General features: G+C 42.7%; 2 protein-coding genes and 1 long non-coding RNA gene across 4 annotated transcripts; 1 reads left to right on the top strand and 2 right to left on the bottom strand.

Moving 5' to 3' along the window:
- Nucleotides 1-19603: 19603 nt before the first annotated feature.
- On the bottom strand, nt 19604-29455 carry LOC142660649 (uncharacterized). Its single transcript, XR_012850550.1, has 3 exons — nt 29223-29455; nt 27835-27914; nt 19604-25777 (listed from the first exon to the last, which is right to left on the bottom strand). It is a non-coding gene; the product is annotated as an uncharacterized LOC142660649 (long non-coding RNA).
- A 108-nt stretch (nt 29456-29563) lies between these two features.
- On the top strand, nt 29564-44674 carry CCDC85B (coiled-coil domain containing 85B). Of its 2 annotated transcripts, XM_075837346.1 has the most exons (4): nt 29564-29649; nt 35408-35562; nt 38631-38691; nt 39935-44674. In XM_075837346.1, exon 4 carries the CDS (start codon nt 40258-40260, stop codon nt 40861-40863), a length of 606 nt encoding a protein of 201 aa, XP_075693461.1. In that variant the 5' UTR covers nt 29564-29649; nt 35408-35562; nt 38631-38691; nt 39935-40257; the 3' UTR covers nt 40864-44674. The 2 variants fall into 2 exon arrangements, with proteins under 2 accessions (XP_075693461.1, XP_075693460.1); XM_075837345.1 differs by lacking the exons at nt 29564-29649; nt 35408-35562; nt 38631-38691 and adding an exon at nt 37260-37359.
- Nucleotides 31399-33691, bottom strand: LOC142660286 (uncharacterized). Its single transcript, XM_075836878.1, has 3 exons — nt 32666-33691; nt 32180-32343; nt 31399-31484 (listed from the first exon to the last, which is right to left on the bottom strand). Exons 1-2 carry the CDS (start codon nt 33633-33635, stop codon nt 32309-32311), a joined length of 1005 nt encoding a protein of 334 aa, XP_075692993.1. The 5' UTR covers nt 33636-33691; the 3' UTR covers nt 31399-31484; nt 32180-32308.
- Nucleotides 44675-68829: the final 24155 nt, after the last annotated feature.

The raw sequence follows: 68829 nt of genomic DNA, 5'->3' as shown, positions 1-68829 counted from the left end.
TTGCGTGCGCAAAAGGCACTTGACAGCTCCGTGTGTCATCAATGTATGATGCGCGGCTGCGTGATTTTCGCGCAGCCGCCATCATAGAGATGAGGCTAGTCGACGTCAGTCACTGTCCAGGGTGCTGAAAGAGTTAACTGATCGGCAGTAACTCTTTCAGCACCCTCGACAGTGAATTCCGATCACAATATACAGCAACCTGTGAATAAAAAAAAGACGTTCATACTTACCAAGAACTTCCTGCTTCCTCCAGTCCGGTCTCCCGGCCGTTGCCTTGGTGACGCGTCCCTCTTGTCATCCGGCCCCACCTCCCTGGATGACGCGGCAGTCCATGTGACCGCTGCAGCCTGTGCTTGGCCTGTGATTGGCTGCAGCTGTCACTTGGACTGAATTGTCATCCCGGGAGGTCAGCCTGGAGGAAGAAGCCGGGAGTTATCGGTAAGTCAGAACTTCTTTTATTTTTTTACACGTTCATGTATATTGTGATCGGAAGTCACTGTCCAGGGTGCTGAACCAGTTTAACTCTTTCAGCACCGTGTACAGTGACTGTCTCCTGACGTCACGTACCGGAAAATTTATTGCCGGGTTCAGTCAAAACGAGTTCAGCCGGCTCATCTCTAATTTGACACTCCGTTTGGATGTTTGTAAACAGAAAAGCACGTGGTGCTTTTCTGTTTACATTCAGTTTGACAGCTCTTGCGCGAATCACGCAGTTCGCACGGAAGTGCTTCCGTGCGGCATGCGTGGTTTTCACGCACCCATTGACTTCAATGGGTGCGCGATGCGCGAAAAACGCACGATTAAAGAACATGTCGTGAGTTTTACGCAACGCACTCACGCTGCGCAAAATTCACGCATTGTCTGCACTGCCCCATAGAGTAATATAGGTGCGTACGACACGCGTGAAAAGCACGCGCGTATATTACGCTCGTGTAAATGAGGCCTTAGGGTGTGTTCACACGCACTGTTTTCAAATGTAATTCAGGCGTTTTACGCCTTGAATTATGCCTGAAAAAACGGCTCCATTACGCCTACAAACATCTGCCCATTGCTTTCAATGGGTTTTACACTGTTCTGTTCTAACGAGGTATAATTTTACGCGTCACTGTCAAAATACGGCGCGTAAACAGACGCCACCGAAAAAGAAGTGCATGTCACTTCTTGGGCCGTTTTTGGAGCCGTTTTTCATTGACTCCATTGAAAAACAGTTCCAATCATTTTAGGATGTGTAGGCAGTCGACTAATTATGGTATGTTTCTTTTCCTTTACTTTTAACCCCTTAGTGACCACCAATACGCCTTTTCACGTGAGTCACTAAGGTGCCTTAGGCTAGGCTGACGCCTTTTCACGTGGACACAGCGACGTCACTCACTTCTGAAGTGGAATCCTCGACACCTTGGCCGGCGATTCTGCTACAGGAGAAGTGAGTGACTACACTGTCCATATATGGACACAGCGACGTCACTCATTTCTGAAGCGGAATCCCTGACCCCGTGGCCGGGGATTCCGCTACAGGAGAAGTGAGTGACTACACTGTCCATATATGGACACAGCGACGTCACTCACATCTGAAGCGGAATCCCCTACAAGGAGCAGGGTGGCATTACCTGCAGGGGGCTGGGTGGCATTACCTGCAGGGGGCTGGGTGGCATTACCTGCAGGGGGATGGGTGGCATTACCTGCAGGGGGATGGGTGGCATTACCTGCAGGGGGCTGGGTGGCATTACCTACAGGGTGCTTTTTGGCATTATCTACAGAGGGCTGTGTGTGGCAACAAATTTAAATGAAATGCATCCGATTTTAAAACGGACAGGGAAAAAAACGGATGCAAAACGGGTTAAAAACGGCAACACGGAACGGAATCGGAACAGATGCAAAACGGATGCAAACCGGCCGATTTTATCGGCCGACACTCAGACCCTGTCGTGTGAATGAGGCGTAATGCCTTATTCACACGACTGGGTCCCGCCCGAATGTCGGCCGATAAAATCGGCCGTTTTTCCCGACCGGTTTGCATTCGTTTTGCATCCGTTCCGGGCCGGGCATATCTGGACAGTGACATCAGGGGCAACTCCTGAAGGGGAATCCCCATGTGTTCGGGGATTCCGCTTCAGGAGTTTCCCCTGATGTCACTGCCCAGATATGGACAGAGACATCAAGCGCTCTGTCCAGGAGCGGAATCCCCGAACACACGGGGATTCCGCTCCTTCAGGGAGCTAAAGTGGGGCTAGCACATAGCAGAGCGGGGAGATACCTCCATGCTCTGCTATAGTGGCGTCGCTACAATAGTAGCAGCAGCAGCAGCTGCTAGCGGCGCCATGGAAGCAGGGGAAGGGAGCCAGTGCAGTGCTCCCTTCCACCTGCTGTACACCCCGGCCCTGCCACACAGTGTACCTCCAGCGTACAGCCATTCGTCCGAATGGCATCAACTCCTCCTCCTCAAATGCACTCTGCGCTGTGAGGAGGAGAGAGCGAGCGACGGAATACATGGCCATTACTCGGGACACATTCCAGTGATGGCCGTGTATTACCCGGCCCCATAGACTTCTATGGGAGCCGGGCGGCTGGGTAAACGGCCGAAAATAGGACATGTTCCAATTTTTGACGGCCAGGTTTCCCAGGCCGTCAAAAAATCGGTCGTGTGAATATCCCCATTAGGGGTCTATTGTTCCTACTGCAGCCGGGTGACGGACGTTTTATGAACGGCTGTCACCCGGCCGGGAAACCCTGTCGTGTGAATAAGGGCTAACTCTTTCACAGGTCTCAAAACATATGTGTGAAAGTACAGTTTGTTAGTTCCCAGGCATGAAAGTAGAGACCTTCCTAGGCAAAACTTCTTCCTCTCTATTCCAAGCCACTTTTCTTTTTAATCCAATTTAGTTTGTCTCTGAAGTCTTCCTAGACTTCGACCCCTTGAAAAAGCTGATGGCGAAACGTGTGTCAGGGCTCTTAGTGTGGTGACTGTTTGTTTGGGCACAATATGCAGCATACGGGTTGGTATTTGGTCTAGGGCCTTGACGTTGGTTATTACCCTGTGTTTATGAAATTGTACTCCTTCCTGTTTCATAATTGACCATATGTCTTTCCGTGTAGTCTACTTTTGCAGTATCACGTCTTATTCTGTTTGCATGATAACTGCATGTCATTGCTGTGGTCCCTTACTTATCACCACACTATTGTATTTTAATTGTATGTTCATTTTAGATCCTGATGGCCGACTTGTTTTTATAACATTTCTAATAAAGTACCGTATTTTTCGGACTATAAGATGCACCTGACCATAAGACGCACCCAGGTTTTAGACAACAGAGAATCTGAAAAAAATTATTTGTTAAAAAATAATTTATTCTGTTTCACCAAATTCTGAGAGCCCAATTTTTTTTAATATTTTTTTTCAACGATTGAGCGGTGTGAGGGCTAATTTTGTTGCGGGACGAGCTGTAGTTTTATTGGCACCATTTTTTGGTACATACGATTTTTTTGATCACTTTTTTTTTTATTTCATATTTTAAGCACTAAGGTGACCAAAAATCTTTCTATGAAGGACATTTATGACATATCCACAGGATATGTCATAAATGTCAGATATATGCGGGTCCCACCTCTGGGACCCGCACCTATCTCTAGAACGGGGCCCCCTAAACCCCGTTCTAGCTTTCTGTGCTCTCCCGGCCACTTGGTTACATGTGGTGTTACTGAAACAGCATAACTCGCTGAGCTACACTGTTTCTCTAACTCCCATAGTAGTGAATGGCAGTTACGGAAGCAGCATAGCATGCGAGTTACACTGTTTCAGTAACTCCACATGTAACCAAGTGGCAGAGGTGGGACCCGCATCTAACTGACATTTATGACATATCCTGTGGATATGTCATAAATATCCTTCATAGAAAAACCCCTATAAATGCCGCGGTCGCTATTGACCACGGCATTTAACTAGTTAAAGGGGTTTGCCATAAAACACATTTATCCCCTATCCACGTGTGAGATCTCTGGGGGTCCCACTGCTGGGACCACCAGTGATAAGGAGAACAGGGGACCGAAAGTCAAGGGCTACATGAGAAGCCTGAACTTCTGGGTTCTGTGTCCGGCTTATCTGTTCTGCAGCTGCATAGAGATCAATGGAGAGCCGCTCGCGCATGCGCAGAAGAATCCCATTGATCTCTATGAAGCTGCCGGACACAGAACGCGGAAGTCACATCTTCTCTTGGTAACTTTCAGTGCCCGTTCTTATCGATCAAACATGCATCCCTTGTCCTGTGGATAGGGGATACATGTGTTTTATGGCACAAGCCCTTTAAACTGCCAGGAACAGCGAAATTACTGTTCCTGGCCGTTAGAGCAGCGTGACAGAAGCGGACACCTGCAGTGTATGGAGCAGGCTCAGTGCGTGAGCCCGCTCCATACATCACCCCCCTCCAGCTCCATGATGTTCCGGCACGTCATGGGTCGGGAAGGGGTTAAGTAATGAAGCGGTCATGGGGCCCGGCGATGCCGGGTCCCTTGACTGCGGACTATAAGACACAGGGACTTTTTAGCAAGATTTATTCTTGCTAAAAACTGCGTCTTATAGTCCGAAAAATACGGTATTTGAATTTTGCATGGTACACATTCTGTACTTTTGTATTACTTTTTCTTGGATATTGATATGTCCACATATATACTTCTAGGTATTGATTTTCTATGTTTTGATATGTGCGGACATTTATTGAGACGTTTGTCTTTGGTCTAGATCAGTATAGGTATTGACACTTTTTTTTCTTTTTAGTCCAATTTAATTTGTCTCTGAAGTCTTCCTGCAATTGCGGTCACGGCTGGTCGCCGACTCCCGCCGGTCGTCCCGTGCTCACATACTAAGTATGGGAGCACGGCCCGCAAAAAACTAAAAGTAGGACATGCTCCATATTTCCCGGCACGGTTCTACATCATGGACACCCTTCCGCAGCTATACGGAAAGGTGTCCGTGGCTAATAGAACCGGGTGGGTCCATAATTGCGGATCATATTGTGGTCCGCAATTACTGAGTTTTTCCACGGTCGGGTGCATATAGTCTTTGCATATTTTGTTGCCCTCTCAGCAAATTTTTATATCTCTGTCGTCGTGTCAAGCACGCCTCCAGAATATGCTAGTATCACTGATTTCTGCAGAAGCCAATACTGAAACCATACAGCTTCAACACCAATATGAGTGCCCCATTGAGCTGCATCAGATAGGAATCCTTCACATGGTTCTGAACACACATTATCCTGACATACAAATATTTATAAACAAACACTATTGTAAAATCATAATCGTAGATAAAACTACAACAAAATTACCACAGATAATTGTGACACAACCTAGCATACTCAATAAATGACCCCACGTCACTTTTTTTTCAATCAAATAATCAGAAAAAAACTGGGTTTGCCCCCATTTTTCATAACCAGCCAGATACAATATAGCAGCAGCAGGCTAGCATTACCAGGTTGGGAAAGACCCACTGTTTTGGGGCTTTCCCAGCCTAATAATACCAGCATGTGGCCACCCCAGTACCCGACCATCGCTACAGATGGTCGGGTACTGGATCGTAACCCGCTCTTCGCAGTACCCCTGGTGGCGGTTAGTACTGGGGTAATAATGGGGGGGGGGGGGTAGTGTTTGCCTTTTTCACCGGCTAACACTAAGCCCTGCCTTACTAATGGACTCTGTCAATCAGCCAGCGGCCATTGCTAAGGCGGTAGTAATATAGTTAAAGAAACAGAGACATAAATATATTCTATTGAAATAAAACCAAAACCCCCACACCACTCTCATTAACCATTTTATTCAGAATTAAAAAAACGCCGTCATTGAAGTAGTCCTCGAATCTGAAGTAGTACAACAACCGAACCTGTAAAAAAAAAACACAAAAAAATAAATAATTAGTGACACATAAAAAAGGAATTATTATACTTACATTTCCTGCGTTCTGTGCTTTTTCCGTAACTTCGGGAGCTATAGGGGGCATCAGCACTAAATACGGTCCAGCTTTCACCTACACTCTCCCCCCCTGACCCCCCACTTAATCTCAGCCTCCTTCTATGCCCCTCTCCCCCCTCCTCCCACAGAGTCTCTGCCACCATCTGTTCTCCTCACCACAAATAATGGTTCAAAATCCTATTCAGCATCCCCTGCACCCCATGAGACCCCTATGCCACTTTCTGTTCCCCATAGTACCCCTACCACTTGCTGTCCAGCATGCTGCACTATTTTGGTCATAATTTTTTTTAGTTTACTGTATGAGGCGGGAAAGCTCCTGACGTATACGATAAATGGATCCATAGACCCCCATACACCCAACGGAGGCTAAAAAAAGCTTTTTTTTGCTGCGTGGAATAGCTTTGAAGGCTGCGCTATTCCATGTATATGTATGTGTTGTTTTTTTTAACATGGGCGCCTATGGAGGACGGATAGCAGAGACATCCGTTGTTAAACCGTTTAATACATCTCCTTGGAGCTTTATCAGCACATACATTATAGTAATAGAAATACTGTGGTGTGAAAGCCGCCTAAGAACGTCCAATGCAGATGTCAACACAGCCCAATGCTGACAATAATAATAAGGCTGCATTATTACATATATCTCCCATGTGGCTACAGCTATCGGTTTGCTGACTCAGCCTACTTGTGCTGGTCCCACCCACAACATGTGGCCACTTTTAGATTTTGTTCCAGGGCCACTTTAAGCACCCAATCCGCCCCTGATAACATCTGTCACGGCGCGGGGTGTGGACCTACTGGGCCGTACCGCGTAGCGGGATAGCAGCTGGCCAAACAGGTATATATGTAATGTCTATAGTTCTAAAAGGGTGCCTGAGGCAATGTAGACCGTAGTGGTGGTTTCAGGCTAAGATGAGGCTCTGTCAGTAGACAGACACCCGGCGGGGTGCGACACAGTAGATGCAGCGGAGGGCACAACACGACTCCAACTCTTCAAGGCACGGTAGCATGGGATACAGGGTACAGGTGGCAGGAATGGGAAACACTGGGAACTGGAAAACACTAAGGTGACCATTTGCAAGGGCAAACTAGGGAAATACAACAACGCTCAGGCAATGATTGAAAGCACAGAGCCCCTTTTATAGTCCAGGCATTCTGGGCTAATTGCAGCTATTCTGCAATGTGCGCATACTGGCCCTTTGAGGCCAAGCACGTGCGGGCGCGCGCACCCTGTGGGAGCCAGTGTCAGAACGAGGAAGTGAATGCCGGCGTCTCCCAGGAGGAGGATTCCGCCCGGAGCTCACTCGTTGCGGCCATAGACGTTACACTGTCTCTCACCAGCGCAAAGGTACTGTAATGACTGGGGGGTTGGGAAACGGACAAGTGAGCCCTAATCTACCCGCCACTCTGTCCCTGCCTACTTGCAACGACCCGCCCTAGGCGACGGGGTACAACTGGGCGGCGGTCCCTGCACTCAGTAAGTGCACGACAAACATACAAGGGAATACAAGCAAGGGAAAGGGGCAGTTGCCCACGGCAACACCGTGAGCAACCAGAGTGGTGAACGAGCCGAGTCAAGCCAGGAGTGTGCGAGGTACCAAACGAAGAGCAGAACAGTAGTCAGTAAGCCAGGGTCTGTATGGAGCAGGAACAAAATAGAAGGAGCTGTAGCTGGGCCAGGAAACCACACGAAAAAGAATCACAAGCACCGAGGGACAGGAAAGGCAGGCTTAAATAGACCGAGGGCGGGAGCTAGCTGAGTCTGGCCAGGTTGCGATAGGCTCTCCCACTCCTAAGCCTGCCAGCCTGAGTGGTGGAAGCTGGAGTCAGTCTCAGGGATGTAGATTCAGGTGCTGACTGATTAATTAAGGGAGTTAACCCCGAAGCTGTGCCTGGCAGATCCTTTACAGTACCCCCCCTTTTATGAGGGGCCACCGGACCCTTTCTAAGTGGACCTGGCTTACTGGGGAAACGCAGGTGGAACCTCCTGACCAATACCCCAGCGTGAACATCCCGGGCGGGTACCCAAGTCCTCTCCTCGGGCCCGTAACCTCTCCAATGGACCAGGTACTGGAGGGAGCCTTGGACCATCTTGCTGTCCACAATCCTGGCCACCTCGAATTCCACCCCCTCAGGGGTGAGGACGGGAACAGGAGGTCTCCTTGAGGGAGCCAAGGACGGGGAGCAGCGTTTAAGGAGGGAGGTATGAAACACGTCGTGTATACGAAAAGACGGGGGTAACTCCAGCCGGAAGGAGACAGGATTGAGGACCTCAATGACCTTATACGGCCCAATAAACCGGGGAGCAAAATTCTTGGACGGAACCTTGAGACGCAAGTTCCTAGCCGACAACCACACCAGATCCCCGACCATAAACAGGGGGTTAGCAGAACGTTTTCTATCAGCCTGAGTTTTTTGTATGCTCTGGGACGCCTCTAGGTTCTTCTGAACCTGGGCCCAGACTGTGCACAGTTCCCGATGAACGACCTCTACCTCGGGATTGTTGGAACTACCAGGTGAAACGGAAGAAAGTTCAGGGGCGTCAGGAGCCAAGGAGAAGGCCCACTCTTGGGGCCCTTCCTGGAGCCGGGACATAATTATACCCACCCGCTGGCTCTCAGAACCTGAGGAATGAGGCTTTAAACGAAACTAAAGCCTACAACTCTCCCGAAAGGAGAGAAAAGCCCTCCGGTCCCCTGAGAACCGGTCGGGCAACTTGAGGTGGGGTTCAAGAGGTGCGGTGAGGGGAACTACCAAGGTAGCATCAGGCTGGTTGACCCTCTGAGCCAGGGCCTGGACCTGTAGGGAGAGACCCTGCATTTGCTGAGCCAGGGTCTCACGGGGGTCCATAGTGGTGTCAGGGACCAGGGTAGACTAGGTATGGGCTTGTGATTATGTAATGACCGGGGGGTTGGGAAACGGACAAGTGAGCCCTAATCTACCCGCCACTCTGTCCCTGCCTACTTGCAACGACCCGCCCTAGGCGACGGGGTACAACTGGGCGGCGGTCCCTGCACTCAGTAAGTGCACGACAAACACGACAAACATACAAGGGAATACAAGCAAGGGAAAGGGGCAGTTGCCCACGGCAACACCGTGAGCAACCAGAGTGGTGAACGAGCCGAGTCAAGCCAGGAGTGTGCGAGGTACCAAACGAAGAGCAGAAGAGTAGTCAGTAAGCCAGGGTCTGTATGGAGCAGGAACAAAATAGAAGGAGCTGTAGCTGGGCCAGGAAACCACACGAAAAAGAATCACAAGCACCGAGGGACAGGAAAGGCAGGCTTAAATAGACCGAGGGCGGGAGCTAGCTGAGTCTGGCCAGGTTGCGATAGGCTCTCCCACTCCTAAGCCTGCCAGCCTGAGTGGTGGAAGCTGGAGTCAGTCTCAGGGATGTAGATTCAGGTGCTGACTGATTAATTAAGGGAGTTAACCCCGAAGCTGTGCCTGGCAGATCCTTTACAGGTACAGCTATGGGGACCAGAGTGGCCCCCAGTTATGCCAACTTCTTTATGGGCATCGTCAAAGACTCCCATATATGGAACAATCAGGTCTTTAACCCCTTCCCGGCGTAAACAACTTTCAGATTTTAATTTTTGTTTTTTCCGCCGCACCTTCCATAACTTTTTTCTTTTTACATCGATATAGTCCTATGAGGGCTTGATTTTTGCGGGACGAGTTATAGTTTTTCGTAACGCCATTTATTGTGCCATATAATGTACTAGGAAACGGGAAAAAAATATTTGTGGGGTAGAAAATGAAAAAAACTGATTACTCCATTGTTTTTTGCGCTTCATTTTTTTTAGAATTCACTTTGCAATTAAAACAACATGTTAACTTTATTCTACGGGTCAATACGATTACGGCAATACCAAATATATATAGTTTTTTTTCTATATTTTACAAGTAAAAAACGAAGTGTAAAAATTTTTATTTATTTTATGTTGCCAAATTCTGAGAGTCATAATGTTTTTATTTTTCCATCGATTAAGTGGTATGAGGGCTTATTTTTTTGCGGGATAAGCTGTAGTTTTTAATGATACCAATTTGGGGTACACGCGACGTTTTGACCACTTTTTATTCCATTTTTTGTGGGAGATGAGGTGACCAAAAAATAGCAATTTTGGCGTTTACAATTTTTTTTTTTTTTTACGGCGTACACCGTGCGGGTTAAATAATGATGTATTGTAATACTTCAGACTTTTACGGATGCGGCGATAACAATTAGGGTATATTCACATGCTTAACTAAAAACGTCTGAAAATACGGAGCTGATTTCAGAGAAAACAGGCTCTGATTTTCAGGCGTTTTTGAAGCTGAAAATGAAATTTGGATGTAATGACGGGGGTAAGGAAACAGACAAGTGAGCCCTAATCTACCCGCCACTCAGTCCCTGCCTACTTGCAACGACCCGCCCTAGGCGACGGGGTACAACTGGGCGACAGTCCCTACGCTCAATAAGTGCACGACAGACGAACAGACAAGGGTACACAGAAGCAAGGGAAAAGGGGCAGTTGCCCACGGCAACGCCGAGAGCAACAAGAGTAGTGAACGAGCCGAGTCAAACCAGGAGTGTACGAGGTACCAAACGCAGAGCAGGAGAGTAGTGAACAAGTCGAGTCAAACCAGGAGTGTACGAGGTACCAAACGCAGAGCAGGAGAGTAGTCAGTAAGCCAGGGTTAATATGAAGCAGGGTCATATAGATCAAGAAGCTGCAGCAGGGCCAGGAAACCAAACAAGAAGAATCACAAGCAAGGAGGAACAGGAAAGGCAGGTATAAATAGACAGAGGGCGGAAGCTAGCTCCGTCTGGCCAGGCTATGATAGGCTCTGCCACTCCTAAGCCTGCCATCCTGAGTGGTGGAAGATGGAGTCAGTCTCCCAGCCATAGAAGCAGGTGCAGACTAATTACCTATGGGCGTGGATACAGAAGCTGTGCCTGGCAGATCCTTAACATTGGAGCTTCTTTTGAGGCTTCTTTTCAGGCTTTTTTTTAGGCGTTTTTGGAGCTGTTTTCAATAGAGTCAATGAAAAACGGCTCCAATTACGTCCCAAGAAGTGTCCTGCACTTCTTTTGACGAGGCTGTATTTTTACGTGCCGTCTTTTGACAGCGACACGTAAAATGACAGGTCGTCGGCACAGTACATCGTAAAGCCCATTGAAAGTAATGGGCAGATGTTTGCCGACGTATTGTAGCTGTTTTTTCAGACGTAATTCGAGGCCTCCATTACGTCTGAAAATAGGTTGTGTGACCCCAGCCTTATGTTTATTTGTTTATTTTTTTACTATGCTCTTGTGGGAAAAGGGTTTGTTTTTTTAACTTTTATGTATATATTTTTTTACATTTTTTATATTTTACAAATGTTTACATTTTTTTTATTAGTTTCCCAAGGGGACTTCAACAAGCGATCATTGGATCGCTTGCACGATATACTGCAATACTAACATATTGCAGTATATCGTCTTTCTGACAGGCTGCGATTAATTTTTACATTGTGCCATGGTGACAGGTGTTTTGTCTGAAACGCATAGGCTTACTGCTGAAGCATCCACCCTTACTCCTAGTGGATTTTACTCTTTGTCTGAAATAAAGTTGGAATATTATTTCCTTTTAATGAAACAGCGCTGGATCCTATTCTTCAGTTTTTCTGTGTTTGTACCGTGTGCTGCCACGTGGATCCGTGCGCAGTCCAAGTCTGGATATAAATATCGGTGAGCTGGAGGAATCCTCCTATACTTTCTAAGGTTTCTATTAGCCCTGTAGGAGGAGCACAAAGACGGCGGACCTGCGGGCCTTCATTAAGCCCCCACGCAGCCATAGCAACCATCGCCACCCCACAATTGTATTGCGGGGGGTGCAATGAGCTGCTAGAGGGGGTCACCTCCCTCTTTCTAACAATTTAAATGCTGCGGTCGCTATTGACCGCGGCATTTAACGGGTTAAACGAGCGGGATCGCGCTTGAGCGCAATCCCGCACATTACTGTGAAGTGTCGGCTGTAACATACAGCCGACACCCGCATCGTATGGAGCGGGTTCACTCCGTGAGCCAGTTCCATTCTTCCCCTACCCGGCTATGACATATGGATATGTCAAATGTCGTGAAGGGCTTAAACACCAGCTAATCCTATATTTGAGATATATTGATGACGTATTTTTTATCTGGAAAGGGGACTTTACTAGTGATGGGTAGTTCACGAACGATCAGTTCAAAATGTATTAATCTTCAAAGTGAACTAACTCATGTAGTTCACATCCCAAAGCAAAGATTAGTTCATCAGGAACTAGAGCAAGTAGGAGGAGTCAGACAGCGAGTGAATGTGCAAAGCAGCTCCTCACGGTCTCACTACCACTGGCTTTTTAGTTCCTAATGCTGGAAAAGGAAAGCAGAAAAACACAATACAGGTCAGCAAATACAAATCTAATAAAAGAAACTAAACTCTTAAATTGTACTGCCCAGACACAGCCAAAGTGTGAGAATGTGTGTGTGTATTGTAACAGGTTGGGGGGTTAATCTGCCGAGGGGGATATATTCCTAGACGCCTTCTAGTGTCTTCCCTGCACACAGGTGCAGGGTGATTATATAAAATGAAACCATTGCTGGGAGAGTTTGTGAGAAGAGTGTGAAGACTGGTCTGCTGCTGCCCAGACCGGATATTTACAGAGGGATGAGAGCTAACCCCTGAAAAGGGCTGGACTGTGTGAGTTATACTTGGACTTTTGTTACTTGAAACGTTTCTTTCTGTTCTAAACTTGGTGTATGCTGATGAGACAAGCTACCGCTGTGTTTATTGGATTTTCCTGCTTGAAAGAAATAAAGCTTCTAAGTCCTGTTTAACAAGAATACTGCGCTGAGAATGTCTCTTTGCCACACAACATTCCCCACACTGCTATAGTATATGTGTGTGTGTGTGTGTGTGTGTGTGTGTGTGTGTGTGTTCATGAAATTCACCTGTTTTTGTGATAAAATCACTATCTTGTTAGTCCAGAGGTCCAGTCTTACTACTGACACTGGCTCCCGTAACCCACTGCTCTGTGCTAGGTGCTGTTGCACTGCTTTACAGCTCTCTCATACCCATTCACCATGAGTCAGTACCTCTAAACTACAATAGGTGGCACTGTTTCATTCAGTGTCATATGCATCTTATTTAACTAGACTGTCATGATTCATTCTAGTAGCATATTAGTTCAATAGTTCATTAAGTTCAGTTGCTTCTCAAGCAGGGCCGGCCTTAAGGGTTAGCGACAAGTGCGAGTGCACAGGGCGCTGCACCTTCCCAGCATGTAGGGGGCGCCACTGGGCTTTGCATCTGCTCTTAGTTACACACACAGGAGTAAACAGGAGCTGAGGAGCAAGAGCAGAGGAGGAAGCTTCACCCACAGCCCGTCCTGCAAGGAGCCTGTGGAGCAAGGAGGGATGGTAAGTGTCTATCTGTGTATATAAGTCTCTATGTTTATGTGTGTATATGTTCCAGTGTGTGTGTATGTGTCTTTATATGTTCCTGCATGTTTTTATGTCTCTTATTGAGTGTGTGTGTTCAATATTAAAGTAGAACAGAGGAAATTAAGATATCTGTGCTACCCCCTATATGCTATGCTGTCCCCTATTTACTATGCTGTCCACTATATACTATGCTGCCCTTTATGTACTATGCTGCCCCTATATACTATGGTTCCCTTTATATACCATGCTGCCCCTTACATACCATGCTGCCCCTTACATACCATGCTGTCCCTTATATACTATGCTGCCCCTTATATACTATGCTGCCCCTTATATACTATGCTGTCCCCTATATACTATGCTGCCCCTTATAAACTATGCTCCCCTTAAGGGAAACACCACGTTTTCATATATGGTAATCTATAAAACTTTTTGTGCCTCTGTATGTGCCATCCGCAGCAGGTTAATTTATGCTGTGGAATCACTGCTTTTCTGTTGTGGGTTTTCCTCATTGAATTCAATGGTAGGTAAAACCCGCAACAAATAGCAGATGTTGTGATTTTTGCGGCTGAAAAGATGCAATTCCGCTGCAAAAATCGCAACTCAGAAAAAAAAGTCTATACTTAACCAGATCTCTATGCTTCTTCATCCAGCACGGCTTCCAGGGATGACGTTTCATCCCATGTGACTGTGGCAGTCAATCAAAGGCTGCTGGGATGAAACGTTATTCCAAGAGGCTGGACTTCTTGGACAAGCAAAGGACCTGTCGTCATGACTATGGCCTGGAGTAAATATGAAAGGTTTTTTTTTTATGCTCTCCGCAGCGGAAATTCTACCTGAAGAACTGCACCACAATTTGGTGCGGTTTTTTGGCCCAAATTCCTTGCGGGGTCCAGGGCGGATACACTGTATTTTTATGCAGCGTATCCGGCATGTGTGAACATACCCTAAGCCTTCAGACTGTCAGAGCAGTTGCGATTTACTTCAGGTGCACAGCAGTAAAAGAAACTTGTCAGGGCCCATGCACACAAAAGTAAAAACGCCCGTAATTACGGCACGTTTTTACGTTCCCATGGACTTCTATCGGCCACGGGTACCTCCCCGTATGCTCAAGGGAAGGTGCCCGTGCCGTTGAAAAATATAGAACATGTCCTATTTTAGGCCGTAATTACGGCACGGGCAGGCCCATAGAAGTCTATGGGGCTCCCGTAATTACGGGTGACTACGTGTGTGCACCCGTAATTACGGGAGCGTTGCTAGGCGACGTCAGTAAATAGTCTCTGTCCAGGGTGCTGAAAGAGTTAAACGATCGGCAGTAACTGTTTCAGCACCCTGGACAGAAACTACTGATCACAATATACAGGGTGGGCCATTTATATGGACACACCTAAATAAAATGGGAATGGTTGGTGATATTAACTTCCTGTTTGTGGCACATTAGTAGATGGGAGGGGGGAAACTTTTCAAGCTGGTTGTTGACCATGGCGGCCATTTTGAAGTCGGCCATTTTGTACCAAACTTTAGTTTTTTCAATGGGAAGAGGGTCATGTGACACATCAAACTTATCGAGAATTTCACAAGAAAAACAATGGTGTGCTTGGTTTTAACTATATTAGAAAATCCCCAGAAGTCACCCCATTTTGAAAACTGCACCCCTCAAGGTATTCGAATCAGAATTCACAAAGTGTTTTAACCCTTTAGGCGTTTCACAGGAATTAAAGCAGGTGAAATTTACAAATTTTATTTTTTTGGCCGAAATTCATTTCTAATACATTTTTTTTTTCCCTGTAACACAGAAGGTTTTACCAGAGAAATGTAACTCAATATTTATTGCCCAGATTCTGCCGTTTTTAGAAATATCCCACATGTGGCCCTAGTGTGATAATGGACTGAAGCACCGGCCTCAGAAGCAAAGGAGCACCCAGTGGATTTTGGGCCTCCTTTTTTTTAGAATATATTTTAGGCACCTTGTCAGGTTTGAAGAGGTCTTGTGGTGCCAAAACAGTGGAAACACCCCAAAAGTTACCCCATTTTGGAAACTACACCTATCAAGAAATTTATCTAGGGGTATAGTTAGCATTTTGACCACACAGGTTTTTCGCTAAATTTATTAGAATTAGTCTGTAAAAATGAAAATCTTTTTTCTGAAAAAACATAGAAATTTTTAATATTTACAAGAAATAATAAAGAAAATGCACCCCAACATTTGTAAAGCAATGTCTATCGATTACGGCAATATCCCATATGTGGTAATAAACTGCTGATTGGACCCACAGCAAGGCTCAGAAGGGAAGGAGCGCCATTTGGATTTTGGAGCACGGATTTTGCTGGATTGGTTTTCGGTGCCATGTCGCGTTTGCAACGCCCTGGAGAGACCAAAACAGGGGAAACCCCCCAAAAGTGACCCCATTTTGGAAACTACACATCTCAAGGAATTTATCTAGGGGTATAGTTAGCATTTTGACCACACATGTTTTTTGCAGAATTTAGTGGAATTAGGCAGTGAAAATGAAAATCAACTTTTTTTCTGAAAAAGCATAGAAATTGTAAATTTTTACAAGGAATAAAGGAAAAAAAGAACCACAACATATATAAAGCATTTTCTCCAGATTACGGCAATACCCCATATGTGGTAATAAACTGCTGTTTGGACCCATGGCAGCGCTCAGAAGGGAAGTAGCACCATTTGGATTTTGGAGCACAGATTTTGATGGATTGTTTTTCGGTGCCATGTCGCCTTTGCAACGCCCTGGAGGGACCAAAACAGTGGAAGCCCCCAAGTTACCCCATTTTGGAAACACCCCTCAAGGAATTTTTCTAGGGGTATAGTGAGCATTTAGACTCCACGGGTCTTTTGCAGAATTTATTAGAATTGGGCGGAGAAAATTAATATCACAATTTTTTTCCACTAAAATGTTGAATTTTCTAATTATCACAAGGGATAAAGAAGAAATAAACAACCAATTTTTGTAAAGCTATTTCTCCCGGGTACGGAAATACCCCATATGTGGTCATACATTTTTTTCATTAGAAATGAATTAACCCTTTCAGGACTGATCCATTTTTTGCTTTCTTATTTTCGTTTTTCACTACCCGCCTTCCAAGAGCCATAACATTTTTCTTTTTCCGTCAGTAGAGTGATGTGAGGGCTTATTTCTTGCGGGAGGAATTGTAGTTTCTATTGATACCATTTAAAGTGCCATAAAAAGTACTGGGAAACTGAAAAAAAAAATAGGAAAATATAGTATATAGGAAAAAAATCTGATTCAATTTTTTGAGGTTTTTGTTTTTACATTTTTTGCCGTGCGGTAAAAACGAAAACTACAGCGATTTTGGCGGTTCAAATTATTTACGTTTTTTTTTTGTATTGCAGTATATTGTTATTTTTACAGACTCCTCTAAGAGCGCGATCGCTGTTCCTGTCCGTTCGTCCCGGGTGTCAGCTGTAATACACAGCCGACACCCGCAGCGTATGGAGCGGGCTCAGCACGTGAGCCCGCTCCATACATCAACTCCTGCACCATGACGTGCTATTAAGTCATACTGCGCAAAGGGGTTAATGCACAGCGGATGGTGTGAATTTTGCAATTTTCCACTGATATTCCATTTTAGTGCAAAATATGTTGTGCCCAGTTTGTGCCACTGAAAACAAATACCTCATAAAACGTTAAGCGGGTTCTCCCGGGTATGGCGATGCCATATATGTGGACGCAAACTGCTGTTTGGGCACGCTGCAGGGCTCAGAATGGAGGGACGCCATTTTGCTTTTGGAGCGCCAGATTTTGCTTGGTAGTTTTTCTGTTTTGGGTTTCGCTGGTATCTCAGTTTATAATGTGGGGGCATATGTAAGCTGTGCGGAGAACATCCGGGCATAATAAGAGGGTATAATAATGCGGTAAATAAATAATAATTATTAGATGTGTGGCCGGTGTCGCACTGATAAATGGTGTCGGATGTTACCCACTTTTAGAAAACACTGCACATTTTACATCGCCATATTCTGAGAGCCAGAACGTCTTTATTTTTTCACCACCAGAGCTGTGTGAGGGCTTATTTGTTGCGGGACAATCTTTACTTTTCATTGGTTACCATTTTGGGATACATGCGATTTTTTTTTTTATCACTTTTTATAAAAAATTTTTGCAAGCCGGGTGACCAAAAACAAGCAATTCTGACAATGTTTTTTAGTTTCTTTTTTGCGGCGTTCACCGTGCACTATAAATGACAATTTTACTTTATTCTGCGGGTCGATACGATTACGGCGATACCATATGTATATAGGTTTTTTTTATGTTTTGCAGCGTTTGCGCAATAAAATCACATTTTTTATAAAATAATTAATTTTCTGTGTCCCCATATTCTGAGAGCCGTAACTTTTTTATTTTTTAGTCAAAAAAGCTGTGTAAGGGCTTGTTTTTTGCGGGACCGGTTGTAGTTTTTATCGGTATTATTTTCGGGGACATGCGACTTTTTGATCACTTTTTATTCTCTATTTTGGGAGGGGTGGTGACCAAAAAATAGCGATTCTGGTGTTGTTTTTTATTGATTTTTTTTTGGGGTGTTCATCGTGCGGGAAAAATAACATTATAGTTTTATAGTTGGGGTCGTTACGAACGCGGTGATGCCAGATATGTGTACTTTTTTTAACGTGTTCATTTTTTTCCTATCATTAAAGACTTATTATAGGAAAAAAATGCAGTGTTTGTTTATATAACTTTTATTTTTACACTTTTTTCAAAACATTTTTATTACTTTTTTTTACTTTTTTCACTTGTCCCTCTAGGGGACACTTAGACTTGCAGCTCTGATCGCTGCTGGAATACATTACACTACACACGTAGTGTAATGCATTCCAACTGTCATTGTGACGTGACCATCACACTGACCGGAAGTCTCGGAGGCTGCTCCTCCGAGGCTTCCGTACATGGCAACCCAGAGGTCATTGTCTGACCTCCGATTGCCACGACAAGCATCGGTAGCCCCCCGTGGGGGCTGCCGATGTGCTTCAAACCACTTAAATGCGGCGACGCCAATCTGTCGCCGCATTTATGGGGTTAATTGCCGAAATCAGCGGCGATGATCCGCTGACAGGCAAGGCTGGAGTGTCAGCTGTCGGGGACATCTGACCTCCCGGTTCCTGGGCACTGTCCGTTAGGACAGTGTGTGCCGGGAAATGCTCCGCAACTGTACGTCCTGATGTGGGAACTAACCCCTCTGCAGGACGTACTATTGGGGAGCAGCGTGGGAAGAGGTTAAAGAGGCTCTGTCACCAGATTATAACTGCCCTATCTGTTACATAATCTGATCCAATCAGCGTCATACACTTCTCATTGTTCCAGCCCAGCTTCTTCACTGCACAATCACGCTGGGCTGGAACAATGATTGGTCACTGATTGGTCAGCGTCATACACTTCTCTGTACAACGCCTAGTTGGTAAAAAGTAAAAACACGCCCAGTTGTCTATTAAGAAACTAATTAGCATATATCTAAAATTGCTCATAACTTGCTAAAAAATGATTGTTTTTCAAAATGAAAACCACTGCTGTAATGTAGATTATGTAACAGATTGGGCATTTATAATCCGGTGACAGAGCCTCTTTAAAGGGGTTTCCCCACTAGGGACATTTATGACATATCCACAGGATATGTCATAAATATCAGATAGATGTGGGTCCCACCTCTGGGACCCGCATCTATTTCTAGAACGGGGCCCCTCTGTGTGTGTCGACTGATTTCCGACCATGAAGGTAAAACAGGGTAGCTCGCTGAGCTACGCTGTTTTCGTAAGCCCCATAGAACTGAATAATAGTTTTGGAAGCCGCATAGCTCGCATGCTACTCTGCTTCCGTAACTCCCGACCATAGAGTCAGAAAGTGGACGGGAATCAGCCATAGCAGACAAAGCTAGAACGGGGTTTAGGGTGCCCCGTTCTAGAGATAGGTGTCAGAGGTTCGGACAGCACTAGGTGGTGGTGGGTGCACGAGTAGGGACCGAATCCAACAATATTAGCGCAAAAGTACTCGGCACACCAAATTGGAGTGAAATACCTAAATCTTTTCAATTATTTTTGCCAGTACACATGTGCGACGTTTCGGTCAGTTATGACCTTGATAGAGTAATTTTCTTAATTCATCTTTTTGGGCTAATAGGCAACGGCAAGTATCAAGAGCTCTTGAGAGAATCAGAGGACACACAAGTGTATGTGTATAAATCAAGCTGGTTTTGCTTTATTGTCACTGCATTCAGGGTTTATAAAGCCTTAGAACAAGGAAGTAAATGTAAATACTTTATATGGTTACATCTGCTCACTCATCCAACAAAAGGAGTACAACTCATATAGACAAAGGCTGGCTCTCTGCTGAGGGCGTGGGTACTTGTTCACTGATTAATCTATGCCACCTAAACAGGATTTTACATTCATCTGCATGGCTGTGGCTCTAGGTAAAGAGAAATGTAACCATTTACAAGAAACAGAAATATTCTTTTTGATGAACACAAAATGGCGGTTTGTCCTGCTCTTTCAATTCCCTACTTTTGTTCATAAAAACACACCTCCAAGGTACTTCCACCGAAGTGGGGAGACTTCTACCTGGGAAAAGAGGCTAGCCCGCTCTTCATCTTCATTCCATTCACTTGTTTGGTGGGCTCTGATAACTCATAGGGTAATTTACTTTTTGATTTGGTTTAACCACCCAGACAACAGCTTTTGTCTCTGTCTCGCATATCTTAACCCCTTTATGTGGTAATAACTCCGGAATGCTTTTACCTATCCAAGCGATTCTGAGATTGTTTTCTCGTGACATATTGTACTTTATGTTAGGGAAAAAATTTATTCGATAAATTCAATATTTATTTGTAAAAAACACCAAGATTTAGAGAAAATTAGCAAAAATTTGCATTTTTCTAAATTTAAATGCATCTACTTGTAAAACAGATAGTAATACCACACAAAATACTTACTATTTTATATTTCCCATATGTCTACTTTATGTTTGCATCGTTTTTTGAACATTCTTTTGTTTTTCTAGGACGTTACAAGGCTTAGAACTTTAGTAGCAATTTCTCATATTTTCAAGAAAATTTCAAAAGCCTATTTTTTCAGGGACCAGTTCAGTTCTGAAGTGGCTTTGAGGGCCTTATATAATAGAAAGTCCCCATAAATCACCCCATTTTGAAAACTGCACCCCTCAAAGGATTCAAACAGCATTTAGAAAGTGTTTTAACCCTTCAGGCGTTTCACAGGAATTAAAGCAAAGTAGAGGTGAGATTTACAAATTTCTTTTTTTTTTTTGAAAATTAATTTGTAATACATTTTTTCTGTACCACAGAAGGTTTTACCAGAGAAACGCAACTCAATATTTATTGCCCAGATTCTGCAGTTTTTAGAAATATCCCACATGTGGTCCTAGTGCGGTAATGGACTGAGGCACCAGCCTCAGAAGCAAAGGAGCAACTAGTGGATTTTGGGGCCTCCTTTTTTTAGAATCTATTTTAGGTACCATGTCAGGTTTGAATAGGTCTTGTGGTAGCAAAACAGTAAAGACCCCCAAAAAGTGACCCCATTTTGGAAACTATACCCCTCAAGGAATTTATCTATGGGTATAGTTAGCATTTTGAACCCACAGTTTTTTTGCTAAATTTATTTGAATTAGTATGTGAAGATGAAAATCTACTTTTTTTGTGAAAAAACGTAAAAATTGTAAATATTTACAAGGAATAAAGTAGAAAAAACACCCCAACATATGTAAAGCAATTTCTTACGATTATAGCAATACCCCATATGTGGTAATAAACTGCTGTTTGGACCCACAGCAGGCCTCAGAAGGGAAGGAGCACCATTTGGATTTTGGATTTCTGATTTTGCTGGAATGGTTTTCAGTGCCGTGTCACGTTTGCAATGCACTGGAGGGATGAAAACCATGGAAACCCCCCAATAGTGACCCCATTTTGGAAACTACACCCCTCAAGGAATTTTTTTAGGGGTAAAGTTAGCATTTTGACCCCACAGTTGTTTTGCTGAAGTCATTGGAATTAGTCTATAAAGGTAAAAATCAACTTTTTTTCTGTAAGAACTTAGAAATTTTTAATTTTTACAAGGAATAAAGGAGAAAAAGCACCCCAACATTTGTAAAGCAATTTCTCCTGATTACGTAAATACCTTTTGGCTTTTGGAGCTCAAATTTAGCTGGAATAGTTTTTGGGTGTCATGTCGAATTTGCAAAGCCCCTGAGGTACTAAAACAGTGGAAACCTCTCAAAAGTAACCCCATTTGGGAAACTACACCACTTAAGGAATCTATCTAGGGGTATAGTGAGCATTTAGGCCCCACACGTCTTTTGCAGAATTTATTAGAATTGGGCCGTGAAAATTAATATCAACATTATTTCCACTAAAATGTTGAATTTTTTCAATTTCACAAAGGCTAAAGGAGAAAATGCACCCCAACATTTGTAAAGCAATTTCTCCCGAGTACAGCAATACCCCACATGTGGTCATAAATGTTTTTTTCAATAGAAAATAAATTAACCCTTTCCGGACTGATCCATGTTTTTCTTTTTCATTTTTCCTCCCCGCTTTCCGAGAGCCGCAACGTCTTTATTTTTCCGTCAATAGAGCGGTGTGGGGGCTTATTTTTTGTGGGACGAGCTGTAGTTTTTATTGGTACCATTTTTTGGTACATAAAACTTTTTCAGCACTTTTTATAAAAATTTTTGGTAGAGCGAAGGTGACCAAAAAACTGTGATTTTGCCATTTAAAATTCTTTATTTTTCACGGCGTTCACCGTGCGAGTTCAATAATGGTATATTGTAATAGCTTGGACTTTTACGGACGCAGCGATACCAATTTTGTGTATTTTTTTTATTTTTTTACATTACTTTAGAGAAAAAATATGAAAAGGGTTTCTTTTTGGACTTTAAATATTATTTTTTTTTTTTCCACTAATAATAACTATTTACTTTTGTTTTTACATATTTTATTAGTCCCCATAGGAGACTTGAACCAGCAATCGTTAGATCACTGGTAGAATACACTGCAATACTAATGTATTGCAGTTTATTGTGATTTTTACAGGCTCCTGTAACAGCGCGATCGCTGTTTCTGTCCGTTAGTCCCGGGTGTCAGCTGTAATACACAGCCGACACCCACAGCGTATGGCACGGGCTCAGTGCGTGAGACGCTCCATATATCACCCCCCACACCACGACATGCTATTAAGTCATGGTGCGCGAAGGGTTTAATTCGCAGCCGATGGTGGAAAGTGAAAATTACAATTTTCCACTGATGTGCCATTTTAGTGCACTATATGTTGTGCCCAGTTTGTGCCACAAATACCACAAATAAAATATTAACAGGGTTCTCCCGGGTATGGCGATGCCATATCGGTGGACATAAACGGCTATTTCGGCAGACTGTAGGGCTCAGAAGGGAGGGACGCTATTTGGCTTTTGGAGCGCAGATTTTGCTTGGTAGTAGCTCTGGCGTTTTGCTGGTATTTCAGTTTATAATGTGGGGGCAAATGTAGGCTGGGCAGAGTATATCAGGGCATAATAAGAGGGTATAATAATGGGGTAAATAAATAATAATCCGCAGATATGTGGCCAGTGTTGCACTTATATTATAAATGGCGCCCAATCTTATCCGCTTTTGGAACGCTCTGCACATTTTGCATCGCCATAATCTGGGAGCCGGAACTTCTTTTATTTTTTCACCACCGGAGCTGCGTGAGGGCTTATTTGTTGCGAGACAATCTGTAATTTTCATTGGTACCATTTTGGAGTACATGCGATTTTGTTGATCACTTTTTATTCGAATTTTTCGGCAAGCCAGGTGACCAAAAACCATCAATTCTGACAATGATTTTTATTTATTTTTTACAGCGTTCTCCCTGGGCTATAAATGACCGTTCTATTTTATTCTGCGGGTCGGTACGATTACGGCGATACCAGATGTATCTAGGTTTTTTTATGTTTTGCAGCGTTTGAGCAATAAAATAACTTATTTAGAAAATAATTTATTTTCTGTGTCACCATATTCTGAGAGCCGTAACTTTTTTATTTTTCAGTCAAAAAAGCGGTGTAAGGGCTTGTTTTTTGCGGGACGGGTTGTAGTTTGTATCGGTACAATTTTGGCGTACATGCGACTTTTTGATCACTTTTTATTGTATATTTTGTGAGGGGAGGTGACCAAAAAATAGTGATTCTCGCTTTGTTTTTCATTTATTTTTTTGCGGTGTTCACCGTGCGGGAAAAATAATATTATAGTTTTATAGTTGGGGTCGTTACAAACGCGGTGATACCAAATATGTGTACTTTTTTTTTACGTGTTCATTTTTTTTCCTATAATAAAAGACTTATTATAGGGAAAAAAGCAGTTCATGTTTATATCACTTATAACTTTTATTTTTACACTTTTTTTAAAACATTTTTATTCATTTTTTTACTTTTTTCACTTGTCCCACTTGGGGACACTTAGACTTGCAGCTCTGATCGCTGCTGGAATACATTACACTACATACGTAATGTATTCCAACTGTCATTGTGACGTAACAGTCACACTGACAGGAAGCCTACGATGACCACCCTCCGGGTGGTCCTCATAGGCTTCTGTACATGGCAACCCGGAAGCCATTGTCTGGCGCCCGGTTGCCATGGGTACGATCGCCAGCCCCCGTGATTTCACATGGGGGCTGCCGATCGGCGCTAAACACCTTAATTGTGGCGTTCAAATCGAACGCCGCAATTAAGGGGTTAACTGCCTAAATCAGCGGCGATAGGCCGCTGATCGGCAACGGGGAATGCAGGGCAGACTCCCTGCAAAGTTAACCGCCGCTGCGGTGTAGCGCCGCGCGGCGGTTAACTGTCAAAGCACAGACGTAACTGCACGTCAAGGTGCGCAAACTTACTGCACACCTCGACGTACAGTTACGTCAAGGTGCGGGAAGGGGTTAACTAGCATAGGTAAACAGCATGCAACAAGTCTGAAACAAACATAAATTATTAATAATATTACACATATTTTACAATCTATAATATAAACTAGAATCTTCCTACGGAGATTGGACATCATATCATTAAATAAAATGGTACCTTCAGATGACTCAGAGACAGGGACAGTGTATACTGGCTGACAGAGCAGAGTCACAGGCAATACGTGCTCCCCTGCTTGGGCCCAGGAATGAATCCACTGTCTCAGTCAGCACCACTCCTGGCTCCCGTCTGGACGTCCTGAAGAACCGGGCGGAAACACCAAAAACGTCTCAATCTCCATAGGATCTCACATGCTGCTTCTTAGGATAAAGAAGGTTTGGTGTGTGTACACAGAGCTCTGAATTCCTATTCAGGACTGACATAATTATTAATTACAGCAGTTTATATAGCCAATATGATGTATGTGTAACATGTGGACCAAGAGAATCGGCATACAATAGTATATGTTTGCACTACACAACGTGGTATCATACACAATGGGGTCCAGATAAGGTGGTTTATCATATACAATGGTGCATGTTTACATAATGAAATAAAGAGAAGGTTATGTGAACAGATGGAATCCCTGTCTGTTAACTGACACAGCAGAATCAATAAATGGTTGACGGCTATTAACCTAAAAGTTCCCGTTCTCCATATTGCTGCATTAGCAAAAAGTAAAATTGCTTAATTTTTTCCCTATCATTCCTCTCTCTGATAATTACCATTATCATAATACTAATCATACTAGTAGATATATTGTTGGTTATCTCCTGTGGATCTAGAATTTTAGCAGTAAAGCTGGTAGTGCTACTAGAAACATGACACATGTAATCAACGTATATCAAACAAGCAATTGTCATAATGAGAAATCCACCCAACACTATGTTCAAAAGTCCTCTATCTGGCTGTGCTCCACACATTTTATTGTAGAGTGTCATCCTCACGCGATGGAAGAGCAGTATATTTCTTACTGCTACAGCTGCGGTTTAGGTGGCAGTCGTGAGGGAGGCTTTATTATGTCTCTTTACCTCAGACCACAGTCCTCTGAGTGTCACAGTTGTAGATCTGGATAAGACTGGTGTCGAGGATGTCGGCCGGCTTCTCTTCTTGGTCAGGGGGTTAAACAGCAGATTTGAAACATTTGCAGTGTGACGCATTGATCCACGTACCTCTGCCGTATACCTTGATGGCGGTAGGTGTTGTTAGAAGAACTTGATGTGGGCCTTCCCAGGGTTCTGAAAAAGAAATCTTAAAAACCTGCGCACCAGTACAAAGTCTCCAGGCTGAATGCCGTGACACAGTCGTTGTTTCCGGTTTATGCTGTGGTGATGAGTCTCCTTCAGTTGCTTCTGTAATCGTAACACATAGTCTGTGTTCAGAATATTCTGCACAGTCAGGTTTGTGTCTGAGGGCGAAAGTGGAAGATAAGGAAGTTTTCCAAAATGTATCTCAAAAGGTGACAATTGTCTTGAACCACAAGGTGTGGTCCTTAGTTCCATGAGCACAAGTGGTAAAGCATCAGGCCACTTCATACCAGTCTCTTTGCATCAATTAGCCAGCTTTTCTTTAACCCCTTAATGACCAGCCTATTTTAGATGTTAATAACCAAGCCATTTTTTACGTTTTTCCATTGTCTCATTCAAAGAGCTATACACTTTTCATTTTTGCGTCGACATAGCTGTATAAGGTCTTGTTTTTTGCGGGACAAGTTGTAATTTTTAATAGCACCATTTTGGGGTGCATAGAATTTATTGATTAACTTTTATTAACTTTTTTTGGGGGGGAATAGAAAAAAACCAGCAATTTCGCCACACTTTTTTGCATCCTAAATTTGCACCGTTTACCGTGTGGTATAGATAACACAATAACTTTATTCAGCAGGTTGTTGCGATTGCAACGATACCAAATTTGTATAGTTTTTGTATATTTTACTACTTTTACACAGTGAAAACACTTTTTTTTTCACAATTATTTGTTTTTGTGTCTCCATTGATTTGAAGAGCCGTAACGTTTTTATTTTTTCGCCGATGCAATTGTAGGAGGGCTTTTTTTTTGCGGGACGACTTATAGTTTTTATCGGTACCATTTTGGAGAAGATGAGACTTTTTGATCACTTTTTATCACATTTTTTTTTAAGGCTGGATTCAAAGAAAACAGCAATTTTTGCATGTTTTATTATTTTATTTTTTACGACGTTCACCGGGCGGGTTAAATGATGTAATAAGTTTATAGTTGGGGTCGTTACGGACGCGGCGATACCAAATATGTGTAACTTTTTTACTTTATTTTGTTTGTTAATAATAAAGCAGTTTGTAAGTGGGAAAAGTGGGTTTTTCATTTTTTTTTCACTTTTTTTTTTTCACTTTTTATTAAACTTTTTTTAAACTTTTTTACTAGTCCCACTAGGGGACTTCACTATGCGATTCTCCGATCACATTTATAATACACTGCAATACTTCTGTACTGCAGTGTATTATGCCTGTCTGTGTAAAACGGACAGGCATATGCTAGGTCATGCCTCCGGCATGACCTAGCAGGCATTCACCACAGGCAGACCTGGGGGCCTTTATTAGGCCCCCGGCTGCCATGGGAGAAACAGACACTCGGCGATCTTATCGCCGGGTGTCAGTGGGATGAGAGGGAGCTCCCTCCCTCTCTCCAAAACAACTCAGATGCGGTGCACGCTATTCAGCACCGCATCTGAGGGGTTAAACGGGTAAGATCGATATTAATATCAATCTCACCCGGTCGAGCAGGGACGCCCCCAGCCGAGGCAGCTGAGAGCAGGGAGATTTGACAGCTCCCTGCTCTGTTTACTTATTCCGATGCCGCAACGTAAAAAGTCTATTGCATCGGAATAAAGCCCGTTAGTGACCGACGTAGAAACACTATGGGCCGGTCACTAACTGGTTAATGCTTCGATTATAATTTTCAACCTTACCCCTATCTTCCGGGTGATAAGGTGTATGTAATTGTTGTTTTATCCCTAGCATATAGCAGATTGTTTGAAATACATTACCAGTAAAAGATGGACCTTGATCACTGGAAATAACCTGTGGAATACCATATCTACAAACAAACTTTTTTGCAAATTTTAGCAGCAGTAACAGCGGCAGTTTGTGATGCTGTTGGATAGGCTTCAACCCATCCTGAGAACTGATCTACACAAACCAACACATATTGTAACCTTCCCGCCTTTGGTTGTTGTATACAATCAATTCGGAGAATGTGAAAAGGACCAGTTGTTGATGGAAGATGTGAAGGGACGGGCTTTCACTGCTCCTCCTGCATTCTGTTGAAGGCAGGTGAGGCAAGGCGCACACTTTACCGCAACGGCAGTGAATCCCGGGGCACGCCAGTAAGTGAAAACCAAATTTCGCATTGCAGTCTTACCTCCATGGGTTAAATCATGTGATGCCTCAGCTAATGCCGATAGCAAAGATTTTGATTCTACTGGCCTACCTTCATTATCATGCCAGAGACCATCAGTGTTCTGGGTGCATCCCTTGTCCTTCCATCAGGCCTTTTCCTGTTGAGAATAACTGTTTTACATAGTTATAAGTTTCTGAAAGTCTGGTAAATTTGTCACAATATCTATTTTTACTGTCATCACTTCATGTGTCACTAAAGAAAATATCCAAAAAGTAATACATATTAAATCTCCATACGTATCACGGGTATGATCAACATTTAAAGCAAAGGAAAAAGAGAACAAAATTTGTGAACGATACAAATTAATATTAAAAAAGGACAGGTAACATAATGTCACAGGAAACTGACACCTAGGAACAGACAATGGAATACCATCTTGAGCGGTGGACACTTGCTGTACGAGATATATCTACGAGATATATTGCTTTTCATAGGATAAATGACATGTAATAAACTGAATAAGGGTAAGGTAGAATTTAGAAATCCAAGCAAATACACTTAGAGATGTTACTGGTATATACAGGAATAGATGTAACAATGTCGTGGTATGATGATAAAATGATAAAAATAAGATGACATAATAATGAATCCACTACACGTAGTATAACAAATAAGACATGTCCCTGAGTGCCCCACTGTGTGGACGAAAGAATATTACCAAAGAACACTGGCAGTATGTTACTATTCTCTGGTGCATCATTCGCAGTAGGGCATAAGTGTTATCCCTAAGGGACTATATAATGTATAAATATAGTCCCGTTGGTCATGTTAACCAAGGGCACTGTATAGGTCTAATATAGATATATAATCTCTGGCTTACCTTAGTGCAGACCAAAAGAATACCAACAAACAGAATATGATGATGATAATGGTGCTCGAAGCATCAACATTTACACTGTAAAGCACTGTTGCTAGTTATGTGAGCGGCACGTTATCATATCCTAAGTATTGACCAAGATACACTTGGTGCGTCGATCAAAAGATTTAGCATGAGAAACTGACAAAGAAAAAATGATCGACTTGAGGCACGTGAAGTACAAAAAATATATATACAATCTTTATTGAATAGAGACATGAGACAAGTAAAAAGATGGAAATAAGGATAAGTCACACAATAAAAAAGGACGTCACATCAATCATAAATCAGATGTGCTAATTTGGTCAACATGTTGGAAACAATAAGGTATTATGGCAGCGAATAAATAAATAGCAGCATACCTGGCTAAAACACATATATGCATATATTTCGTACAGTAGTGGCGATTTAAGTAAAAAAGAAAATGTATAAACAACGCCAACAGGATACAATAGTATAGAGCAGTTTAGGTGTGCAAAAGCTGGTTTTGAAGTGTAATCAAAGAGTTATAGGCAAAGTTTTGTGCAAGCTGCTGAAGATGGCAAGTATTTGTTCAACATACCAATAGACATTGTGATGCAAAGATGGGACGTCTACACCCGACGCGCGTTTCGGCACCTGCCTTCGTCCGGGGTTGGGGTCAAGCTGCTCGTGCCCACTCTTATATACTGCGCATCCCAGGTGTTATGAGTCAAGAGGAGGAGGTGATATGACCGGATGGAGGATAGGTGGCGTCTGATGCGGGGTACAAAGATGGCGCTGCCCCACTTCCTGTACTGCGTCATCAGAGAGGATGTGGGGCGGTGAGGACTGACCGCGCCCCCCACAGCCTGCTCCAATTAGAGACAGCAGACGGAATGAGCCAGGACCACTCCCCCCCCCGAGAGTTTAGTTTTTGTGCTTTCTCAAACTGCATCAGCGCACCCTCTCATCGTGGCTACGTCACCATAAGATGAAGAGAAATGTAGTTAATGGATAATAGGATAAGAGTATGTCTGCACTGATTACCGTGAACAATGGAATGTTGTGTGAGCAGTGAGAGAAAAGGAAGGGAGGGGGAGGGAGGGGGACGGCAGTCTTGGTATGCCGTGTGAGTGTAAATAAACTGTGATGACAAGGGAGTGAGAGGAAATGCCCTGATGGATAAGAAGGGTGATAGTAGGAGAAATGTGGTGATGTGTGTGTGTGGTGACATAAAGAGGGAATGCATAAGAACAAAGGTGTGAGTGAATGAATATAATGAATATATGACGGTCCAGTATTAGTAATAACTAATATATTAATTATGGGACCGATGGTGGTGAATGAAAAAAAGGAAAAAAGACCCTCAAACATCATGTGAATGTAACATGATAATGAAATAAATAAAGTGAGTGAATAAGAATGAATAAGTGACACAAAGTTGTTATAATATGACAATTAATAAATAAGACCATGACAGAATATTATATTCAATCATCAAAAGCTTTATAAAAACTGGTTAAAAACTTGTAATGTGAATACCAATAGGTGTATAAAAATACAGGGAAAGTGCATTATAAGATACATACTGGAACAATATGTTGTAATATGACATATGTATTAAAAACATAACCACAATGAATGAGTATAATATAAATGTGTCAACGAACAATTCAATGTAATATAAAATATACATACATAGAGGATATGTAGAATTTATTGTAATAATGCAAAATTACATAATAGCGGAACACACAAACATAGCATGCAGGACGATACTAAGGAATTCTTCCTTTGTCCTCTTAGATATGATCCCCTTAGTAACCTCCTCAGATAGACTCAATAGGTGATGCGAAGTTCTAGTTATATGAAAAAAAGAATGGACAAAACGAGAGTAGTTAGTACTATAAAATAACACAAATATAGAAAAGATTAAAAAAACCAAGACCCACTGCGGAGTCAATGGTTACAGAAACGGAGCGTAGCTCAGAGATTCATTTAGCCCATGTGGAAACATTGTCCCAAGGGTCCATATCCAGCGAGTCTCGCATTGTGCAAGTTTTTGTTTAATAGCACCTCCTCTCATACCACATGCAATATGGTCGATTCCCCTCACCTTCAATTTTGACGGGTCACTGGAATGGTGCGTTTTGAAATGTCGGGCTACAGGTTTTAGATTTTCCAGATTTTCTGACCTTGATGCTCGCTTTATGTCGGCCATATGCTCTCGTACTCGAACCTTCAGCTCTCTGGAGGTGAGACCAACATAAATTTTTGGGCAAGGGCAGACTGCATAGTATACGACAGCTTTGGTGGTACATGTTATAGGATGAGTAATATTGAAAATCTTAGTGCCAGAGGCATTAGTAAATGTAGTGGCTTTTTCAATGTTAGGGCACGCGATGCATTGTCCGCAGGGATTGCAACCCCACTTTGGACCCTTGGTCCCGAATGGGTATTTAGTTTTTATTGGGTCATAATGACTTTTCACCAAATGGTCCTTTAAATTCTTGGACCGTCTCGCAGTAATACTTGGATATTTGGTAATAAATCTATCCAAGGTGGGATCTGTGAGTAATATCGGCCAATAGCGTTTGAAAATTTCTTTCATTTGTGGCCATCGGGAGTGATACCCAGTAATGTATCTTACCTGACTGTGTTTATCTGTCCTTTTCTTGGGAAAAAGCAAGTCGTCTCTGGGGGTACGCTTAGCTCTTTGGTAGGCTTTTTTGATAGATCTCATACTGTATCCCCGTTCTAAAAAACGATTTTTTAGATCCTCTGCCTGCTCTTCAAACAGTAAATCGGACGAGCATATCCTCTTTATCCGCAGAAATTGTCCAATAGGGACTGCTTGAATAGTCTGCGGAGGATGGGAAGAGGAAGAATGTAATAATGCATTTACGGAAGTTTCCTTACGGAAAACATCGCTGTGAAGAAAGCCATTTTCATCCGTAAAAATTTGAACATCCAAAAACTCCAAGAGACTGGGATGAGCTTTATAAGTAAATTTCAGATTTAGAACGTTTGTGTTTAGCCCAGTCATAAAGGAATCCAGGTCAGCCTGTGTGCCCTTCCAGATGACCAAAATGTCATCAATGTAACGGGCCCATAAAAGTACCCGTGCCATTGAGTCACCCCGGTCATCCGAGAAGAGATCCCTTTCCCAGAGGCCAAGGAAGAGGTTGGCGTACGAGGGTGCGCACGCTGCCCCCATGGCTGTACCTTGGAGCTGTAAGTGAAAACTGCCATTAAACACAAAGAAATTATGTGTTAAAATATACTCGAGCATCTGAATGATGAAAGAACAGAGTGGTTTTTTCAAGTCAGACATTGAAAGAAAATATTCAACCGCCCTAATCCCATCTGAATGTTTGATGCTCGTGTAGAGAGATTCTACGTCAATAGTGACAAGGAGCATGTCCCTGTCAATACTGACGCCACTGATTTTCTGTAACAAGTCGGCAGTGTCACGAATGTATGAGGGTAAATTAATGACCAAGTTTTTTAGATGGAAGTCGATAAATTTACAGATACCCTCAGTCAAACTGCCCCTACCTGAAATGATGGGCCTTCCTGGTGGACTTTTCTCATTTTTATGAATCTTGGGTAGTAAATAAAGGGTTGGTATGGTAGGTTCGTCAATTGAAAGTGCCTTGCATAGTTCCTTTGAAATTATATTTTCTTCTACTGCTTGTGAGAGTTTGGCCTGTAAGTCAGATCTGAAAGATGACAGAGGGTTAAAGGTCAATTTCTTATAACAGTGTTTATCCCGCAGCTGTCTATTTGCCTCTGCCTCATACATATTGCTGGGCCAGACTACCACGTTACCCCCCTTATCTGCGGCCTTGAATACCACGTCATTTATTTTCTGTAATTGTTTCAAACTCTTTCTCTCCATAGGGGTTAGATTATCATATTTGATACTCCTTGGAATGTTCCAAAATTCTTGGGTCACTGACTTAATGAACAAGTCTACCGCCGGGCACAAGCTAAGAGCAGGGAAATTTTTAGATTTAATGCGAATGCATGCTGGAACATTACCTGTAGCTTCATCGTTCTTGTGCTCATCCAAAAGATCCTCTAGTGCTTTTAATGCCTGCTGTTCTTCTAACGTTGGAAAATGTTCACTATCCACTGGTTTGTCAAACCATTTTTTGAAGATGAGCGAACGACCAAAGATATGTAGGTCTTTCACTGCTGAAAACATATCAAAGCTAGCGCTTGGTGAAAAAGTTAAACCCTTAGCTATTAATTCTAAATCAATATTGGAAAACACATGTGTTGATAGATTAATTACCTTAGGGCGGCTGCTTTGGTCTCGTACATCAGGTCGCTTTTTGTTAGCCACTTGTCTTTGTGCTAATTTTCTTTTGGGTCGGATATTAAAATTTGATCTATAGGACGTGTTGTCAGTTTCACTCTGAGATGACACAGAGGAGATTGAAGGAGTACGACTCCGGCCTCCTGGGGCCTGATTTCTTCTCCACCTATATACTTTGTTGTTTTGAAAATCCCCAATATCTCTAGAGAATTTTTTTGATTTAACTTCCTGAATATCTTTTTCCCACTCCGCAAATTGTGCATCAAGATTATGTTTAAATTTGGACATGTTATCCATGGACATAAGTGGGAACAGTTGGGCCTGGACACTTTCTATTTCTTCATCCATTGACAATATCATTTTTTGATTGAGGTCAACCAGAAGTTCCATAAATTTCTTGGAGCCCTGGTTACAGACCTCTTCCCATTTGGAGATAAAATCCTCTTCAATGATAGGAAAAGATGGGAAAATCTGGATTCTCAGACCCCTTGGGACAAGGTTTCTCTGGATATAATTTTCCAGAAAAGTTTTGTTCCACCACACTTTCATACGGCGATGTAACAAATTTGTGTATTTATTCTGGAGCTCGCTAACGTTTCTGCAAACATTAAAACCAAATATTGGGGACTCATCCTTGAAGACCTGTTCCATCTGAGACCGCCAGGCACATTCCCTGGCTTTATAATCCATAGGACCCGAGGTATTGAACTCTGTGAGAACACAGACAAGAATTAGATATAGACCAAAAGAATACCAACAAACAGAATATGATGATGATAATGGTGCTCGAAGCATCAACATTTACACTGTAAAGCACTGTTGCTAGTTATGTGAGCGGCACGTTATCATATCCTAAGTATTGACCAAGATACACTTGGTGCGTCGATCAAAAGATTTAGCATGAGAAACTGACAAAGAAAAAATGATCGACTTGAGGCACGTGAAGGCACGTGAAGTACAAAAAATATATATACAATCTTTATTGAATTACCTTAGTGCAGGTAGTGGCTCTGTGACTGAATCAGCGTGTAGGGATAGCGGCTGGCCGCATGTGGATACGCTGGGGGAGTGTCCGTTTGGTGCCAATAAATATCTATTAAATAAAATACGTGCGTGCGCGTCATGTGGTGACGTCAGCGCGTATCAGCCATAGACTGGGATGTAAAATCCAGGTCTGCACATGCGCAGATAAAGTTGGCAGTGCGTCGGTGCCCTTTAGTGGACAAATACGAATATAGCACTGAGGCTGTAATAGATAAACTGGTCGGGCAAGTGAAGGAATTTTTGTTGGGGAGGCTAGTAGCGATGCTCTTGGATATGATGTTATGCATAGGATGCGGGTGCAGTCCAACACCTGGACATATGGGTCAGCGTGCCTAAAAATATCGGAGAAAATGAGATGTATGATATGAGTAATTAATAGCTTATCTATAATGTAGAAAATATTAGATAGAAAAAATAATCTTAATAATGGAGAAATAACATAGGTAATAGAATACTAGTATAAAAGTATAATGATAAAAATAAATACAAAATTATAGAAATTAGGTACAGACATATGGTTATATAGTTATATGAAACTGCTAATCTCGTATACCCTATTCAGTCCCTTGGGGTTTAAGGTCTGCAATTTATGAATCCAAAACGCTTCACGTCTCTTCAGTATGCTGATTCTGTCCCCCCCTCTTCTAGGTACCGTCATGTGTTTGATCACTTGGAACTTGAGTTGAGAGATATCATGGTGGGCTTCAACAAAGTGTGCAGGGATAGGTAAAAGGGTGTTACCGCATCTGATGTTGGATTTATGTTGTATGCGGTCCTTAACTTTTTGGGTGGTTTCACCTACATACATGAGTCCACAGGGACATCTAATAACATATACAACAATATATAGGTATTGCCTGTCCTGTATGCGGGTGATAAATTGTATCACCTTTCATTATATTGGAGCATTGGAGGCAAGAGAGGCAAGGAAAGGTACCTTTCTTTGGTGTGCTCATTGTTTTCTTGAGTAGGTCGTCTGGGTAACCCCTGTATCTAATTCTCTCGGCCATGTCATGCATTCTGGATGGCAACTAGAAAAGTGCAGTAGACTATTTCTATCAGTGGCTTTAGTGTATAGGTCAGTACAGAGTCTGCCCTGTATGTCCTTAATCACTAGTATAACCTGGATACACTAGTGATTAACGCCTTAAAGACGCAGCCCACTTTGGGCCTTAAGGCTCAGAGCCCATTTTTCAAATTTGACATATTTCACTTTATGTGGTAATAACTTCAGAATGCTTATACCTAGCCAAGCGATTCTGAGATTGTTTTCTCGTGAGACATTGGGCTTTATGTTAGTGGTAAAATTTGGTCGATATATTCAGTGTTTATTTGTGAAAAATTGCAAAACTTTGAGAATTTTTTTTATAAGATTTTTTATTTTTCGTATTACTAACTTTATTTATGTTGTTTTGCAGGTCCTAGCATTACTAGGGTGGGAAAACTCCTCTGAGCCTCATATTACCAGCCTGTGGTCGCCCCAGTGCCCGTCCAGCTCTTACCGATATCCCTGGTGGCAGTGGGTACCGGGGTACTACAGATGGTCGGGAACTGGATTGTTCCGGGGTAATAGGTAATAACCCCCCGTTTGTGCTAGCCTTTTTACTTGCTAACACTAAGCCTCGCCTTATTAATGGATGCTGACAAACAGATAACTGCCATTACTAAAGCTTGCGCCCGGCCTAAAAGGGCCAGTGTGTGCACATGTAAAACATCAATGATTAGCCCATGATCACCCTGGACTATAAGAAGGGCCCTGCCCCTTTGCTCATTGCCTGAGCATTGTTATTATTCCCATGTTAGTCTTGCAAATGTTCCCTTAGTGTTATCCTACTCCCTTTGTTACCCGCTCCCTGCTACCTGTATCCTATGCTGTGTCCTTGTTCCTGAGCCTGTTAGTATTTGGAGTCGTGTCCTGCTGCATCTGCTGTCATCCGCCACCATCTGTGCTAAAGCCTCTGCCACTGTCTGGACTATTCAGGTACCCTAGTGCAGGACTTTGTATTGATTGGTTGCTCTGTTGTTTGGGCCAGCTACCTCTCCGCTACGGCGGTGCAGCCTAGTGGGTCCACATTCCCACAGACTGTGATAGAGGCATTAGATAATTTTTTTTTAAATTGAAATAAGAACTTCCCACAAGACCCTCGTTAACCGTTTTAATAAAGAAACAAAACGTAGATCATTGAAGTTGTCCACCGAATCTCTGATGTAGTCCAATAGGTCCAGTGGAATCTGGAAAACCCCCAAAATAAAGTTAGTAGTATGAAAAATAAAAAATCGTATACTCACCTACAGCAGACTTCTATCTTGACGCCTGCGCCACAAAAGAAACTAGACATCAACTAAAAATAATTCCCTTGGGGTATGTTCACATGGCGCTAAACAAAAACCGACGTGTAAACGTGTCAAATACACTAGCGTTTCTTGTGAAGCGCTTTTTAAAATACAAGCGTTTTTTATGCATTTTTTGTGTTTTTTACGCATTTTGTGAGCGCTTTTCGCACGTTTTTTGGCGAATAATTAAGACTTTCTGACTCTAGTAACATTTGGCGCATTTTAAAGACCCAACGCTTCTTTATTACGCAACAAGTTTTTTAAAATGTCCCAATGGTGCGCTTTCCCATTGATGCAAATAAAAAGCTTAATCATTTTGTTTTTTGACGCGTTTTTCACCGCGTAAAATGCACCAAAAAATGTGTCAAATACAAGCTGTGTGAACCTGTCAACTAAAAAGTCATTCCCCACAGGACCTACCCTCTTGACTTTCATCATTCCTAGCCTTTTTGTCCTATAGCTGCTGCCAGCTACCATTTGTACAATCACTCACAAAATGGGAGCTGGACACTGCTTGGCAATTTGAAGACACCTCTTCCTAGCTTGTAGCCAAAACTAGGGAGGGGGTGAGTCTCCCTCCCACATTTACAGCAGTTGTGAGTCATGTTGCATTGCATGATTCACCTTGCTGTAATTCTGGGAAGTGGTCTCTCTTGTGGCCAACATAGGAAAACATGTCAAATTATGATTTAATTTTTAATACTTCCCACCTTGTAGAAGAAAAAAAAAATACCAAAAAAACATAATAAAAATAAGTAACTTACTAAAAAATATTTTTAAATTCGTGACACATTCCCTTTAATATTAGGGACAATCGGTGATGATACAATTTGAAGGGATGTAATTTTTGCTATTCCCTTTCACATTTCCACGCTTACACTAAATGCATCCACAGAATTTGTGGTGTTACATTAGTCTTATACACAGGATTTCCTGAGCTCCCAGAGCCTGTGACGTAGCACACCTCCCTTTATCTCCCTTTTTTCCCCTCCCCCAGCTCTCTCTCCCACTCTCTCCCCATCAGCTGCAGGAGCAGGTTAGTCGTGTCTATTTATTGCTCATCTTTCCCCTGATATCTTCTGTTTCACTATGAAGCCATTATTATCCGATTACAATTTCCCTTTTCCTTTTCTAGGTGTGTTATCTTCTGCTTTCCTCCGCTTTTCCTTCTCATCTCTGTTCCTCCCTCCTCCTTCTCCTCCTATAACTGCATCTGTCTTTCTCTTTGTATTTCTCCATTTCCTTTGACTTGCGCCTGTATATATCCTCTGCACTCAGTCTGCTTCATGTCATTGCCAGGTTTTTAGCAATCTTTTAGCCTTGTGATCAGAATGCTGCTTCTGCGTATATGTAGAATAAATTCTCTTTTTATTCTGCTCAGCATCTTCCATTTTATCTGACTACTTTCATGCCTCACTTGGCATTTGCTCCATTGCTTGGTCCCTTCATGATTTGCCCTTCTCAGGTTCTTTAATAATGGCTTAATCCCAACCTTGCAGATTTCCCATTAGCTTCCTCAAATTCTTCCAATCTACCATATTTCTTCCTCCCTCTCCCTCTGTCATTCTTCTTCTGCCTCACCAACCACATCCCTGTATTTAATACTCCATGTTCCTGTGTATCCATGTTAGCAATCTGTTTTCTTCAGTATCTGTCTGAACCATTATTGTTTATGCAGTTCTAAAGTCATACCTAGATCCTTGGATTTAACGTGAATTTTTGTCTGCTTGTGCTATTTTGAGATTACATGTTTGATCAGTCATTCATACCTGAAAACACTTCGCATATGGTGTGCTCTTTCCGCTTCTTCATAGGCAGAATTATGAATTATGAAACTGACATTGGGTGTGAATGACCTGAAACTTTATCCTTCATATTCTTTCTCCATACAACCTTCTCTCTATCTGCATACCGACAAATACCTTGAGGGGAAGCCCAAATAACTATTTAGCAGAGTAGGCAGATATAATAATAGTTTTCGAAAAGAATCCCATTTACATTTCATACCAGAAATATATCATACTTTAAAAATCAGTTCACATCATGAACGGACCAGCATCAGGGATGAAGCATATTAAAGCGCTCCTGGAGACTATTTCACTTCTCCATTGGCTGCTTATGAGAACTTTCATAGACACCAATTGAAAAGTTCCCCAAAAACGAGCTGCCAGCAGCAACTTTCTAGAAGTAGTAGCTATCTGGCTTCGGATTTGTCCAGCCCTGATGTAATATATATGTGTATGTATATATTTATGTGTTATGTATGTTTTCTTTTTAATTAATAATTATTTGTTTTATCAAAACTAGATTAAATAAAGCTGGATAATATGTTTCTAACGCTGGACATGATGTGCAAGGACACCCTTGGGTACTTTATTGATCTACTTGTAGATGTTTCATATTTAATCATAGCTTTATTGTGTGTGCATAAAAAAAGAGTAAAATGTTAATATTCCCATTTTTTTTTAGCAGGATCCCTGTATTAAAACGCGTAGTTGACTATGCATTTCAATATAGTGTCCTGATAATTAATAATGTTTCCCTTGCTGCAAATCTCACAGAAAAGATTCAGAAGTGTCCTGATAATGAATACACATGATCATCCAGCCTGGACGTCATGTGTATTCATTATCAGGACACTTCTGAATCTTTTCTGTGAGATTTGCAGCAAGGGAAACGAAATCTCGTTTATCTCCGTAATCTCGCGAGATTTAGTTTCCCTTGCTAGAAATCTCAAAGAAAAGATTCAGAAGTGTCAGGATTCTGAGTACACATGACGTCCAGGCTGGATGATCATGTGTATTCATTATCAGGACACTTGATTAACGTTAATCTCTGTGTATGTGGCTGCACATCGCCTCTGTGTAAATGAATGGAGAGGAGTGTATGACGCTGACTGGTCACTGATTGGTCAGCGTCATACACGTAAACACGCCCAGTTAAAAACACAATACACGCCCAGTTGGACATAACGAAAAAAAAACACCCAGTTGTCCATTTCAAACCTCATTTGCATATATATATATATATATATATATATATATATATATATATATATATATATATAGAAAATAGCTCATAACTTGGCCAAAAATGAACGTTTTTAAAAAAAAACAAAACTTTACTGTTATCTACATTGCAGCGCCGATCACATGCAATAGGAGATAGGGATTTGAGAATCTGGTGACGGAGCCTCTTTAAGTTTGCTAGTGGTATCGGTAAATGTAGATTAGGTTAGTCTGACATTTACTAAACATATTCCGCTATGATTAAACTTTTATTAGAAAATGGCGCCATTTGTATGATGAGTGTACTAATAGTAATGTCCACCAATAGTTTGTCACTGATTCTAAAGAATTACTACATGTAAACAGGCTTTTAGTTTTGCACACTGTACTTTATACTTTGTGCACTGTACAGTGACAGTATCTTAATGTATTACAGTGGTTCTTCGGTTTCTATCAAATTGGCTTATGTAACCCAACAGTAAAAGTGCAGTATCTTTGTATCATACATTAACATATATATATATATATATATATATATATATATATATATATATATATATATATATATTCTATTTTACTAATGTATCTTATTCTTCTACTTAGGCACGTTCAACCTTTTCCCATCTGTTCTGTAAAATGAGGAATGTGGAAAAAAGGAACAGTTAACAGCAGTCTGCTGGCAAGTTCAAAGCAAGCAAGGGCAATCCTAGGTCGGTGAAGAGGTTTAATCAGCATTTCAGCTCATCATCCAGTCAGACAGTAAAAAGAGCCTCCGGGCTCTTCTTTGATAGTCCTGAATTTTTTTTCTATTTCATATTACCACAGTTTTCTTGCTTGATTTTGTCACAATATTTGTGACGTGATTTGAAGTAAGAAAAAAAAAAATCTAATCTTACTTATTGTGACTACAAAAAAAGCTATACAGGATGAATGAGGAATGTGGTCTTCTCGGACGGGACGTTTCTAAGGTGACAGATGAAGAAATGCTGTCTCATAGCAAAGAAGAACTTGTGCGGAAACTGAGAGAAGAGGAAGCAGAAAAAATGGCAGCCCTTATCCAAAGAGGTCGTCTTATTAAGGAGGTCAACCGCCAACTACAAGGCCACTTAACAGAGATTCGCGAATTAAAACAGGTCAATCATCGTCTTCAGGAGGAAAACAGAGAGCTGAAGGACCTTTGCTGTTTCTTAGATGATGATAGATTGAAAAGCAAGAAGCTGGCTAGTGAATGGCAACTCTTCGGTTACCATGCGGCCAAAGTGTTACGGGAGGACTTGGGTGGGTATCTGAAAAAACTTTCTGAGCTGGAGAGACGTCAGGATGAGCTTGTGCGGGAAAACTCATGCCTTTCTGAAGTTTTTCTGGCTCTAGAGGAAGATGGGGCTTCCATAAGGCACCATGCCAGCCCAGTGGCTTCGTCAGAACTAAGCCTTTTACCATGTGGACCACGAGACTTGGGAGATGGGAGCTCCAGTACAGGGAGTGTAGGGAGTCCAGACCAACTCCATGTTGTTTGTTCACCTGATGACTAAAAATGGGTGTCCTGTTCAAACTTGTGAATGTATATGGCTATGAATGATAAAATTGTTGACCTTTAAAATGGCACTCTAGGGTCAACTAAGCTACTGAAGGGGGTGTTTGGGGTAAATAGCCAGGTCTTTTTTCCTATCTACTAAACTTTCTGTATATATTGTACACACATAAACTCTGAAGCCATTTTTTTCTCTGTAAATATGTAGAAGAAGACAGCACACTAATCTCTGTATACATTCAAATGTAATGGATGACTCCTAGCCTCTAGCTTCTTTATATGTTCAAAGAAGAGATAGCTAAAGAAGCCCATACACATTATTTGAATGTCAGTCGATTATAATAGAACTGGCTGACCATCTAATGTGTATGGGGGTGTCCCAACTCTCCCCCAATGGCAGATGTTGGTGAGAAAGAAGGATCGGCCATGTTGGATATCAACATGCCAGATCCCTTGTTCTAATCGGAGATAAACTAGAGATAAGATGTCTGGCATCAGCTTATTCCCCTCTCTTCATTGAGTACACTGTACGCTTGGCCAAGTCGAGCATGTATGTGTACGGGGGGTTAAGAGGGATAGCTGCTCGTTCAGCTGACAGCTATCTTAGGTGTATGGCCCCCTTTACTTTTTCTCCCATTCAACAATCACTTTATATATACAGATGTGAGAGGGCTCATTAATTACCAAATACCTGTATACAAACATGTCTATCCTTTTACTGATCACTGTATATAAAGACTAGAATAGGACCTGTTACTTGAATGGGTAGATGCCATGACTAGTCGGCAATTATAACAGTAGGAAGACTTGATCTTTGCTGCTCTGTTCCCTATATTCCGTGCATGCAAGTGGGAGAGATTTCTGGGTCTGCTCTTAGTCATGGTTCCCTGTATATACAGATGAGACGCAGCAAATACTCTCCTCCCAGCCACTGATGGATGTGTATATGTATACAGGAGAGGGGGGGGGGCACAGTCACTGATCCCTGTTTTTTTCCAGATGGTCATAATGAGATTTCCACCGTTTTACTGTCACAATTGTATCCTGATGCATTTTAAAAATGTGTGTAAATAGAGTTTCTGTCATTATTGCCATAGTTTTCTAAACAGTTCACATGTAAAATACAAGTTCTATGTACAGTAGTTTCCGATAGTTATCAGTTTAGCAGTCCAGACAACCCTGTGTACTTTATTAACCTGATTCAAATCCCTGGCATTTCGGGTACAGACTGCATCTGATCTATGTTGAACTTACTCTGGCAATTAGGCAAACACAATATAGACACCAAAGAATAAAATGATGTTGCAGATCTCATTTCATAGTTTTTCTCCAAATACAGCTGAGAGACACGGTATCTCCTCTCCCACCCCTTCAAGAGTAATGTTAGAAATGGAGGATGACGTTATCTGTGTGATCTTAAATTAGTCTGTCATGGTCATAAATATCAAATAAATACATTTCCTGATCCATGTTGGATACTCACCCCAGGAGTTTTATAGCAGAAAGAGAAAATTGATGACTGCGTGGGTTTTGTACTAAGGCACTGCTACTCTTACCTGCTGCAGTTCATCTGAGCACAAAAGAAATAATATCATATCAAATGTTGCCAAATAAGTGAAAGTGCGCAGATAGTGCTGAAATGTATGATTTTATATTTAAATAGGTTCTCCACCTATATTTATTTTTTCAAAAAATATGATTAATATACAAGTCACTCTCCTCTTTCTGTTGCAGTGATAATTCAGGTGAAGTAGTTTAAAACATATTTTTTTAGTTAATACATCCCCATACTTCGTAAATGTTCCCCATGAAATAATTCTCTAGTATATTTTCTTAGAAGTCTATATTGTGGCAATCCTCTGTTAATCCATCTGGAAATGTATGACTATATTGAATTCTGGGGGTTAACATTTCCCTGGTCAATAGGGTGTGTCCCCACAAAGTCTTAGGGTATGTTCACACGGGCTATTTTCAGCCGTTTTTCGGGCCGTAAACGTCCCGAAAAACAGCTGATGAATCGGAAACAGAACGCCTGCAAACATCTGCCCATTGATTTCAATGGGAAATCGTTGTTCTGTTCCGACAGGGCGTTATTATATGCCTCATTTTCAAATAACGGCGCGTAAAAAGACGTGTGAACATATCCTTAAACTGTCTGCACTGATTGGACCTTGTCAGAGTGTTTAGGGACACACATCTTTGACAAGGTGAATGGTAACACGTTGTAATTTTATTGATACATTTCCAGGTATAATAACAAGTGAATAGAAAAATGCAGAATTTAACCCCTTCCCGATATTCGCTGTATATATACGGCAGAGGTCAGGTGGGGTAGTATGGAACAGGTTCACGGGGGTACAAAACAGTCCAATACTTCAGTGTAATGAGCAGGATCCCACTCGTTTAACCCCTTAAATGCCGCAGTCAATAGCGACCGCAGCATCTAAGCCTTTTTCGTTCCATCAGTCCCCCGCGACACGATTGTCAGGTCTGCCATCCTTGTACTCCTATTAAGTCCAAAATAGGGGCTAAATAGGTGCCTGTCAGAATCAGGATATACTGCAATACATTGGTATTGCAGTATATATTGTAAGCGATCAAACTGGGGGTACTAGTTAAAAACAGTTAAATAAAGTTTTTTTTCATATATATTTATATATATATATATATATATATATATATATATATATATATATATATATATATATATAAAAAGTCAACTTTCCCATTTTCCCCCAAAAGCAATGTAAAAAAATTGTTAAATTAATATAACTGGTATTGCGGCGCCCGTAAAAGTCCACAAACTATCACAAGATAACATTATTTAACCTGCACGGTGAATGTCGCAAAAAAAATAAAAAATTTAAATGACAGAATCGCTATTTTTTGGTCATATTATCTTCCACAAAAGATGGAATAAAAAGTGATCAATAAGTCTCATGTACCCCAAAATGGTACTAATAGAAACAACATCTAGCTAAGAAAAGTATAAGCCCTTATGCCGCTCAATCAACTAAAAAATAAAAAGTTATGGTTTTCAGAATGTGGCAACACATAACAAATTATATTTTAAAAAATTTATTTTTTTCATTGTAAAAGTAGTGAAATATAAAAAAAAACTATATAAATTTGGTATTGCCGTAATCATATTGACCCACAGAGTGAAGTTAACATGTTGTTTATACCGCACGGTGGATGCCGTAAAAACGAAACCCCCAAAAAATGGTGGAATCGCTGTTTTTTTTAACCGTTCCACCCCAAAAAGATTTATTTCCACTTTATTAAAACTAAAATGAAAAACACGAAAAATATCTGCAGAGGGGAGGGGCTTAAAGAAAAAATTCTCTAGAATTCTTATTTTCTGGGAAATGCCAGCATTTACTAAAACAGATATGTCAGGGGAGCTGAACGATTCTCTTTGAAACCATCTAGTTCCTAGGGATTTTCTGTTTAGAAACCATAGTCTTTTATATGACATTGTTAGGCAGCACATCCATAGCAACCAGACTGTCTCAGATTACTGAAACGTAAATTAACACTGAGTTTAGGGCAGAATAGGCCATTAAGTTTCACAATACTCATCATGCTGTTCCACATGTCTTATTATCATATTAATCAGATTTTTCTAAAAATGAAAATATGGTTGTATAATTTATTAATGGAGCAATGGTCATCTTTGTATATATTCATTTTATTTCATTACTAATGTCACTTTGTATATAAAACATACGTACACTCACACTACACGTGTGCATGGTTCAAATATCTGCACCTGTTTCACAGGATTAAATAAATATATATTTGGGGATTTATATGTTGTGGACTTACAGTAAAGCATCAATCCATGCAATAATCCAGCCATGGCTGATATTATACAGTATGTGGAATATGTCCCCTATGGTAGGGGGAGGTCATACAGTACTTATTGCAGCTTACATTGTTTGTTTCTGCTGCACCTTGTGGAAATGATGAAACAGGCTTATGACATAGTTGTTGTAGTTGGCTTTATTAGGGTTTTTATATGGTCTCCCTCCTAGTATTAATATATTTCACTCAAAATGGCACACCCATTTCCTTTCCTATTGTTTCAGAAATGTCTTCATACTTATTAATAGCAAATCAGGAAATGCTCAGACCCCAGCCTGGCTGCTTCTGTAATAGTAGTACACTAGTTGTTTTATTACATTCTTTCAAAATTATATTGCAAGGGTTTGAATATTAAAAAAAATAAATCCATGTACTAGTCCTTCTCAATGAATTCGAATATGTTCAAAAAGTTAATTTATTTCAGTAATTCAATTCAAAAAGTGAAACTCCTATATTATATAGATTCATTACACACAGAGTGATCTATTTCCAGAATTTTTTTCTTTTAATGTTGATGATTATGGTAACAGTTAATGAAAACCCCAAATTTTGTCTCTCAGAAAATTAGAATATTATATAAGCCCAATTTCAAAAATGATTTTTAATACCGAAATGTTGGCCTACTGAAAAGTGTGTGAAGTATATAAACTCAATACTTGGTTGGGGCTCCTTTTGCATGAATTACTGCATCAATGCGGCGTGGCATGGAGGCGATCAGCCTGTGGCACTGCTGAGGTGTTATGGAAGCCCAGTTTGCTTTGATAGCGGCTTTCAGCTCGCCTGCATTGTTGGGTCTGGTGTCTCTCATCTTCCTCTTGACAATACCCCATAGATTCCCCATGGAGTTTAGGCCAGGCGAGTTTGCTGGATAATCACGCACAGTGATACTGTGGTTATTAAACCAGGTATTGGTACTTTTGGCAGTGTCGGCAGATGCCAAGTCCTGCTGGAAAATGAAATCAGTATCTCCATAAAGCTTGTCAGCAGAGGGAAGCATGAAGTGCTCTAAAATGTCCTGGTAGATGGCTGCGTTGACTCTGGACTTGATATAACACAGTGGACCAACACCAGCAGATGACATGGCTCCCCAAACTATCACTGCCTGTGGAAACTTCACACTGGACCGCAAGCAACTTGGATTGATGCCTCTCCACTCTTCCTCCAGACTCTGGGACCTTGATTTCCAAATGAAATGCAAAATTTACTTTCATCTGAAAACAGGACTTTGGACCACTGAGCAACAGACCAGTCCTTTTTCTCTTTAGCCCAGGTAAAGACGCTTCTGACGTTGTCTCAAGGAATGCGACAGTAGTAATTCATGTCATGTATACGTCTGAGTGTGGTGGCTCTTGAAGCACTGACTCCAGCCGCAGCCCACTCCTTGTGAATCTCTCCCAGATTCTTGAATGGCCTTTTCTTGACAATCCTTTCAAGGCTGCGGTTATCCCTGTTGCTTGTGCACTTTTTTCTATCACACTTTTTCCTTCCTCTCAACCTTCCATTAATATGCTTGGATACAGCACTCTGTGAACAGCCAGCTTCTTTAGCAACATCCTTTTGTAGAGGGTGTCAATGACTGTCTTCTGGACAACTGTCAAGTCAGCAGTCTCCCCCATGATCGTGTAGACTACTGGACCGGGTTGTTGGACCATTTAAAAATTTAGGAAACCTTTGCAGCTGTTTTGTGTTCATTAGCTAATTAGAGTGTGACACTATGAGTCTACAATCTTGAACTTTTACCCAATATTAACATTTTCTGAGAGACTACATTTTGGGTTTTCATTAACTGTTAGCCATAATCTTCAACATTAAAAGAAAGTGTAATAAATGTGTGTGTAATAAATCTATATAATATAGGAGTTTCACATTTTGAATTGAATTACTGAACTAAATTAACTTTTTGTTGATATTCTAATAAATTGAGGAGGACTAGTATATCTTATGATGTGAACTGTCTATCTAAGAACTGATCTGGAAATTCATGGCTTTTAAATATTTGCTTGAAGCTAAACTCATGCAAATTATTGCAGTTAAAATGGTTGTCCCATCAGCACAATCCCTTTTCTAAATGCAGACCTGCCGTAATTTCAGCTCATCAATGGGGGTCCAGCAGATGGAAAACTTGCCGATTAGCTGATATCACTGGGAAAAGCTATGGACAAGCTACAATGCTGCAGAGGAAATGTAACGGGTCAACACTCTGGATAAGTGCGGGACTCCCCTGTACATGACATCCATAATGTTTCCTGACGGGAGAACTCCTCTAATAGAAAATAATAAGCCTTTTCATAAAATATAAGGCTGGGTTTACATGTTGCAGTAGTGTGCCACTCGTTCGAACAGCACGTGATGGACTGCAAATTTTCACTGTTTTCCGATGTGGTTATTGGCGAGTGGTTTTTACAAGTGAAACACCTGCTTTTTTTTAATGGCAAATAACCGCATTGCAAAACCACGGCAATTTGAGAACGGATTTGCCATGCGGTTTTTGGCTGTGCGGCACACTTCCAAAAAGTGTGAACCCAGCCTTTAAGAAACAAATGAGCAGAATCACTACAGTGCAAACAATCTTGTAAAAAGAACAAAATAACCAGATGAATTTCAGAGTTCATTTCAAAGTCTATAGTCTGTGTGTTATTTGCAGACCATAGACTGCTGTAAATGGTGAACTATGGCTTTCTAGCAAGAACTTAGGCAGTGTAACGGCTGCAATCACACATGCTGTTTTGGTTGCGGCTTTGCTGCTGTTTTTATTGTGTTATATATTTATTTTAATTGCAGTAAAATATATTACTGTATTAAAAATAAACATAAAAATTCTGCAAATCCACTACAAATACAGCATGTGTGAATACAGCCTCATTCCTTGAAGGCTATGTAAACCTTTAATGGCGTTGTACTGTGTATTCATGTACTGAGTGGTATAATCTGAGATATGTAGCCGATACTGCACTTACTGGTCTATGTCCTAGCTCATTTGTATGAAAGAATACCGTAGAGAGGGGAGAGGTCTGGAATAGATTAGGAAATACTTAACCCCCTCAGACACAGAAAATTTTCTCAAATCTGACGTGTTAATTTATGTGGAAATAACGTTGGAATGCTTTTTCCTATCCAAGCGATTCTGAGAATATTTTCTCGTGACATATTGTACTTTATGTTAGTGGAAAATTTGGTCGATAAATCCAATATCTATTTGTGGAAAACACCAAAATTTAGCGGAAATTTGCAAAAATCAGCATTTTTCTAAATTTAAATGTATCTGCTTGTAAAACAGATAGTAATACCTCACAAAAATGTTACTAGTTAAAAACTGTCCCCCAGCCTTGGTTTGCCTTCGCTAAAACCCCCTACTAACCTTCTAACCAGTTTCTGTTTGATCTCAATCATCACTGCTTGTCATTTTGTTTGTTTACATCCTTTGTTTCTGGTCCTGGCTGTTTCCTGTCCTGTAACCCACCATACCCATGATCCCTTGCTGCACCTGAGAAGAAAGTTTACACCCCCCCTTCTGCCACAGAATCTCAGCTATTTGCATACTGCCACGCCCCTCTATGTTCACAGGGTAATTCCCTGCTCTAGTTAAAGGCACCCAGCTCCCTTCCTGCACTCTGTCACAAACACCTAGTAAGAATCACACAGGGGGAATGGGGGTTATATACATGGATGATGGAGGTTCTATACAGGGATAATGCAGGTAATACACAGGAGTGAAGTGGGTTATATACAGGGATGATGGGGGTTTATATACATGGATGATGGGGGTTATATACAGGAATGATGGGGGTTATATACCGACAAAGGTGGTTATATTCAGTGCTGATGGGGTTATATTCAGGGATGATGGTGGTTATATTCAGGGATGTTGGGGCTAATATACAGGGATGATGGGGGTTATACACAGGGATGAAGGTGGTTATATACAGGGATGATGTGGTTATATACATTGATAATGGGGGTAATACATAGGTGTGATGGGTGTTATATACAGGGATGATGGGGGTTTTATACAGGGAAGATGGGGGTTATATACAGGGATGATGGTGGTTATATACATGGATGATGGGGGTTATATTCAGGGATGATGGGGTTATGTTCAGGGATAATGTGAATAATACACAGGGATGATGGGGTTATATACAGGCATGTTGGGGCTAATACACAGGTATGATGGGGGTTATACACAGGGATGAAGGCGGTTATATACAGGGATGATGGGGGTTACATACAGGGATTATGGGGGTTACATACAGGGATGATGGGGGTTATATACAGGGATGATTGGGATTATATACAGGGATGTTGTGGGTTATATACAGGGATAAAGGCGGTTATATACAGGGATGATGGGGGTTATATTCAAGGATGATGGGGGGGTTATATTCTGGGATGATGGGGGTTATACACAGGGATGAATGCGGTTATATACAGGGATGGTGGGGTTATATACAGGGATGATGGGGTTTTACAGTGGGATGATGGGGTTATATACAGGAATTAAATGATGACCCCATCATTTCTGTATATAAACCAATCATCCCTGTATTTATATAACCCCCATCATCCATGTACTTATGTAACCCCCATGATTCATGTATTTATGTAACCCAGCGTGTACATTGAGAGAAGAGGAGGGTGTCATGTCCGTGGCTGCGGGCCGTCAGGTTCATTCTCCACCTGACGGCCGCAGCCATGGGTCGGCGAGCGCTGGCCCCAGTCTCCTCCTAAGTTGCTTCCACTCACCTCGGCCGGATCCCGTACTGATCGTGCCCGCTCTTAAATTGGCAGCGCATGCATCGGACTTTAGTGAACTATCAGCTCATGAGTGCCCAGTCCCTCGCTTCTATGCCTGAGCATTGTTGTCGTACCCTAAGTTTGTCTATGCGATGTTCTCCTAGTGTTTTCCAGTGTTCCTGTCGATGTTCCTGATCTTGTTACCTGTATCCCGTGCTATTCTGGTCGAGTGCCGTGCTGAGCAAAAGTCGTGCTGTGCTGTATACCACACCTGTCCTGCTTCACCACGCCTGACGTCTGCCTGCTGCCTAAGTCCCAGCCGAGCCTGCCTTGCTACTGTCCGAGCTGCCACAGGTACCATATACGAACTATAGACTATAACCTGCGCCCTGTTGGCCAGCTGCCATACCGCCAAGGCAGTACAGCCCAGTGTGTCTACGAACCCTACGTGACAGTACGCTCAGGCCATGGACCACGCTGGTCGATTCAAGATCATGACGACGTCACAAGAGTTGTGGGCGGATATGCTAGACCTCAGGTCTCGACAGGACCAACTCCTCCAGGCGTTGAACATTGTCACATGTCGGCAGGAGGAACAAGCTGCCGTTCCTCCTACTACACCTCCTGGCAGTGTTGATCCTTGTTTTTCTTTGCCACTTCCTGACCGCTATGATGGAGACGCAGGTACCTGTTGTGGATTCTTGAACCAGTACCAGATCCACTTCAGCCTGTATACTAGGACATTTTACTCTGATGGCGCAAGGATCTCTTTCATCATCTCTCTCCTCACTGGCAAGGCTCTTGCATTGGCGAACCCTATCTGGGAGAGACAAGGACCAGAGAACCGTGACTTCCAGGGCTTCCTCCGGACTTTTCGCATGGTGTTTGAGGAGCCTGGCCGGGTCTCATCTGCAGCGGCTTCCTTAATTAACCTACGCCAAGGAGACACCTCCGTGAGCGAGTACGCCATCCACTTCCGCACCCTGTTATGAAACAATGAGGCCCTGGTAGCTGCATTCTGGCATGGACTGTCTCCGAAAATTAAGGACGAACTTGCCGCTCAAATCTGCCGTCTACCCTGGATGACCTCATCCTTCTGTCCGCCCGGAATGATATGCGGATCCGAGAACATCTCCAAGAGGTTCGTCGGGAGGGAGGCCCTCCTAGTCTGGTTCCTACTTTGCAGCAACCCCTGCTGTCCTCAGAGGTCGATCCTCCCAAGGAGTCTTTGATGATGGACCAGTGCAAGCTATCCACCCAGGAGAGACAACGCAGATGCACTTCGGGACTCTGTCTATATTGCGGCCTCGGTGGCCATCTTGTGCGCCTGTGTCCCTAAAAATCCCAAAGTCTAGGGTTGCTAGAAGAGACAACCTTGATAAGAAAGGACTTCCGTCTAAATTGTCCATACCAGTGACCATAGGGTTCGACGAGAGAACGCATCAGGTCCCTGTGTATCTGGACTCTGGATCCGCTGCCAATTTCATCCATAGAGACCTGGTGGATCTTCTTCAATTACCCACCACCCCTCTGGAGAGGCTGATGACAGTTGTATCAGTAAATGGACTACCTCTGCCAGATCCAGTTATAGCTGTGTCCAAGCTGCTGAGGCTCCAAGTAGGGGCTCTTCACTCCGAACTTCTGTCGTTCTATGTCCTATCCAAAGCCGTTAACCCGGTGTTGCTGGGCCTGCCTTGGCTCCGACTGCATGCCCCAGTCCTGGACTGGAATTCTGGAGACTTTCTCCAGTGGGGCCCTGAGTTTCAAAGCCGATGACTGGTGCAGATTCGTTCGGCTCAGCCTTCTCTGCCTCGGTCATTGGCAGGATTGCCGTGTCATTATGCTGCATTTTCAGACGTCTTCAGCAAGAGGGAGGCGGAGACATTGCCTCCACAACGGGCGTATGACTGCCCTATCGAGCTGATTCCTGGTGCATCCCTTCCCCGTGGTAGGGTATATCCTCTCTCCTTGCCAGAGACTCTGTCCATGTCCGCCTATGTGAAGGAGAACTTGGAGAGGGGCTTCATACGGAAGTCTTCCTCCCCGGCAGGAGCCGGGTTCTTCTTCATCGAAAAGAGGGATGGCTCTCTTCGTCCTTGTATTAACTACCGAGGTCTCAACCAGATCACGGTGAAAAATAAATATCCGTTGCCACTGATCTCAGAGCTGTTTGATCGTATATGTAGTGCCAAGATTTTTTCCAAACTAGACCTGCGTGGGGCTTACAACCTAGTCCGGATTCTCCAGGGTGACGAATGGAAGACTGCATTTAACACCCGTGATGGACACTATGAGTATCTAATAATGCCCTTCGGCCTGTGTAATGCTCCCGCGATCTTCCAAGAGTTTGTTAATGACACTTTCCGTGACCTCCTCTATGTTTGTGTTGTGGTATATCTTGATGATATCTTGATTTTTTTCTCCAGATCCTATGACGCATCAGAGACATGTCCGTCAAGTTTTGCAACGGTTAAGGGAGAAGTGTCTGTACGCCAAGTTGGAGAGGTGCGTGTTTGAAAAAGATGTTCTACCCTTCCTGGGCTACATCGTCTCGAATCGAGGTCGCGAGATGGATCCTGAAAAGGTAAAGTCTGTCTTGGAATGGCCACGTCCTCAAGGCTTGAGGGACATACAGCTCTTTCTGGGATTCACCAATTTTTACAGACAGTTTATTCCAAACTTCTCCTCACTGACTTCTCCTATCTCTAACCTCACTAAGAAGTGCATGAACGCCAAGGTGTGGACTCCTGAGGCAGAGACCGCATTCAATAACCTGAAGATTGCCTTCACGTCAGCCTCTATCCTCCATCATCCAGATGTCTCTCTACAGTTCTCGTTGGAGGTGGACGCATCCTCTGTCGGTGCTGGTGCACTCCTGTTCCAGAGAGGCAGAGTCCGCATTCAATAGCCTGAAGATTGCCTTCACGTCAGCCTCTATCCTCCATCATCCAGATGTCTCTCTACAGTTCTCGTTGGAGGTGGATGCTTCTCACCTATCTTCAGATGGCCCAACGGCTGAACCCTAGTCAGGCCAGATGGTCACTGTTCTTTACCAGGTTCCAGTTTGAACTCCATTATTGCCCAGCTGACAAGAATGTGAGGGCCGATGCCTTGTCCAGGTCTTTCGAGACAGAAGACACCATGAAAATTGCACAGAACATTATTGATCCGTCTTGCGTTGTCTCTCAATCCCCTGCAAGTTGGGGACATCCCTCTCAGGTTTTCAATTATTTGTTCCTTGTCTTTGCGTAATTTTCCTTTTTGACCTTGTACCATAGGATTGGTGTGATTGGTATGATCGTTGACGGGACATACCCTCTGTTTCACTTTGGGAAGATAATGAGGTAACAGAAGAAGAACGATTCAGTAACATGGAGTGTTGGTTCCTCTTCCACTTATATACTTTTTTCTGTGCAAAATCAGTTGTATCTCTGCTGAACTTTTTTGATTTGGTATCGTGAATCTCTTTTCCCATTCTGGAAAATGCCCTTCCAAGGTATGATTAAATGTCATCCAACCTTCCGTTGTCATTTTGAAGATAATTGGGACTGTATATTTCTAGTTGTTCAAGTAGTTTTGTGTCAAAACCAACCAAAAGTTCCATGAACTTTGAAGAGCTGTTATAGCATACCTCCTCCCAACTGGTAATGACATTTTCGTCATCAATGTGAAAAGATGGAAGTATTTGGACACTTAGACCTCTGGGGATGAGTTTTCTTTGTATATAACTCTCTAGAAAAATCTTATTCCACCAAATCTTCATTCTACGGTGGAGTGGATTTTTATATTTGTTTTGAAATTCGCTCACATTTCCCTGACCACTAAAACCAAGCAAGGATGATTCATTATTAAAAACCTGATCCATTTGGGAGCGCCAGGTGCGTTCCTTAGCTTTGTAATAAATGGATCCTGAAGCACTTGTATCTGTGAAGAACACAGCATAAATTTAGGAGATACAGCCTATTTGTACAACCAGGAAAGGTAACCATATGACTAATAGTCAAAGAGGGTTTACCATGTAACCAAGTAAAGACTTGGTGCACTGACCTATTATATTCAAGATATGTCCTACAAATAAGATCAATTAACACAAATTCATTAGAAAAATGAAAATTATCCTTTATTAATGAACATGTATAAGACAAAACAGATTTAAAAATGAAGCATACACTGCAACATCGCGGTGTCTTGCAGGACAGGAAAACACATGGGTATACAAAAATATATGAATGTAAACCACAGGGGAGTAGCATCAATTACATGCAATATAGATTATGGGCAAATATCCCCAATGCATGAAGTTGAAAATGGTCTAGAAAAGGTGTAAGGTAATGGTTCAAAATGGTGTGAACATTATATAGTATAAGGAGCCTCTCAAAAGAGATGATAAACAAAGAGTAACCAAATCTATAAGACCAGACCTATGTGACACATGGTAATGTCAGGGTTACTTACCCATGCTGTTACTCCTGCACTGCAGAGACACCAACCCGACGCGCGTTTCGGCGGGATGCCTTTGTCCGGGGGTGGTGTCTCTCCAGCGGAAGCTGCCTTTTAAAATAGCTATCGTCCAATCATGTAAGGGAAGTGAGCGTCAGACTAAATAGGGGGATAGCCTCTATATGGCGTCATACCAGGTTCGGAAATTTCCGACGATGTACTTCTGGTATCGCGTCATCAGGAGTCGCCGGAAAGGGAGCGACAGAACGTCACTCAAAGTCTGCCCCTCCGGATAGAGACGCAAGGCTGCAGGACATCACGGACACACCAACCAATGCATAAGCGCTTGGCTTTTCCCCAATCAGTAGAAAGAATTTAAAAAAAACGAAACATGACTGGACGAATGCGGACAAGAGAAGCACATAGGGAGTGAATATATTAAACAAAATTAATGATTAATCATTAATACATTGTAACCTAAGTATTTATCAAAAGGATGATCTATGTGGACAAATTAGAATATTGATAAAAAAACTCACCAAAAAATAAATAAATATATAACGTAAAATGTTGATGATTATGATTTGTTATTGTGTGTACATGTAAGAATGTGTATATATATATATATATATATATATATATATATATATATAAAATGTCTGCGTGAAAAGTGGGTGATTGATGAAACAGAATCTGATATTAATAAATGTGAAACAATATATATGTGTGTGGATGAAGGATAGAATGTGCAAAAAAGGTGAAACATTTGACAATTGTGTGTGTAAATATGTTGTGTGTGCGCGTATTATGACATGCCAGTGTGTCATGCGATGATATGTTATATTTATTATGTGTTTGAACATAAATGGTGATACAAGGTAGTGAAAACTAATTAGTGAAAAATAAACATAGTGAATAAAGGTTGATGATAATTATTGATATTTAACCCCTTAATGACCAGCCTATTTTAAACCTTAACCCCTTCCCGCTCTTGGACGTACTATTAGGTCATGGTAGCTGTATCGTTCGCGCTCCATGACCTAATAGTACGTCACGGGAGTAACGGCCATTTCGGCCGTCCTTCCGACACATACAGGAGCTGTGACAGCTGCTGTCTCGTACAGCAGCTGCCGCAGCTCCTACAGCGGGGACCGATCGCTGTGTCCCCGCTGATTAACCCCTTAAAAGCTGCGTTCAATAGGGATCGCGGCTTTTTAGGGGTTAAGCTACAATCGCCAGCCTTCTACACGATAGCGGCCGGCGATGGTGACTATGGCAACCGGACACCAAACAATGGCGTCCGGCTATGTCATCGACGGAAGCCTAGTGGGTTCTGACAAAGTCAGGACCCACTATGCTTGCTGTCAGTGAGTAGCTGACAGCTCTAATACACTGCACTACGCATGTAGTTCAGTGTATTAGAATAGCGATCAGGGCCTCCTGCCCTCAAGTCCCCTAATGGGACAAAGTAATAAAGTAAAAAAAAAGTTAAAAAAAGATGTGTAAAAATAAGAAAATAAAAGTTTTAGAAGTAATAAAAGTAAAAATCCCCCTTTTTCCCTTATCAGTCCTTTATTATTAATAAAAATAGATAAATAAACTATACATAATTGGTATTGCCGCGTCCGTAACGCCCTGAACTACAAAATTATTTCGTTATTTATCCCGCGCGGTGAACGCCGTAAAAGAAAATAATAATAAACCGTACCACAATCACAATTGTTTGGTCACTTCACCTCCCAAAAAATGGAATAAAAAGAGATCAAAAAGTCGCATGTACCTAAAAATGGTAATGATTGAAACTACAGTTCGTTACGCAAAAAATAAGTCCTCGCACGGCTTTCTTGATGGAAAAATAAAAAAGTTCTGGCTCTTAGAATAAGGTAACACAAAAAGTGAATGATGTTTTACAAAACGTATTTTATTGTGCAAACGCCATAAGACATAAAAAACTATAAACATATGGTATCGCCGTAATCGTATCGCCGCGCAGAATAAAGTGAATATGTCATTTATAGCGCACGGTGAACGCTGTAAAAAAAATAGAATAAAAAAACAATAGTAGATTTGCTGTTTTTTAGTCCCCACGCCACCTAAAAATAGAATAAAAACTGATCAAATAGCCGCATGCACCCCAAGAAAACTACAATAAATTCCTCAAGGGGTCTAGTTTCCAAAATGGGGTCACTTTTGGGGGGTTTCCACTGTTTTGGCACCACAACACCTCTTCAAACCGGACATGGTGCCTAATAAAAAAGAGGCATCAAAATCCACTAGGTGCTCCTTTGCTTCAGAGGCCGGTGCTTCAGTCCATTACCGCACTAGGGCCACATGTGGGATATTTCTCAAAACTGCAGAATCTGGGCAATAAGTATTAAGTTGCGTTTCTCTGGTAAAACCTTATATGTTATAGAAAAAAATGGTATAAAAAGGATTTTCTGACAAAAATAAATATGTAAATTTCACCTCTACTTTGCTCTAAATTCCTGTGAAACACCTAAAGAGTTCATAAACTTTCTAAATGCTGTTGTGAATACTTTGAGAGGTTTAGTTTCTAAAATGGGGTGTTTCATAGGGGTGTCTAATATATAGGCCCCTCAAAGCAACTTCAGAACTGAACTGGAACCTAAAAAAAAATAAAAATGAGGAAATACTTTGCTTCTCCTAATGAGCATTGCCTACTCCAAGATGACCCCAGTTTTGACCGTTTGTATAAATGGAGACCCCTATTAGACCGTTTCAGTGCCCTGTTTTCCCAAGCATACACCGCCGAGACGTGTATTTCTATTGATGAGTCCTTGGTACATTTTAAAGGGAGGCTTCAATTCCGCCAGTACCTGTAGGGTAAGAGGGCAAGGTATGGCGTGAAGATGTATAAGCTGTGTGAGAGTGCATCAGGGTCTACCTACAAATTTAGGATATATGAAGGGAAGGACAGCAGTATTCAGCCCCCAGAATGCCCCCCTTACTGGGAGTTAATGCAAAAAGTGTGTGAGATTTGGTGCACCCACTGCTGGACCAGGGTTACCACCTCTACCTGGATAATTTTTATACCAGTGTCCCACTCTTCAACTGCCTCGCTTCCAGAAGTCCTGCAGCATGCGGCACTGCTAGAAGAAATCTGAGAGGCCTCCCTAAGACTCTGCTTGGGCAAACACTCAGAAGGGGTGAGAGCAGGGCACAATCTAGCAGCAACATATTGTGTGTCAAGTACAAGACAAGAGAGATGCCACACCAGTACCCATGTACCTGTACGAGGTACCAGTCCAGAGACCCCCAAACCAGACGACATCCTGGACTACAATAGGTACATGGGAGGGGTGGACTTGTCAGATCAAGTCCTGAAGCCCTGCAGCCCTGCAGCGCCATGCGGTGTGGTATAAGAAGCTGGCCATGCACATCATACAGATGGCATTGTACAATGTGTACGTGCTACGTCGATGTGCAGGCCAGACGGGAACTTTCCTGGAATTTCAAGAGGTGGTTATCAAGAAACAAATTTTTAGGGACCAAGAAGGGGGGGCACCCAGTACTTCTGGAAGCGGGGCCACACGTAGTTTTTAAAATGGGGTCACTTCTTGCGGGTTTCAACTGTACTGGTACCTCAGGGCTTCTGCATACATGACATTGCACCAGAAAATCCCCAGTAGGCCAAATGGTGGTCCTTTCCTTCTGAGCTCTCCCATGGGCCTAAACATCAGTTTATCACCACAAATTGGGCATTGCCGCACTCAGGACAAATTGGGCAACAAAATGGGTTATTTTATTTCTTGTGAAAATAAGAAATTTTCAGCCAAAACTGCATATTATTCGAAAACATTTTTTTTTAAACTCCAAGCCCAATTCAAATAAGTTCTGTGAAGAAACTATGAGGTCTAAATGGTCACATTACCCTTAAATGAATTCCTTGTGGGGTGTAGTTTCCAAAATGGGGTCACTTCTGGTGGGTTTCCATTGCTTTGATACCTCTGTGGCTCTGCAATTGCGACATGGCACCCGAAAACCAATCCAGCAATATCTGAACTCCAAAGAACACACAGCGCTCCTTCCGTTCTGAGGCCTCCCATGGGGTCAAACGGCAGTTTATCGCCACAAATGGGGTATTGCTGCACTCAGGAGAAATTGGGCAACAAAATGGGGTATTTTGTTCCCTGTGAAAATAAGAAATTTTGTTAAAAAATGACATCTTATTGGAAAAAATGAATTTTTTAAAATTTCACAGCCCAATTCAAATAGGTGCTGTGAAAAAACTGTGCGGTCAAAATGGTAACAACAACAACAACAACCATAAATGAATTCCATGAGGGGTGTAGTTTCCAAAATGGGGTCACTTCTGGTGGGTTTACATTGCTTTGATACCTCTGGGGCTCTGCAAATGCGACATGGCACCTGAAAACCAATCCAGCAAAATCTGTACTCCAAAGAACACACAGCGCTCCTTCCCTTCTGAGGCCTCCCATGGGCCCAAACGGCAGTTTATTGCCACAAATGGGGTATTGCTGCACTCAGAAATTGGGCAACAAAATGGGATATTTTGTTCCCTGTGAAAATAAGAAATTTTTATCAAAAATTACATCTTATTGGAAAAAATGTCATTTTTTTAATTTCACAGCCCAATTCAAATACGTGCTGTTTAAAAACTGTGGGGTCAAAATGGTAACAACAACCATAAATTAATTCCTTGAGGGGTGTAGTTTCCGAAATGGGGTCACTTTAGGGGGATTCCTACTGTTTTGGCACCTCAACACCTCTTCAAACCTGGCATGCTGCCTAAAATATATTCTAATAAAAAAGAGGCCTCAAAATGCACTAGGTGCTTCTTTGCTTCTGGGGCTTGTGTTTTAGTCCACTAGAGACACATGTGGGACATTTCTAAAAACTGCAGAATCTGGACAATACATATTTTGTAGGGTTTCTCTGGTAAAACCTTCTGTGTTACAGAAAAAAATTGAATACAATTGAAATTCAGCAAGAAAAATTAAATTTGCAAATTTCACCTCTACTTTGCTTTCATTTCTGTGAAATGCCTGAAGGGTTAAATAAACATTCTAAATGCTGTTTTGAATACTTTGAGGGGTCTAGTTTTCAAAATGGTGTGTTTTATGGGGGTTTCTAATACATAGGCCCCTCAAAGCCACTTCGGAACTGAACAGGTACCTTAAAAAAAAGGCTTTTGAAATTTTCTTAAAAATATGAGAAATTGCTGTTTATGTTCTAAGCCTTGTAACGTCCAAGAAAAATTAAAGAATGTTCAGAAAACTATGCCAATCTAAAGTAGACATATGGGAAATGTGAACTAGTAACTATTTTGGGTGGTATAACCGTCTGTTTTACAAGCAGATGCATTTCAATTCTGAAAAATTCTATTTTTTATACATTTTCTCTAAATTTTGCAATTTTTCACCAATAAACACTGAATATATCGTCCAAATTTTACCACTAACATAAAGCCCAATGTGTCACGAGAAAACAGTCTCAGAATCGCTTGGATAGGTTTAAGCATTCCGATGTTATTACCACATAAAGTGAAATATGTCAGATTTAAAAAATGGGCTCTGAGCCTTAAGGCCAAAACAAGGCTGCGTCCTTAAGGGGTTAAAGTATGTGCATTTATTATATTTCGTTAAATAGAAATTTTCTGAAACGAAAAAACATTGTAATGATGGATAATAATTTTTCTACATTTACGCATGTATACTACTAATGTGAATAAATATCAATTAACATGAATACTTGTATATCTTTCGAATCTGTGTGGAGTCTCACACTGGGAGTAGTTAGGTTTGGCTAATTATGTTTTTAAAACACATGCATTAGCTTAGTGACATATGCTATGAGTAAGAACACTTCTGGTAAGCGTCTACACGCCTAACCTATGCTCTCTCTGGATTTTTAAGCTATATTTAAGCTATATTTTTTTATGGATGTGCTGGAGAAATTAGTTTTTGCTGTCTTTTCTATGGATTCTCCTTGCTAGCCTGCAAGACCCCCACTCCACTGCACTGCACTCCAGTGAGGAACTACAGATTGTCACAGTCTGTGGGTATGTGGGCCCACTAGGCCGCACCGACGTAGCGGGGAGGCAGCTGGACAAACCGCAGAACACCCCAGCAATACAAAGTCTCGCACTAGGGTACCTGAATAGTCCAGACAGTGGCCAAGGCTTTGGCACGGATGGAGGTGGGTGCAGCAGGTTACGCCAGATGTGGCAGATGACAGCAGGTGCAGCACGTTGCGCCAGACGTGGCGGATCACACTGGATGTGGCAGATGACACAGGACGTGGCAGATGACACAGAATGTGTCAAACGACAGCTGGTGCAGTAGACACAACTCCAACACTAGTGGGCACAGGAACAAGAACACAGCACGGGATACAGGATTGGGTAACAGGGCATGGGCAACAACTGGAATGGGAAAACACTAGGGGACCATTTGCAAGACAGACTTGGGATACACTAACAATGCTCAGGCAAGGATCAGAAGGGCAGGGCCCTTCGTATAGTCCAGGAAATCATGTGTAGTTGATGATGATGATTGTTCACATTTGTGTGCACTGTCCCTTTAAGACCGGGCACGAGCGTGCGCACCCTACGGGACACAGCGGACCGGATCGGAAGTGAGCACTGGCGTCTCCTAGGAAGGAGATGGGAGCCAGCGCTCACTGATCCATGGAGGGAGGTGTGTAAACCCGACGGCTCGCGGCCATGGACGCTACACAGATACCACAAAGACGTACTCGGTGAGCACTCTTTGCCTTTAATGCTACTTTTTTTTCTTCATTTTCTTACAATGGTAAGGATATGCTGGAGTTGCTGTTTCCCAGAAAAGACTGATACCACCCATCAACTCGCTGCAGATCATACAGTGAATACGGTCAGAGGGAGAATAAACATTTACATTTAGTGACTCACAGGTGACATTTTTCAGATTCTCGTCGTTCTTTTTGCCTTTTCTTCTCCATCTGGTCCAGACCTCCATGACGACTACTCCCGGCAACAACCCATATCTGCAGAGTTTGCCCCTCAGATGTCCTCGACTCCTCACTTTTCAAACATTTCCACATGCATAAACAAAGATAAAATTCTCATGGTGCCACACAAATTGCCCCTAAATATAATAGCACCATCCACTGCTTTTCTAAATATAATCATGTCTCAAACTGTAAAATAAAGCACCACACATGCACAGTGCCCCCTGTAGATAATGCCCCACATAGAGCCCCTTGTAGATAGTGCCCCTCATAGAGCCCACTGTATAGTGCCCCATTAGTGCCCCCGATAGACACTGCCTCTCATAGAGCCCCCTGTAGATAGTGCCCCTCATAAAGCCCACTGTAGGTATTGGCCCCCATACAGACCACTGTAGATAGTGGCCCCCATACAGTCCCATGTAGATATAGGCCCCGATACAGCCCCATGTAGGGTAAAGCAAAGTATTTACAAAGCTTATCAACTTCGTATGTAGTATTAACTGTGGAATATTGTAAAATGTCATTAGAGAGCTGAGTTTTCGCTTAAATAAAATGTAATTTTTACATTTACAAGGATACCTACCAAGAAAAGAGCCCTGTTTGGGAAAACCAATTTTTATGTTTGACTTCTGCGCTGATCTATGATTTTGCAGCCTCACACACATTGTGACAAGGATGTGTGTGCTGGCAGCTGATTGGCTGCATGTCACTGTAGCTGCTAATTGGCTGCATGTACCTCGGTAGCTACTGATTGGTGCTTCACATCCTGCAGACACTTCCTGGCAGGAGGAGAGACAGAAGTTGCTTTATTCTGTGTTTTTGTATAGAGATGTGCGGATGGGGCTACAGGCGACCACAGTGAGTACACCACTGATAAAATACAAACCTACTCGTACACAAGAGGATGAGAGTAGTTGTCATGCACAATATATACATTGATTGTTTTTATTTTTGGGGAGTAATATTTGTTTTTATGGCACATTTAAAGAGGACATGTCACATCCGTTGAACAATAAAGAAACACTCCGGCAAAATATTTTTTTTAGCCCTCTTTATTTGTAAACATGAAAGGGTGAAAGGTAATGATGTTTATTATCTTACCGGGGCTATTATTTTACAGTTAGCCACTCCATTCCAGGCTGCCCTGTGTTGACCAGTAATCAGGCTCTCTATGCAAGACTATGAGATGCTCTATGTGAGTCTCATAGACTTGCATAGAGAGACTGAGTCATAGTGAGGGTTAGGTGGCTGAACGGTGGCCCAGAATTAAGTGTCAAACTGTAAAGTATAGCACCCATTAAGAGAATAAAAGTCACTGCCTTTCACAATTACAAATAGAGGGGTAAAAAAGATTTTGCCGGATTGCTTTTTTGAAACAGCCAGAAGTAAAGGTATTTAACCCATTCCCACTGTAGCCACTTTTGACCTTCCGGACAGAGCCTAATTTTTCAATCTGACGTGTCATATTATGTGGTAATAACATTGGAATGCTTATACCTACCCAAGGAATTCTGAGACTGTTTTATCGTGACACATTGTACTTTATGTCAGAGGTAAAATTTGGTTGATACATTGCTTATTTGTGAAAAAGACCAACATTTTTAGAAAATTTGCAAAAATTAGCATTTTTCTAAATTCAAATGAATCTGCTTGTAAGACAGATAGTTATACCACACAAAATAGTTACTAATTATCATTTCCCATATATCTACTTTATTTTAGCATAATTCTTTGAACATCCTGTTTTTTTTCTAGGACGTTACAAGGCTTATACGTGTAGCAAAAATTTCTCACATTTTCAAGAAAATTTGGAAAGCCAAATTTTTTAGGGACCCGTTCACTTCTTAAGTGGTTTTGAGCAGCCCATACATTAGAAAACCCTATAAATCACCCCATTTTCACACCTCAGAGTATTCAAAACAGCATTTAGAAAGTTTCTTAACCCTTTAGGCGTTTCACAGGAATTAAAGCAAAGTGGAGGTAAAATTTACTAATTTAATTTCTTTTACAAAAATTCAAATTTAATCAATTTTTTCTGTAACACAGAAACAAAGAAGCACCTAGTAGATTTTTGGGCCTTTTTTTATTCGATTATATTTTAGGCACCATGTCAGGTTTGACGACGTCTTGTGGTGCCAAAACAAAGAAAACACCCCAAAAAGGACACCATTTTGGAGACAACACCCGTACAGGAATTTATCTTGGGGCATAGTGAGCATTTTGGCCCCACAGGTGTTTCATAGATTTTATTGGAATTTGGCAGTGAAAATGAAAAGTTAAATTTTTTCAATAAGACGACGTTTTAACTACAAAAAAATAATAATTTCCACAAGGAATAAAGGAGAAAAAGCCCCACAACATTTGTAAAGCAATTACTTCCAAATAGGGAAATACCGCAAATGTGGTCATAAACTGCTATTTGGGCACACGGTAGGGCTCAGAAGGGAAGAAGCGTCAATTGGCTTTTTAAACGCAGATTTTGCTGTATTGGTACCTCTGCACCATCTCGCATTTGCAAAACCCCTAAGGTACCAGTACAGTGAAGACTCCCCAAAAGTGACTCTATTTGGGAAACTACACTGCTTGAGGAATTCATCATGGGGTGTAGTGAGCATTTTGACCCCACAGGTGTTACATAGATTTTATTAGAACTGGTGTAATGACAGGGATAGGGAAACAGACAAGTGAGCCCTAATCTACCCGCCACTCAGTCCCTGCCTACTTGCAACGACCCGCCCTAGGCGACGGGGTACACTCAATAAGTGCATGACAGACAACCAGACAAGGAAACACAGAACAAAGGGAAATGGGGCAGTTGCCCACGGCAACACCGTGAGCAACAAGAGTAGTAAACGAGCCGAGTCAAACCAGGAGAGTACGAGGTGCCAAACGCAGAGCAGGAGAGTAGTGAACAAGCCGATTCAAACCAGGAGTGTACGAGGTACCAAACGCAGAGCAGAAGAGTAGTCAGTAAGCCAGGGTCAATACGAAGCAGGGACAAGTAGTTCAAGAAGCTGCAGCAGGGCCAGGAAACCAACAGAGAAGAATCACAAGCAAGGAGGAACAGGAAAGGCAGGTATAAATAGACAGAGGGCGGGAGCTAGCTCCGTCTGGCCAGGCTGTGATAGGCTCTCCCACTCCTAAGCCTGCCATCCTGAGTGGTGGAAGATGGAGTCAGTCTCACAGACATAGAAGCAGGTGCTGACCGATTACCTATGGGCGTGGATACAGAAGCTGGGCCACCGGACCCTTTCTAGATGGACCTGGTTTATTAGGGAAACGAAGGTGAAACCTCCTGACCAATACCCCAGCGTGAACATCCCGGGCGGGTACCCAAGTCCTCTCCTCAGGCCCGTATCCTCTCCAATGGACCAGGTACTGGAGGGAGCCTTGGACCATCTTGCTGTCCACAATCTTGGCCACCTCGAATTCTACCCCCTCAGGGGTGAGAACGGGGACAGGAGGTTTCCTCGAGGGAGCCAAGGACGGGGAGCAGCGTTTAAGGAGGGAGGCATGAAGCACGTCGTGTACTCGAAAAGATGGGGGCAACTCCAGTCGGAAGGAGACAGGATCGAGGACTTCAATGACCTTGTAGGGCCCTATAAACCGGGGACCAAACTTCTTGGACGGTACTTTAAGGCGCAAGTTCTTTGACGATAGCCACACCAGATCCCCGACCATAAACAAAGGGTTAGCAGAACGTCTTCTATCTGCCTGAGTTTTTTGTATGCTCTGGGACGCCTCTAGGTTCTTCTGAACCTCGGCCCAGACTGTGCACAGTTCCCGATGAACGACCTCTACCTCGGGATTGTTGGAACTACCAGGTGAAACGGAGGAGAACCGTGGATTAAACCCAAAATTACGGAAAAAGGGGTAGACCCCTGACGAGTTACTGACCCGGTTATTAAGGGAAAATTCAGCGAGGGGAATGAATGAGACCCAATCATATTGACAGTCAGAGATAAAACACCTTAAATATTGTTCTAGAGACTGATTAGTCCTCTCGGTTTGGCCATTAGTTTCAGGATGGAAGGCAGAGGAGAAGGACAGATCAATCTCCAACTTTTTACAGAAGGCTCTCCAAAACAAAGAAACAAATTGTACCCCTCTGTCAGAAACAATATTGACAGGGACCCCATGGAGACGCAGGATGTGTTTGACAAACAAGGTAGCTAACGTCTTAGCATTGGGTAGTTTTTTGAGGGGCACAAAGTGGCACATCTTACTGAAGCGGTCTACTACAACCCACACCACCGACTTGCCTTGAGATGGAGGCAAATCGGTGATAAAATCCATGGAGATATGGGTCCAAGGTCTCTGGGGAATGGGCAAAGAACGTAGTAAGCCCGCTGGTCGGGACCTTGGAGTCTTGGACCTAGCACAAACCTCACAAGCGGCGACGTAGGCCTTAACGTCTTTAGGCAACCTAGGCCACCAATCGTTTCCGGCAATGAGGTGCTTGGTACCCAGGATGCCTGGATGACCAGATAGTGCGGAGTCATGATTTTCCCTAAGTACCCTTAGCCGGAATTGCAGGGGAACAAACAGCTTGTTCTCAGGAAGGTTCCCGGGAGCTGAACCTTGATCAGCAGCAATTTCAGAGACTAAATCAGAATCAATAGAGGAAATGATTATACCTGGAGGCAAAATACAAGCAGGATCTTCCTCCGAAGGAGGGCTGGCCATGAAGCTACGCGACAGTGCATCAGCCTTAATATTTTTAGATCCAGCCCTATAGGTAACCAAAAAATTGAATCTGGTAAAAAATAACGCCCAACGAGCTTGTCTCAGGTTTAGCCTCCGGGCAGATTCTAGGAAAACCAGATTCTTGTGGTCGGTAAGGACCGTTACCTGGTGTCTAGCCCCCTCCAGGAAGTAGCGCCACTCTTCAAATGCCCATTTAATGGCTAAGCGTTTGCGGTTGCCAATATCATAGTTACTCTCAGTGGGCGAAAACTTCCTGGAGAAGTAGGCACAGGGATGGAGATGGGTGAGGGACCTGGTACCCTGGGACAAGACAGCCCCCACTCCCACCTCGGAGGCGTCAACCTCCACGATAAATGGCTCCATTTGCTTGGGCTGAACCAACACCGGGGCCGAGATAAAGCACTTCTTAAGGACCTCAAAAGCCTGGACAGCCTCAGGAGGCCAGCGGAGGAGATCAGCACCCTTGCGAGTGAGGTCCGTAAGAGGCTTAGCGATGACCGAGAACTTAGCAATAAATCTCCTGTAATAATTAGCGAACCCCAAGAAGCACTGTAACGCCTTCAGGGAGGCAGGTTGGACCCATTCCGCCACAGCCTGGACCTTGGCGGGGTCCATGCAGAATTCATGAGGAGTGAGGATTTGATCCAAAAATGGTATCTCCTGCACCCCAAACACTCATTTTTCGGTCTTCGCAAACAGTTTGTTTTCCCGAAGGACCTGGAGCACCTTCCTGACATGCTCAATGTGGGAGGACCAGTCCTTGGAAAACACAAGTATGTCATCAAGGTACACTACAAGAAATACCCCCAGGTAATCTCTTAAAATCTCATTTATGAAATTCTGGAAGACGGCGGGAGCATTACACAACCCAAAGGGCATGACGAGGTATCCGAAATGACCTTCGGGCGTGTTAAACGCAGTCTTCCACTCATCCCCCTCTTTGATGCGGATAAGGTTATACGCCCCCCGTAGATCAAACTTAGAGAACCATTGGGCCCCATGAACCTGATTAAAGAGATCAGGAATCAAAGGAAGGGGATAATGGTTCCTTACAGTGACCTTATTCAAGTTACGGTAGTCAATGCATGGCCTAAGACCACCATCCTTCTTCCCTACGAAGAAGAAGCCAGCACCTACCGGAGAAGTAGAGGGGCGAATGTAACCCTTGGCCAGGCATTCCTGGATATACTCTCTCATGGCTTCACGTTCGGGACAAGAGAGATTAAATATCCTACCCTTAGGGAGCTTAGCTCCTGGTACCAAATCGATAGCGCAATCGTATTCTCTATAAGGAGGTAACACTTCGGAGGCCTCCTTAGAGAAAACATCAGCGAAGTCCTGAACAAACTCAGGTAGCGTGTTCACCTCCTCAGGGGGAGAAATAGAATTAACAGAAAAACATGACGTCAAGCATTCATTACCCCATTTGGTAAGATCCCCAGTATTCCAGTCAAACGTGGGATTATGCAACTGCAACCAGGGAAGGCCTAAAACCAAATCGGACGATAATCCCTGCATCAACAGTACAGAGCTCTGCTCCAAATGCATGGAGCCAACAAGGAGTTCAAAAACAGGGGTATGCTGTGTAAAATAACCATTAGCAAGAGGAGTGGAGTCGATACCCACTACCGGGACAGGTTTAGGCAAATCAATCAAAGGCATAGCTAGAGACATAGCAAATTCCACAGACATGATATTAGCAGATGACCCTGAATCCACGAAGGCACTGCCGGTAGCAGACCTACCACCAAAAGAGACCTGAAAGGGAATCAAGATTTTATTACGTTTCATATTTACGGGAAATACCTGTGCGCCCAAGTGACCTCCCCGATGATCACTTAGGCGCGGAAGTTTTCCGGCTGCTTATTCTTACGCCTAGGACAGGTGTTCACTTGATGCTTGTCATCCCCACAATAGAAGCAGAGACCATTCTTCCTGTGGAACTCTCTACATTGTTGGGGGGACACGGAATCCCCGAGTTGCATAGGTACCTCCGAGTCTTCCGTGGAAGAACGAAGCAACGGAACCTCGGGAGGCATCATGGGGGAGTCAGAGGAGAATACACAAAAACGTTCACATAGTCGTTCCCTGAGATGTCGGTCAAGTCGTACCGCTAAAGCCATAACCTGGTCTAGGGAGTCAGAAGAGGGATAGCTAACTAGCAGGTCTTTCAGGGCGTTCGACAGACCCAACTGGCACCTTAAGGCAGGGTCATTCCACCGAGAAGCTACGCACCACTTCCTAAAGTCAGAGCAATACTCCTCAACAGGTCTCTTAACCTGATGTAAGGTCACCAGCTGACTCTCGGCAAAGGCAGTCCTGTCAGTCTCGTCATAAATGAGTCCGAGAGCAGAAAAGAAAAGATCAACGGAGGAAAGTTCAGGGGCGTCAGGAGCCAAGGAGAAGACCCATTCTTGGGGCCCTTCCTGGAGCCGGGACATAATTATACCCACCCGCTGGCTCTCAGAACCTGAGGAGTGGGGCTTTAAACAAAAATAGAGCCTACAACTCTCCCGAAAGGAGAGAAAAGTCTTCCAGTCCCCTGAGAACCGGTCAGGCAACTTGAGGTGGGGTTCAAGAGGTGAGGTGAGGGGCACTACCATGGTAGCATCAGGCTGGTTGTCGCTCTGAGCCAGGGCCTGGACCTGTAGGGAGAGACCCTGCATTTTCTGAACCAGGGTCTCAAGGGGGTCCATAGTGGTGTGAGGGACCAGGGTAGAGTAGGTATATGAGCTTGTGATTATGTAATGACAGGGATAGGGAAACAGACAAGTGAGCCCTAATCTACCCGCCACTCAGTCCCTGCCTACTTGCAACCACCCGCCCTAGGCGACGGGGTACAACTGGGCGACGGTCCCTACACTCAATAAGTGCACGACAGACAACCAGACAAGGAAACACAGAACAAAGGGAAACGGGGCAGTGGCCCACGGCAACACCGTGAGCAACAAGAGTAGTAAACGAGCCGAGTCAAACCAGGAGAGTACGAGGTGCCAAACGCAGAGCAGGAGAGTAGTGAACAAGCCGAGTCAAACCAGGAGTGTACGAGGTACCAAACGCAGAGCAGAAGAGTAGTCAGTAAGCCAGGGTCAATACGAAGCAGGGACAAGTAATTCAAGAAGCTGCAGCAGGGCCAGGAAACCAACAGAGAAGAATCACAAGCAAGGAGGAACAGGAAAGGCAGGTATAAATAGACAGAGGGCGGGAGCTAGCTCCGTCTGGCCAGGCTGTGATAGGCTCTCCCACT

Source organism: Rhinoderma darwinii, chromosome 9 (assembly GCF_050947455.1).
Source record: "Rhinoderma darwinii isolate aRhiDar2 chromosome 9, aRhiDar2.hap1, whole genome shotgun sequence".
Classification (NCBI taxonomy): Eukaryota; Metazoa; Chordata; class Amphibia; order Anura; family Rhinodermatidae; genus Rhinoderma; species Rhinoderma darwinii.
Note: the sequence above shows the minus strand (reverse complement) of the source record. Positions and strands in the feature narration are given on the sequence as shown.

Bases quoted from the DNA above. Each gene is read 5' to 3' on its own strand.
- CCDC85B (XM_075837346.1), top strand. From the start codon at position 40,258: ATGAATGAGGAATGTGGTCTTCTCGGACGGGACGTTTCTAAGGTGACA.
- LOC142660286 (XM_075836878.1), bottom strand. From the start codon at position 33,635: ATGGATTATAAAGCCAGGGAATGTGCCTGGCGGTCTCAGATGGAACAG. The intron at 32,344-32,665 runs GTAATGTTCCAG...GTCATCTTTCAG, and splicing joins CAAGAACGATGAAGCTACAG to ATCTGACTTACAGGCCAAAC.